The sequence below is a fragment of the Salvelinus fontinalis genome, chromosome 38 (assembly GCF_029448725.1).
Source record: "Salvelinus fontinalis isolate EN_2023a chromosome 38, ASM2944872v1, whole genome shotgun sequence".
NCBI classification, from domain to species: domain Eukaryota; kingdom Metazoa; phylum Chordata; class Actinopteri; order Salmoniformes; family Salmonidae; genus Salvelinus; species Salvelinus fontinalis.
In genome coordinates, this window is record NC_074702.1 from 4,162,955 (window position 1) to 4,234,620 (window position 71,666).

General features: G+C 43.8%; 1 protein-coding gene across 4 annotated transcripts; it reads right to left on the bottom strand.

Moving 5' to 3' along the window:
- Positions 1–15,719: 15,719 nt before the first annotated feature.
- LOC129837598 (dual 3',5'-cyclic-AMP and -GMP phosphodiesterase 11A-like) lies at positions 15,720–38,037 on the bottom strand. Of its 4 annotated transcripts, XM_055903892.1 has the most exons (21): positions 36,723–36,809; positions 36,431–36,475; positions 32,978–33,136; positions 29,389–29,478; positions 28,599–28,739; positions 27,505–27,569; positions 27,247–27,367; positions 26,648–26,723; positions 26,457–26,524; positions 25,248–25,340; positions 22,428–22,478; positions 21,844–21,990; positions 21,434–21,541; positions 20,014–20,123; positions 19,721–19,811; positions 17,662–17,762; positions 17,433–17,510; positions 17,266–17,329; positions 17,062–17,136; positions 16,471–16,554; positions 15,721–16,217 (listed from the first exon to the last, which is right to left on the bottom strand). In XM_055903892.1, the coding sequence occupies exons 3-21, from the start codon at positions 33,071–33,073 to the stop codon at positions 15,762–15,764; spliced, it is 2,115 nt and encodes a 704-aa protein (XP_055759867.1). In that variant the 5' UTR covers positions 33,074–33,136; positions 36,431–36,475; positions 36,723–36,809; the 3' UTR covers positions 15,721–15,761. The 4 variants fall into 4 exon arrangements, with proteins under 4 accessions (XP_055759866.1, XP_055759867.1, XP_055759868.1 ...); XM_055903891.1 differs by lacking the exon at positions 36,431–36,475 and having other exon boundaries at positions 15,720–16,217; positions 36,723–38,037; XM_055903893.1 differs by lacking the exons at positions 32,978–33,136; positions 36,431–36,475; positions 36,723–36,809 and adding an exon at positions 30,092–30,489.
- Positions 38,038–71,666: the final 33,629 nt, after the last annotated feature.

Below are 71,666 nucleotides of genomic sequence, written 5' to 3' on the forward strand. Positions count from 1 at the left end.
ACGCCATGTTAGCTAGTCTGGTACCGACTGGGTCTATAGAGAGTTCCACCAGGTTTAGAATGGACGCCATGTTAGCTAGTCTGGTACCGACTGGGTCTATAGAGAGTTCCACCAGGTTTAGAATGGACGCCATGTTAGCTAGTCTGGTACCGACTGGGTCTATAGAGAGTTCCACCAGGTTTAGAATGGACGCCATGTTAGCTAGTCTGGTACCGACTGGGTCTATAGAGAGTTCCACCAGGTTTAGAATGGACGCCATGTTAGCTAGTCTGGTACCGACTGGGTCTATAGAGAGTTCCACCAGGTTTAGAATGGACGCCATGTTAGCTAGTCTGATACCGACTGCGTCAATAGAGAGTTCCACCAGGTTTAGAATGGACGCCATGTTAGCTAGTCTGGTACCGACTGGGTCTATAGAGAGTTCCACCAGGTTTAGAATGGACGCCATGTTAGCTAGTCTGGTACCGACTGGGTCTATAGAGAGTTCCACCAGGTTTAGAATGGACGCCATGTTAGCTAGTCTGATACCGACTGCGTCTATAGAGAGTTCCACCAGGTTTAGAATGGACGCCATGTTAGCTAGTCTGATACCGACTGGGTCTATAGAGAGTTCCACCAGGTTTAGAATGGACGCCATGTTAGCTAGTCTGGTACCGACTGGGTCTATAGAGAGTTCCACCAGGTTTAGAATGGACGCCATGTTAGCTAGTCTGATACCGACTGGGTCTATAGAGAGTTCCACCAGGTTTAGAATGGACGCCATGTTAGCTAGTCTGGTACCGACTGGGTCTATAGAGAGTTCCACCAGGTTTAGAATGGACGCCATGTTAGCTAGTCTGGTACCGACTGGGTCTATAGAGAGTTCCACCAGGTTTAGAATGGACGCCATGTTAGCTAGTCTGATACCGACTGGGTCTATAGAGAGTTCCACCAGGTTTAGAATGGACGCCATGTTAGCTAGTCTGATACCGACTGGGTCTATAGAGAGTTCCACCAGGTTTAGAATGGACGCCATGTTAGCTAGTCTGATACCGACTGGGTCTATAGAGAGTTCCACCAGGTTTAGAATGGACGCCATGCTAGCTAGTCTGGTACCGACTGGGTCTATAGAGAGTTCCACCAGGTTTAGAATGGACGCCATGTTAGCTAGTCTGATACCGACTGGGTCTATAGAGAGTTCCACCAGGTTTAGAATGGACGCCATGCTAGCTAGTCTGGTACCGACTGGGTCTATAGAGAGTTCCACCAGGTTTAGAATGGACGCCATGTTAGCTAGTCTGATACCAACTGGGTCTATAGAGAGTTCCACCAGGTTTAGAATGGACGCCATGTTAGCTAGTCTGATACCGACTGGGTCTATAGAGAGTTCCACCAGGTTTAGAATGGACGCCATGTTAGCTAGTCTGGTACCGACTGGGTCTATAGAGAGTTCCACCAGGTTTAGAATGGACGCCATGTTAGCTAGTCTGGTACCGACTGGGTCTATAGAGAGTTCCACCAGGTTTAGAATGGACGCCATGTTAGCTAGTCTGATACCGACTGGGTCTATAGAGAGTTCCACCAGGTTTAGAATGGACGCCATGTTAGCTAGTCTGATACCGACTGGGTCTATAGAGAGTTCCACCAGGTTTAGAATGGACGCCATGTTAGCTAGTCTGGTACCGACTGGGTCTATAGAGAGTTCCACCAGGTTTAGAATGGACGCCATGTTAGCTAGTCTGGTACCGACTGGGTCTATAGAGAGTTCCACCAGGTTTAGAATGGACGCCATGTTAGCTAGTCTGGTACCGACTGGGTCTATAGAGAGTTCCACCAGGTTTAGAATGGACGCCATGTTAGCTAGTCTGATACCGACTGGGTCTATAGAGAGTTCCACCAGGTTTAGAATGGACGCCATGTTAGCTAGTCTGATACCGACTGGGTCTATAGAGAGTTCCACCAGGTTTAGAATGGACGCCATGTTAGCTAGTCTGGTACCGACTGGGTCTATAGAGAGTTCCACCAGGTTTAGAATGGACGCCATGTTAGCTAGTCTGGTACCGACTGGGTCTATAGAGAGTTCCACCAGGTTTAGAATGGACGCCATGTTAGCTAGTCTGGTACCGACTGGGTCTATAGAGAGTTCCACCAGGTTTAGAATGGACGCCATGTTAGCTAGTCTGGTACCGGCTGGGTCTATAGAGAGTTCCACCAGGTTTAGAATGGACGCCATGTTAGCTAGTCTGATACCGGCTGGGTCTATAGAGAGTTCCACCAGGTTTAGAATGGACGCCATGTTAGCTAGTCTGATACCGGCTGGGTCTATAGAGAGTTCCACCAGGTTTAGAATGGACGCCATGTTAGCTAGTCTGGTACCGACTGGGTCTATAGAGAGTTCCACCAGGTTTAGAATGGACGCCATGTTAGCTAGTCTGGTACCGGCTGGGTCTATAGAGAGTTCCACCAGGTTTAGAATGGACGCCATGTTAGCTAGTCTGATACCGGCTGGGTCTATAGAGAGTTCCACCAGGTTTAGAATGGACGCCATGTTAGCTAGTCTGGTACCGACTGGGTCTATAGAGAGTCCCACCAGGTTTAGAATGGACGCCATGTTAGCTAGTCTGGTACCGACTGGGTCTATAGAGAGTTCCACCAGGTTTAGAATGGACGCCATGTTAGCTAGTCTGATACCGACTGGGTCTATAGAGAGTTCCACCAGGTTTAGAATGGACGCCATGTTAGCTAGTCTGATACCGACTGGGTCTATAGAGAGTTCCACCAGGTTTAGAATGGACGCCATGTTAGCTAGTCTGATACCGACTGGGTCTATAGAGAGTTCCACCAGGTTTAGAATGGACGCCATGCTAGCTAGTCTGGTACCGACTGGGTCTATAGAGAGTTCCACCAGGTTTAGAATGGACGCCATGTTAGCTAGTCTGATACCGACTGGGTCTATAGAGAGTTCCACCAGGTTTAGAATGGACGCCATGTTAGCTAGTCTGGTACCGACTGGGTCTATAGAGAGTTCCACCAGGTTTAGAATGGACGCCATGTTAGCTAGTCTGATACCGACTGGGTCTATAGAGAGTTCCACCAGGTTTAGAATGGACGCCATGTTAGCTAGTCTTATACCGACTGGGTCTATAGAGAGTTCCACCAGGTTTAGAATGGACGCCATGTTAGCTAGTCTGATACCGACTGGGTCTATAGAGAGTTCCACCAGGTTTAGAATGGACGCCATGTTAGCTAGTCTGGTACCGACTGGGTCTATAGAGAGTTCCACCAGGTTTAGAATGGACGCCATGTTAGCTAGTCTGGTACCGACTGGGTCTATAGAGAGTTCCACCAGGTTTAGAATGGACGCCATGTTAGCTAGTCTGGTACCGACTGGGTCTATAGAGAGTTCCACCAGGTTTAGAATGGACGCCATGTTAGCTAGTCTGGTACCGACTGGGTCTATAGAGAGTTCCACCAGGTTTAGAATGGACGCCATGTTAGCTAGTCTGGTACCGACTGGGTCTATAGAGAGTTCCACCAGGTTTAGAATGGACGCCATGTTAGCTAGTCTGGTACCGACTGGGTCTATAGAGAGTTCCACCAGGTTTAGAATGGACGCCATGTTAGCTAGTCTGATACCGACTGGGTCTATAGAGAGTTCCACCAGGTTTAGAATGGACGCCATGTTAGCTAGTCTGATACCGACTATGTCTATAGAGAGTTCCACCAGGTTTAGAATGGACGCCATGTTAGCTAGTCTGGTACCGACTGGGTCTATAGAGAGTTCCACCAGGTTTAGAATGGACGCCATGTTAGCTAGTCTGGTACCGACTGGGTCTATAGAGAGTTCCACCAGGTTTAGAATGGACGCCATGTTAGCTAGTCTGGTACCGACTGGGTCTATAGAGAGTTCCACCAGGTTTAGAATGGACGCCATGTTAGCTAGTCTGGTACCGACTGGGTCTATAGAGAGTTCCACCAGGTTTAGAATGGACGCCATGTTAGCTAGTCTGATACCGGCTGGGTCTATAGAGAGTTCCACCAGGTTTAGAATGGACGCCATGTTAGCTAGTCTGATACCGGCTGGGTCTATAGAGAGTTCCACCAGGTTTAGAATGGACGCCATGTTAGCTAGTCTGATACCGACTGGGTCTATAGAGAGTTCCACCAGGTTTAGAATGGACGCCATGTTAGCTAGTCTGATACCGACTGGGTCTATAGAGAGTTCCACCAGGTTTAGAATGGACGCCGTGTTAGCTTGTCTGGTGTTCAAGTCTCTATCTAACATTCCACTCCTTGTCATTGCCAGAGACTCAAATATGAACATTCTATCATGAATGAGCTGGAAGAGAACAGAGGATCTCACGAGGATCTCACAGCTATCCTCCAATCACAACGATTATGAGAAGATTGGAACTCACTTTTTTCCTTTACAGAACGAGTTGGTATCCGGTTGCTAATCAACCATTTTTTGTTTGTCCAGATGAAACCAGTCCGTCAAAAGTTGCTAGCTCACATCTAAATTCCCAAACTAAATAAATACTGCAATTTCAGCCACAAAACCTCGTAGCTTTGATTAAGCCTCAAAATACAACAACTTGTCTAGCTTAACAGCTAAATTTTTGTTTTTGATTTTGTTATAATTTTTATTATATTTTCAAGGCTCCACATCTTATAATGGAAAATATTAATGTTATTTCCAACAACCAATGAGCAACTCCACCTTTGTGAAGGAGTGGAATGTTAGCTGAAGAGACTGCTACTCAGGTTACATGCTCTGCTACTCAGGTTAAATGTCAGCACCGTTATTCTCAGCATGGTGATGATGTAACAATACAATTCCCTATGAAATGACCCGCTGGAAACAAGCAGAGCAGATTATTTTATTGATTTGATTTTGGCATCATGTGTATCCTAGTCGGTACTGTGTTGTGGTGTTCTGAAAACTATCAGAAGTATACAGCACAAGGAAGTGTAAATTATCACTTAGCAACGGCTCTGGAGGAGAAAGCCTGAACATGCCTCTGAACGTTCAGAAAGAAAACATATTGGCCAAACTTTCTAAATACATGCCTCTGGTTCTGACTGTAGATGTAGGGGGAAGTCTGTGACCTTTCTAAATACATGCCTCTGGTTCTGACTGTCGATGTAGGAGGAAGTCTGTGACCTTTCTAAATACATGCCTCTGGTTCTGACTGTAGATGTAGGGTGATGTGTGTGACCTTTCTAAATACATGCCTCTGGTTCTTACTGTAGATGTAGGGTGACGTCTGTGACCTTTCTAAATACATGCCTCTGGTTCTGACTGTAGATGTAGGGTGAAGTCTGTGACCTTTCTAAATACATGCCTCTGGTTATGACTGTAAATGTAGGGTGATGTCTGTGACCTTTCTAAATACATGCTTCTGGTTCTGACTGTAGATGTAGGGTGATGTCTGTGACCTTTCTAAATACATGCCTCTGGTTCTGACTGTAGATGTAGGGTGACGTCTTTGACCTTTCTAAATACATGCCTCTGGTTCTGACTGTAGATGTAGGGGGAAGTCTGTGACCTTTCTAAATACATGCCTCTTGTTCTGACTGTAGGTGTAGGGGGAAGTCTGTGACCTTTCTAAATACATGCTTCTGGTTCTGACTGTAGATATAGGGGGAAGTCTGTGACCTTTCTAAATACATGCCTCTGGTTCTGACTGTAGATGTGGGGTGATGTCTGTGACCTTTCTAAATACATGCCTCTGGTTCTGACTGTAGATGTAGGGTGAAGTCTGTGACCTTTCTAAATACTTGCCTCTGGTTCTGACTGTAGATGTAGGGGGAAGTCTGTGACCTTTCTAAATACATGCCTCTGGTTCTGACTGTAGATGTAGGGTGATGTCTGTGACCTTTCTAAATACATGCCTCTGGTTCTGACTGTAAATGTAGGGTGACGTCTTTGACCTTTCTAAATACATGCCTCTGGTTCTGACTGTAGATGTAGGGGGAAGTCTGTGACCTTTCTAAATACATGCCTCTGGTTCTGACTGTAGATGTAGGGTGATGTCTGTGACCTTTCTAAATACATGCCTCTGGTTCTGACTGTAGATGTAGGGTGAAGTCTGTGACCTTTCTAAATACATGCCTCTGGTTCTGACTGTAGATGTAGGGGGAAGTCTGTGACCTTTCTAAATAAATGCCTCTTGTTCTGACTGTAGATGTAGGGGGAAGTCTGTGACCTTTCTAAATACATGCCTCTGGTTCTGACTGTAGATGTGGGGTGATGTCTGTGACCTTTCTAAATACATGCCTCTGGTTCTGACTGTCGATGTAGGGGGAAGTCTGTGACCTTTCTAAATACATACCTCTTGTTCTGACTGTAGATGTAGGGGGAAGTCTGTGACCTTTCTAAATACATGCCTCTGGTTCTGACTGTCGATGTAGGAGGAAGTCTGTGACCTTTCTAAATACATGCCTCTGGTTCTGACTGTAGATGTAGGGTGATGTGTGTGACCTTTCTAAATACATGCCTCTGGTTCTGACTGTAGATGTAGGGTGACGTCTGTGACCTTTCTAAATACATGCCTCTGGTTCTGACTGTAGATGTAGGGGGAAGTCTGTGACCTTTCTAAATACATGCCTCTGGTTCTGACTGTAGATGTGGGGTGATGTCTGTGACCTTTCTAAATACATGCCTCTGGTTCTGACTGTAGATGTAGGGGGAAGTCTGTGACCTTTCTAAATACATACCTCTTGTTCTGACTGTAGATGTAGGGGGAAGTCTGTGACCTTTCTAAATACATGCCTCTGGTTCTGACTGTCGATGTAGGAGGAAGTCTGTGACCTTTCTAAATACATGCCTCTGGTTCTGACTGTAGATGTAGGGTGATGTGTGTGACCTTTCTAAATACATGCCTCTGGTTCTGACTGTAGATGTAGGGTGACGTCTGTGACCTTTCTAAATACATGCCTCTGGTTCTGACTGTAGATGTAGGGGGAAGTCTGTGACCTTTCTAAATACATGCCTCTGGTTCTGACTGTAGATGTGGGGTGATGTCTGTGACCTTTCTAAATACATGCCTCTGGTTCTGACTGTAGATGTAGGGGGAAGTCTGTGACCTTTCTAAATACATGCCTCTGGTTCTGACTGTAGATGTAGGGTGATGTCTGTGACCTTTCTAAATACATGCCTCTGGTTCTGACTGTAGATGTAGGGTGACGTCTGTGACCTTTCTAAATACATGCCTCTGGTTTTGACTGTAGATGTAGGGTGAAGTCTGTGACCTTTCTAAATACATGCCTCTGGTTCTTACTGTAGATGTAGGGTGACGTCTGTGACCTTTCTAAATACATGCCTCTGGTTCTGACTGTAGATGTAGGGTGACGTCTGTGACCTTTCTAAATACATGCCTCTGGTTCTGACTGTAGATGTAGGCTGATGTCTGTGACCTTTCTAAATACATGCCTCTGGTTCTGGCTGTAGATGTAGGATGATGTCTGTGACCTTTCTAAATACATGCCTCTGGTTCTGACTGTAGATGTAGGCTGATGTCTGTGACCTTTCTAAATACACGCCTCTGGTTCTGACTGTAGATGTAGGCTGATGTCTGTGACCTTTCTAAATACATGCCTCTGGTTCTGACTGTAGATGTAGGGTGATGTCTGTGACCTTTCTAAATACATGCCTCTGGTTCTGACTGTAGATGTAGGGGGAAGTCTGTGACCTTTCTAAATACATGCCTCTGGTTCTGACTGTAGATGTAGAGGAAAGTCTGTGACCTTTCTAAATACATGCTTCTGGTTCTGACTGTAGATGTAGGGGGAAGTCTGTGACCTTTCTAAATACATGCCTCTGGTTCTGACTATAGATGTAGGGTGACGTCTGTGACCTTTCTAAATACATGCCTCTGGTTCTGACTGTAGATGTAGGGTGATGTCTGTGACCTTTCTAAATACATGCCTCTGGTTCTGACTGTAGATGTAGGGTGATGTCTGTGACCTTTCTAAATACATGCCTCTGGTTCTGACTGTAGATGTAGGGTGATGTCTGTGACCTTTCTAAATGCATGCCTCCGGTTCTGACTGTAGATGTAGGGTGAAGTCTGTGACCTTTCTAAATACATGCCTCTGGTTCTGACTGTAGATGTAGGGTGATGTCTGTGACCTTTCTAAATACATGCCTCTGGTTCTGACTGTAGATGTAGGGTGATGTCTGTGACCTTTCTAAATACATGCCTCTGGTTCTGACTGTAGATGTAGGGTGATGTCTGTGACCTTTCTAAATGCATGCCTCCGGTTCTGACTGTAGATGTAGGGTGAAGTCTGTGACCTTTCTAAATACATGCCTCTGGTTCTGACTGTAGATGTAGGGTGACGTCTGTGATCTATCCAACATATTATCCAACAGATCTATCCAACATATTACCCTAACATATGATACATTTATAAAATCCTCAAATTGTTTCCTAATCACAGACAAAAAACAAATGTTGATATATTCATAGGAGGCATGACACACACATTTGTGTACACTGAGTCAAAATCCTATTTTCAGTTTGCATTTTTTTTTCTTTTTTTTTCTTCTCTTTTTTAGGGGTGGATCAGCTTAGTATTGCGGAAAGAATGTTGCTTCCAATGTAATTGTCTGCATCATTTCCATTCCCCCATATTTTTTTGGGTAAATATATATATCCATACACGTATGCATACATATACACATATATACATACACATACCTATATAGACATACATACTTTTTTAAAGAATATGCCTTTATTATTATTCCCCGCGACCCTACCACCAATCCCCCAATTGGAGTAAACTTATAAACACTTCTGCTTTTACCTTCAATTTCTACATCTTATACCTATCTTACAGACACAGTCCACTTTACAATAGTTCTCTCTTATTTGTTCTTAGTCCTTCCTCTATTTCTGTTGTCCATCCAATTTTATTTCCACTTGTAACTGTGCTATTTCACAAAAGCTCCGCACCTATACACATTTCACAGATCCCGTATGCCCTATATTGTTTATCTTGTTATTAGTCCCACCCTTCAGCTCCACCCAACCCCTCCCATCTATCTTCCAACATCATCCATTTCGGATTTCTATTTGCCATACATTTCTCAACTGTGCTGTGATGCTTCACAAAAGACCTGAACCTTCCTATTCTCATAGCTTCTACAGATTGTAAATTAAAAATAAACATCTTTGCCAAAATAATTATTATATTATTGATTGATTGACTATGGCTTTTCAAATCCCCCAGTATTGCTATCTGTAGCGTTAGTTTTAGGCAAATGTTGCAATTCTTCAGCCATTCCTGGACCTGTGACCAAAAACGAGCTACATATGGACAATACCAAAATAAATGATCTAATGACTCTGCCTCCTCACAACAGAATCTGCAGAGCTGGGAAGATTGTATACCCCATATATATAACATTCTATTAGTTGCAAGAATTTTGTACAGTAATTTATATTGAAAAATTCGAAGTTTTGAATCCGGCGTTGTTTTGCGTATCAATTCATAAACCATGTGCCATGGAATGGGTACATCGAAAATCTCTTCCCAACTATTTTGCAATTTGTATGGCACAGCTGTTAGTTTTTTGGTCCTTAAATGAAATTGGTATATGTTTTTATTTATCACACTTTTCTTTAACCATTTTTGTTCTTTAATACAGAGCCGACATACAAGTTCCTTACTTTTTTCCCCTTCCACTTGCCTCTTCCATTTTTGTGGTAATGCTGCAATTAAGTTTGCATTTGTTAGACTGGAACAGCAGGTTAGATAAACTGGGACACCATTATTAGTCTGAATTATACCCCAATGACAATTCAACTACATTTTGATACATTGATCCTTGTGGTATTTTGTAATTTATTTTGTAAGTTTTGCCCATCCCTCCTTTCTGTTTAAAGCTTGCTCCGCCCCCCTCTAATTTGTCATTCCAATGACGTGATTTTGATCATGTGGTTTCTCTGTAAGGGCTTAGTAACAATAGTTCAGATTTTCTCTTTTCAGACCAAGAAATAAACGAGTCAGGATTAAGTTGTCCCAGTTTATCTAACCTGTCAGGATTAAGCTGTCCCAGTTTATCTAACCTGTCAGGATTAACGAGTCAGGACTAAACTGTCCCAGTTTATATGATGTCCCACTCTTTCTGAATTCATCCTACAGTAATTGTAAGATTCTTGTGGATTTTGTCTATTTAATAATACCTTGATATTCCGTAACTGTGTAGTATCATTGGGATCATTGTTTATGCCCTATTGCATAAAATAACCTTAACTGTAACGCATTAAATAAATAACATACTTCACCATTTTCAACACAAACCACACAAAGAAATATTTTCGCATGCCAGAGCTTTTTAATTATTTACAAACCCCCTGAGGAAGACAGACAGGTTCTATTGAACCTTTCCATTGCACAATTTCCCTCAATCTTTCATTTAAGTATTAGTGCAGAATGTAGAAACGGTGAGCAAAATGCTAATTGTGTATCCCCCATGCAATAAATATAGAGCCTAATATATACAGTGGGGAGAACAAGTATTGGATACACTGCCGATTTTGCAGGTTTTCCTACTTAAAAAGCATGTAGAGATCTGTCATTTTTTATCATAGGTACACTTCAACTGTGAGAGACGGAATCTAAAACAAAAATCCAGAAAATCACATTGTATGATTTTTAAGTAATTAATTTGCATTTTATTGCATGACATAAGTATTTGATACATCAGAAAAGCAGAACTTCATATTTGGTACAGAAACCTTTGTTTGAAATTACAGAGATCATACGTTTCCTGTAGTTCTTGACCAGGTTTGCACACACTGCAGCAGGGATTTTGGCCCACTCCTCCATACAGACCTTCTCCAGATCCTTCAGGTTTCGGGGCTGTCGCTGGGCAATACGGACTTTCAGCTCCCTCCAAAGATTTTCTATTGGGTTCAGGTCTGGAGACTGGCTAGGCCACTCCAGGACCTTGAGATGCTTCTTACGGAGCCACTCCTTAGTTGCCCTGGCTGTGTGTTTCAAGTCGTTGTCATGCTAGAAGACCCAGCCACGGCCCATCTTCAATGCTCTTACTGAGGGAAGGAGGTTGTTGGCCAAGATCTCGCGATACATGGCCCCATCCATCCTCCCCTCAATACGGTGCAGTCGTCCTGTCCCCTTTGCAGAAAAGCATCCCCAAAGAATGATGTTTCCACCTCCATGCTTCACGGTTGGGATGGTGTTCTTGGGGTTGTACTCATCCTTCTTCTTCCTCCAAACACGGCGAGTGGAGTTTAGACCAAAAAGCTCTATTTTTGTCTCATCAGACCACATGACCTTCTCCCATTCCTCCTCTGGATCATCCAGATGGTCATTGGCAAACTTCAGACGGGCCTGGACCTGCGCTGGCTTGAGCAGGGAGACCTTGCGTGCGCTGCAGGATGTTAATCCATGATGGCGTAGTGTGTTATTAATGGTTTTCTTTGAGACTGTGGTCCCAGCTCTCTTCAGGTCATTGACCAGGTCCTGCTGTGTAGTTCTGGGCTGATCCCTCACCTTCCTCATGATCATTGATGCCCCACGAGGTGAGATCTTGCATGGAGCCCCAAACCGAGGGTGATTGACCGTCATCTTGAACTTCTTTAATTTTCTAATAATTGTGCCAACAGTTGTTGCCTTCTCACCAAGCTGCTTGCCTATTGTCCTGTAGCCCATCCCAGCCTTGTGCAGGTCTACAATTTTATCCCTGATGTCCTTACACAGCTCTCTGGTCTTGGCCATTGTGGAGAGGTTGGAGTCTGTTTGATTGAGTGTGTGGACAGGTGTCTTTTATACAGGTAACGAGTTAAAACAGGTGCAGTTAATACAGGTAATGAGTGGAGAACAGGAGGGCTTCTTAAAGAAAAACTAACAGGTCTGTGAGAGCCAGAATTCTTACTGGTTGGTAGGTGATCAAATACTTATGTCATGCAATAAAATGCAAATTAATTACTTAAAAATCATACAATGTGATTTTCTGGATTTTTGTTTTAGATTCCGTCTCTCACAGTTGAAGTGTACCTATGATAAAAAATTACAGACCTCTACATGCTTTGTAAGTAGGAAAACCTGCAAAATCGGCAGTGTATCAAATACTTGTTCTCCCCACTGTATATATATATATATATATATATATATGTATTTTGAACCTTTATTTAACTATAATATATGAAAATATTGGACGTTTGAACTCTGATACGGAGTTGCGAAATAGGAAACTGAGTCTGTACGTCTAGTAACACTTTCATTAGTACACCGCCACCAGTACATATCTCCCTACTATCTCCCTCCTCTCATCAGTGAATAAAAGTACTTTGGAGTAAAGAGGGTTTCAGGAACATCAAAAATAAATTATCAACACAATATCCAGTGTCAACAACAGAACGACCGTGTCCAAACATATCGGCATGCTGTCCAATTTGGATTGTAGAATCCTCAGCATACTTCAACTCTACAGATACATTTGGATTGTAGAAACCTCAGCATACTTCAACTCTACAGATACATTTGGATTGTAGAAACCTCAGCATACTTCAACTCTACAGATACATTTGGATTGTAGAAACCTCAGCATACTTCAACTCTACAGATACATTTGGATTGTAGAAACCTCAGCATACTTCAACTCTACAGATACATTTGGATTGTAGAAACCTCAGCATACTTCAACTCTACAGATACATTTGGATTGTAGAAACCTCAGCATACTTCAACTCTACAGATACATTTGGATTGTAGAATCCTCAGCATACTTCAACTCTACAGATACATTTGGATTGTAGAATCCTCAGCATACTTCAACTCTACAGATACATTTGGATTGTAGAAACCTCAGCATACTTCAACTCTACAGATACATTTGGATTGTAGAATCCTCAGCATACTTCAACTCTACAGATACATTTGGATTGTAGAATCCTCAGCATACTTCAACTCTACATACATTTGGATTGTAGAAACCTCAGCATACTTCAACTCTACAGATACATTTGGATTGTAGAATCCTCAGCATACTTCAACTCTACAGATACATTTGGATTGTAGAATCCTCAGCATACTTCAACTCTACAGATACATTTGACAAATAAATGCATACACATAAAGTGTACACACCCAATTTTGATATCATGCATGTACACATTGAACAGAGCAAATGTTCAGCCACAGGCTGAGTACACTAGCATGTACAATAAACGCATGCAACCAAAAGGTTGGTCATAGGCTACATTACAAATGGTACCCTATTCCCTATATAGTGCACTAGTTTAGACCAGCTCAAAAGTCCCACACTATACTCTGTATAGGGTGCCATTTGGGACACAGACATTGACATGTCAGCTACTCAAGTAGCTGAGATAAACATTCAGGAACAAGATTATGCTCCGGTCTACATTCATTAAGGAGAACGATAGGATAGATAGAGGGAGACAGAAATAGAGAGGGAGGTTGTAGATACAGAGAGAGATACAGAGAGGGAAAGAGAGAGAGGGCGGGGGGTAGATACAGAGAGGGAAAGAGAGAGGGGGCGGGGGGTAGATACAGAGAGAGGGCGGGGGATAGATACAGAGAGAGGGCGGGGGATAGATACAGAGAGGGAAAGAGAGAGAGGGCGGGGGGTAGATACAGAGAGAGGGCGGGGGGTAGATACAGAGAGGGAAAGAGAGAGAGGGCGGGGGGTAGATACAGAGAGAGGGGGCGGGGAATAGATACAGAGAGGGAAAGAGAGAGAGGGCGGGGGGTAGATACAGAGAGAGGGCGGGGGGTAGATATAGAGAGAGGGCGGGGGTAGATACAGAGAGGGAAAGAGAGAGAGGGCGGGGGGTAGATACAGAGAGGGGGCGGGGGGTAGATATAGAGAGAGGGCGGGGGTAGATACAGAGAGGGAAAGAGAGAGAGGGCGGGGGGTAGATACAGAGAGAGGGCGGGGGGTAGATATAGAGAGAGGGCGGGGGTAGATACAGAGAGGGAAAGAGAGAGAGGGCGGGGGGTAGATACAGAGAGAGGGCGGGGGGTAGATACAGAGAGAGGGCGGGGGGTAGATACAGAGAGAGGGCGGGGGTAGATACAGAGAGGGAAAGAGAGAGAGGGCGGGGGGTAGATACAGAGAGGGATACAGAGGGGGAAAGAGAGAGAGGGCGGGGGTAGATACAGAGAGGGGGCGGGGGGTAGATACAGAGAGGGAAAGAGAGAGAGGGCGGGGGGGTAGATACAGAGAGAGGGCGGGGGATAGATACAGAGAGGGAAAGAGAGAGAGGGCGGGGGGAGATACAGAGAGAGGGCGGGGGGTAGATACAGAGAGGGAAAGAGAGAGAGGGCGGGGGGGTAGAAACAGAGAGGGCAAGAGAGAGAGGGCGGGGGGATAGATACAGAGAGAGGGCGGGGGGTAGATACAGAGAGGGAAAGAGAGAGAGGGCGGGGGGGTAGAAACAGAGAGGGAAAGAGAGAGAGGGCAGGGGGATAGATACAGAGAGAGGGCGGGGGATAGATACAGAGAGGGATACAGAGAGGGAAAGAGAGAGATACAGAGAGAGATACAGAGAGGGAAAGAGAGAGAGGGCGGGGGATAGATAGAGAGAGGGAAAGAGAGAGAGGGCGGGGGGATAGATACAGAGAGGGATACAGAGGAGGAAAGAGAGCGAGAAAGAGAGAGATCACAGTGATTTCTTGTACATGAAGGCATAACACATTGGTTACTGGACATCTTTGGTTTCAAAGCCGGTCCATGGATGCACAAGCTTTAACAAACAGTAGGTTTATCACGTGGACAGCATTACTACATTTCACAAGAGCAGTGCAACGCAGGTGTGAGCATGAATCTAACATGAATGGATGTTTCACACTCAATGTTCTTGTAATTACAATGCCCTAAAGATCAACACGTAATCCACTGAAGTGTCCTACAAGGTGGAAACAAAGTGTAAAAAACAGACCTTTTCAATACCCCAACTAGATCAGGTTGAGGTACAGACACTACAGTACCACACAGCCTCCCCAACTCCTCTCTCCCCCTTCCCATCTCCTAATGCCGCCTTCCTCTTTCCTCCCTCCTCTCTCCCCACCCTATCTCCTAATTCCCCCTCCCTCCCTCTCTCCTCACTCCTTCTCTCTCCCCCTCCCTATCTCCTAATTCCCACCCTCTCTCCTCCCTCCTTCTCTCTCCCCCTCCCTATCTCCTAATTCCCTCCCTCTCTCCTCACTCCTTCTCTCTCCCCCTCCCTATCTCCTAATTCCCTCCCTCTCTCCTCCCTCCTTCTCTCTCCCCCTCCCTATCTCCTAATTCCCTCCCTCTCTCCTCCCTCCTTCTCTCTCCCCCTCCCTATCTCCTAATTACCTCCCTCTCTCCTCCCTCCTTCTCTCTCCCCCTCCCTATCTCCTAATTCCCCCTCCCTCCCTCCCTCTCTCCTCACTCCTTCTCTCTCCCCCTCCCTATCTCCTAATTCCCTCCCTCTCTCCTCACTCCTTCTCTCTCCCCCTCCCTATCTCCTAATTCCCTCCCTCTCTCCTTCCTCCTTCTCTCTCCCCCTCCCTATCTCCTAATTCCCCCTCCCTCTCTCCTCCCTCCTTCTCTCTCCCCCTCCCTATCTCCTAATTCCCCCTCTCTCTCTCTCCCTCCTCTCTCTCCCTCCTCTCTCCCTCCCTATTTCCTAATTCCCCCTCCCTCTCTCCTAATTCCCCCTCCCTCTCTCCTCACTCCTTCTCTCTCCCCCTCCCTATCTTTTAATCCCCCCTCCCTCTCTCCTCCCTCCTTCTCTCTCCCCTTCCCTCTCTCCTCAAACCTCAGCCCCCTGCCCCTGAGACAGCTGACCAGACACTATACTTCCATCTGACCCCAGATGACCACTAGACTCTGTAGTGAGAACTGACGTCTGATCAAATACTGAATGTGACCCAAACTCTGAATGACCACTAGACTCTGTAGTGAGAACTGACGTCTGATCAAATACTGAATGTGACCCAAACTCTGAATGACCACTAGACTCTGTAGTGAGAACTGACGTCTGATCAAATACTGAATTTGACCCAAACTCTAGTTGCGAGTTCTGACTGGAGTCTGGATTTTGATTGGTCTCTGGGTTGGGTCTTGACTCAGAGTCAGGACTCTGATTGGTCTCTGCGGTTCTGTGTGTGTGCTGCTGATAGGACGAGCCCAGCTCCTTCCACTTCATGCGGTTGGCTGCTATCCCATCAACCATAGGCTTCAGCTTCACGTTTAGCTTCATCAGAGCCTAGAGGGGCGGCAGTGTGGGAGACTGACTTAGAAGAGGCTGCATCATAGACAGACATAGGCTCATTTCATGCAGGATGACTGAACAAAGGGATGAAATGAAGACATTTCAGAAGACATCACACTGTGAAAACATACAGGTCTGGACTAAACAAAAGTACTGTACATAGATTTTATTGCGTTGGATTTCTCCTTTAACTTGGTGTGTCAGTAACAAACAGACAAGGTGGGTTTAGAACAGGTGAGTCCGTTACCTGGTAGAGGGGCTTACAGATCCCATCTATCCACTCCAACTGCAGGGCGGGCAGCTCGTCTTTACGATTACGGTCAAAGATGGCCTGAAGAGAGAGACGGGGGCGGGGTCAGGAAGAGAAACTGCTGTTACACTATCCTCCACCATGAAAGGCACTCCTAATCACTTAACTAACTTTAGTCATTTCATCCCAACAGTTGAATATCAAAAGAAAGAACCTCCTACATCAAGGCTAAGTTTTGGGAACCCAGAGGGTGTTATAAAGATACTGAAGCTCAGCAGAAGGAAAGATAAAAGTCTACTTCCTAAATGCGGTGCAGATGAAACGTGCATCAATGGAGTTTGGACTCAAGTGAATCAAGGTCGTAGTGGATGGAGCGTTAATATCAAAGTTGATGATCTGACAATGAAGAGAAGTGTAGTGAAGGGAAGTTTATTTTGAAGGGAGGGGTAGTTGGAAGGGAAGTTGTACAATGAAGTCTAGTTTAACAGGAAGTGTAGTTTAACAGGAAGTGTAGTTTGAAGGGAAGTATAGTTTGAAAGGAAGTGTAGTTTTAAGGGAGGTGTTACAGTAGTACTGTATACTGCTTACCGCTGGAGTTAACTTGAGCTCAGACCTCTCCCTGTCACCTTGCTCGAAAAACTCACTGGTCACCAACTCCGCAACCTGCAGGGGGATTTCAAAGTGATGTCAATGATGTCAATGATGATCCTATGGACCCTAGTCAAAACTAGTACACTGTACAATGATTAGGGTGCCATTTGTGACACAGGAAGAAGTTTTGTAACGTTTCACCTGTTTGGAGATCTCCCAGGGGCGGGTCACTGCACCCAAGTCACATGCTGTCATTAGCATAGACCTGGTGATGACAGGGGTCAGAGGTTGTTCAGAACCAAACCAAGTCTCCACATAAGGAGGTTGTTGATCATTTTTCAATAGACAAGTAAGAAAGGTGGAAGGACCTGAGAAGTTCTCTGTGAGCCTCGTCTGTCCAGCTGAACTCTCCAGACAGAACACGGTCAAAGAACTTGCTCCTTCGCCTGTTTAGGAGCACAGATAGAGTCACAAAACAGATACAAGGAAAAGGAGGCAGGTTCAATGGCAAAGCAGATGGGAGGCAGCCTGAGTACCGGTCTGTTTATGTTATCAAGTATCTCTTCTACAACTGTATGTGGAAGTTGGAAGACTTACTGGAAGTGCAGGGTGAGGTCAGTGGAGAGGATGGCCTGTTTCAGCAGCTGCATCATACTACTGTACTCTTTGGAACACAGGTTGGCAAAGATATTATGACCCTGTTGGAAGACATGACAGAAATACATATTGTGATATTATGACCCTGTTGGAAGACATGACAGAAATACATATTGTGATATTATGACCCTGTTGGAAGAGATGACAGAAATACATATTGTTATATTATGACCCTGTTGGAAGACATGACAGAAATACATATTGTGATATTATGACCCTGTTGGAAGACATGACAGAAATACATATTATGATATTATAACCATGTTGGAAGACATGACAAAAATACATATTAATATTAAGAATCTATGACCCTGATGGAAGACATGAGCAAAATATATACACTGCTCAAAAAAATAAAGGGAACACTTAAACAACACAATGTAACTCCAAGTCAATCACACTTCTGTGAAATCAAACTGTCCACTTAGGAAGCAACACTGATTGACAATACATTTCACATGCTGTTGTGCAAATGGAATAGACAAAAGGTGGAAATTATAGGCAATTAGCAAGACACCCCCCAAAACAGGAGTGATTCTGCAGGTGGTGACCACAGACCACTTCTCAGTTCCTATGCTTCCTGGATGATGTTTTGGTCACTTTTGAATGCTGGCGGTGCTCTCACTCTAGTGGTAGCATGAGACGGAGTCTACAACCCACACAAGTGGCTCAGGTAGTGCAGCTCATCCAGGATGGCACATCAATGCGAACTGTGGCAAAAAGCTTTGCTGTGTCTGTCAGCGTAGTGTCCAGAGCATGCAGGCGCTACCAGGAGACAGGCCAGTACATCAGGAGACGTGGAGGAGGCCGTAGGAGGGCAACAACCCAGCAGCAGGACCGCTACCTCCGCCTTTGTGCAAGGAGGTGCACTGCCAGAGCCCTGCAAAATGACCTCCAGCAGGCCACAAATGTGCATGTGTCAGCATATGGTCTCACAAGGGGTCTGAGGATCTCATCTCGGTACCTAATGGCAGTCAGGCTACCTCTGGCGAGCCCATGGAGGGCTGTGCGGCCCCACAAAGAAATGCCACCCCACACCATGACTGACCCATCGCCAAACCGGTCATGCTGGAGGATGTTGCAGGCAGCAGAACATTCTCCACGGCGTCTCCAGACTCTTTCACGTCTGTCACATGTGCTCATGTGCTCAGTGTGAACCTGCTTTCATCTGTGAAGAGCACAGGGCGCCAGTGGCGAATTTGCCAATCTTGGTGTTCTCTGGCAAATGCCAAACGTCCTGCACGGTGTTGGGCTGTAAGCACAACCCCCACCTGTGGACGTCGGGCCCTCATACCACCCTCATGGAGTCTGTTCATGACCGTTTGAGCAGACACATGCACATTTGTGGCCTGCTGGAGGTCATTTTGCAGGGCGCTGGCAGTGCACCTCCTTGCACAAAGGCGGAGGTAGCGGTCCTGCTGCTGGGTTGTTGCCCTCCTACGGCCTCCTCCATGTCTCCTGATGTACTGGCCTGTCTCCTGGTAGCGTCTGCATGCTCTGGACACTACGTTGACAGACACAGCAAACCTTTTTGCCACAGTTCGCATTGATGTGCCATCCTGGATGAGCTGCACTACCTGAGCCACTTGTGTGGGTTGTAGACTCCGTCTCATGCTACCACTAGAGTGAGAGCACCGCCAGCATTCAAAAGTGACCAAAACATCAGCCAGGAAGCATAGGAACTGAGAAGTGGTCTGTGGTCACCACCTGCAGAATCACTCCTGTTTTGGGGGGTGTCTTGCTAATTGCCTATAATTTCCACCTTTTGTCGATTCCATTTGCACAACAGCATGTGAAATGTATTGTCAATCAGTGTTGCTTCCTAAGTGGACAGTTTGATTTCACAGAAGTGTGATTGACTTGGAGTTACATTGTGTTTTTAAGTGTTCCCTTTATTTTTTTGAGCAGTGTATTAAGATTTTATGACCCTGTTGAAAAAGATCTATTTTCAGGTAATAAATGGAAGCTGTTAAGTAAAGGTGATGGTAGCCAAGGTCACCTCACTCTGTAGGATCATGACTGCATGGTTGAAGTGATGATGCTCCAGAGTGGCTGATGTCCCATAGAGCAGGGCCAGAGCAGAGCCAGTCCTGTAGGAAGCAGCAGAGGAGGGACATTCAACTGACTGCACCAATTGACTGATTGATTGATTAACAGAGAAGATGGACGGACAGGCGGACGGACGGACGGACGTGCAGACTGACTGACTGATCAGACTAATATCTTCCTCATTTTTCTTTATTTTCCTTCGTTTTCCTTATTTCTCTTTGGGGCTCAGCCGAGGTGACTCACTTGGCCTGGAAGGCGTTGTTGGTGCCACGGTGGTCTAAGTCATGGCAGAGACAACCCACCATCAACGCCAGGGTCTCTGCATCCGACAGAACATCCTGGAAACCAGCCGTCTGCGGACACAGAGGCAACGGAAGTACGGAAACTGTCCAAGACATTACTTGTGTCCCAAATGGCACTCTATTCATTATATAGTGCACTACCCTTGTCCCGTCCCTGGTCAAAAGTGGGGAACAAAATAGGTAATTTGGGACAGAACCATTGTAATTGGTTAATCTTTATTTTAATTGCCTTGGTGGAGAAACAAATTGAGGAACAATGTGAACAAAACAGTTTGCCATGACAAAGGGGTTGATTGACTCAAGCCATTTCAGCCTTAAATGTTTTATTAATTTCAAAAGTTTCAAAAAACATAATTCCACATTGATATTATGGGATTTTGTGTGTAGGCAAGTGACACAAAATCTCAATTTAATAAATGTTTTAATTCAGGCTGTAACACAACAAAATGTGGAAAAATTCAAGGGGTGTGGATTCTTGATGAAGGCCCTTTTTTGAAGGTTCTATAAAGGTTTTAAATGGAACTTTTACAGTGCTGTAGAGAACCCTTTCCTAAGGTTCTACAAAGAACCAATAAAATATGGTTCTATATACAGTAGCACCAAAAAGGTTCCGCTATGGTTACAACCCTTTTCGTTGCTATTGAGAACGCTTTTTAATGGTTCTTTATAGAACCTTTATGGAGAATGGTTCTTTATAGAACCTTTATGGAGAATGGTTCTTTAAAGAACCTTTATGGAGAATGGTTCTTTAAAGAATCTTTATGGAGAATGGTTATTTTAAAGAATCTTTGTGGAGAATGGTTCTTTTTAAGAATCTTTATGGAGAATGGTTCTTTTAAAGAATCTTTGTCAATCTCAAAGGTTCTACAAATAACCTTTTGAAGAACCATACACTGTGTTTTATTCTGGTTAGTCATATTATGTTGTTAAAACTCCACAGGTGTCATTCTTGTGTTAACTGGTAGCTCTGGAAGGGCTGGGGTTCCTGAGGAGAGGATTCAGATCGTCTGACTCAGCAAACAGTTCTCAACAGACACAAGGTCTTACGTGAGTCTTTTACAAGACACTGTACTGGCCATATTCAGATCTGACATGTAATGATATCACACAATAAACTGGAATGACACTCTCACTCACGGCTGCACAAAAAGATTTGAGCAAACCACGCCCCTACATTTTTATTATCACTAAAAGATGAAAGAACCCTTTTCTGAACGGCAAAGAACCATTTAAGGGCTCAAAGGGAACTTTGACTCATTATGGTTCGGTTCCACATAGAACCATCAGCCTTACCAAATAACCCTTGAGGAACCCTCTTTTCTAAATGTGTCCATAGAGCATGTTTTGTTGCGTTGACTCACTGTGATCATGAGGAACATGCACTGGCACACGTTGAAGGCATGCCTCCAGTTATGGTACGCCACCGTGCGATAGTTCTTCCTCACCGTCAACAGCCAGCGACACAGGACCTGAGAGGGAGGAGGACAGTCAGAAGGAATGAATGTTTGTTTTGCTGTTGTTCATGTCAGGTGTTACTGTAACATGTCACCAAGAGTGTTAATAAAAAACAAGATAAACAGGGTTGCAAAATTCTGGTACTCCCAAAATTCCCAGGTTTTACAGAAACCCCAGTTGGAAGATTCCCGGAGTCAGGACAGAATAACCAGGAAATCGGCTATAATCCAACCACGATTTCTGGAAAATTTAGGGATTTTGGAAAAGTTGCTGGATTTTTGCAACCCTGGAGAGAAATATTGTTGACCTCACTCACGTCATAGTCAATCTTAAACTTCTGGACGGCTCCGAGTTCCAGAAACATCCGGAGGGAGGCAGTGATCATGGCGTCGTTGTCCAATGAGAAATCGTTGAAGTGGAACTCTTCGATGCCCAGCTCACTGCTCAAAGGGATCTTAGCAGCCTGAGGGAGTAGAATGTGAGGGTGAATATTGAGCGTCCTAGCAGGTGAACAGGAAATAACAAACTCAAAGCCTCAGGTCCTCCAACCCCCACCTCCACCTCCACCCCTCACCAGTCCCTCCAGTCCCTCTTTATGATAGGTCCTCCGACCCCCACCTCCACACCTCACCAGTCCCTCTTCATGATAGTCCTGGGGTGTACTCATTAGTCTGACGTAACAAAACGTTTTGCAACCAAAATGAACGTTTCTATTGGACAAATTCAGGTAGATTCCTCCCTGTTTCATTCCGTTTTCTTCTGTTTGGTTCCTAGTGAATACACCCCTGGGAAAGTAACCAGGTGACTTCTACATGGACACATGTTTTGATTATTATCTTGTAGATTTTGTTGTTGTTATTCTTCTATTTCTTCTACATGTAATGTAATTCTCAGACATACCTTAAGTCTGTCCACCTCTACCTTGGAGCATGTGGCGTGGTAGGACAGCATCTGAGGGAGGAGAAAACATCCTCATTGACTCTCTCTCTCTCTCTTTATATCTCTTTATATATCTCTCTCTCTTTATCTCTCTCTCTCTTTATATATCTCTCTCTCTCTCTCTTTATATATCTCTCTCTTTATATCTCTCTCTCTTTATCTCTCTCTCTCTCTTTATCTGATTACTGCACCTGTACATAACCCATCTACAATTTAGCCCAAACAACTACCTCTTTACCTACTGTATTTATTTATTAATTTATTTTGCTCCTTTGCACCCCATTATTTCTGTCTCTACTTTGCTCTTTCTTACAATGCAAACCAACCATTCCAGTGTTTTTTTTTAGTTTTTATTTTACTTGCTGTGTTGTACTCACTTCGCCTCCATGGCCTTTTTATATTTTTATTTATTTATACATATATCTGTTTGCCTTCACCTCCCTTATCTCACCTCACTTGCTCACATTGTATATAGACTTATTTTTTTTCACTGTATTATTGACTATATGTTTGTTTTTACTCCATGTGTAACTATGTGTTGTTGTATGTGTCGAACTGCTTTGCTTTATCTTGGCCAGGTCGCAATTGTAAATGAGAACGTGTTCTCAATTTGCCTACCTGGTTAAATAAAGGTTAAATAAAAATAAAAATAAAAATAAAATAAAAAATCTCTCTCTCTCTTTATATATCTCTCTCTTTATATCTCTCTCTCTCTTTATCTCTCTCTCTCTTTATATCGCTCTCTCTTTATATCTCTCTCTTTATATCTCTCTCTCTCTTTATATCTCTCATTATCTCCCTCTCTCTCTTTATATCTCTTTATATCTCTCTCTTTATATCTCTCTCTCTTTATATCTCTCTTTATCTCCCTCTCTCTCTTTATATCTCTTTATATCTCTCTCTCTTTATATCTCTTTATATCTCTCCCTCTCTCTCTCTTTATATCTCTCTTTATCTCCCTCTCTCTTTATATCTCTTTATATCTCTCTCTCGTTACATCTCTTTATATCTCTCTCTCTCTTTATATATCTCTCTCTCTCTCTTTATATCTCTCTCTTTATATTTCTCTCTCTCTCTCTCTCTCTCTCTCTCTCTCTCTCTCTCTCTCTCTCTCTCTCTCTCTCTTTCTCTCTCTCTCTCGCCTCATGAACCTCTCTGGCCCCCTGCAGGTGGGTGTGGGACATGCATGATGATATGGTATCTGGCACAAAGTAGTGCATTATATAGTGAATAGGGTGCCATTTGGGATGCACACATAGAAGCAATATTGTCTTGTTCACACTACTCATGACTGCATTTTTACAGTATTATCCTCTGCTGCCCGAGCCGATCCTCCACATTAATATTCAACAGGGTTCTGCTCTCCCACCATAAATATTTCAGTTATTTTCACTGTTTCCAAAGAGGGGATGCTGTCCAAAAAATATTGCACACTGCAAAAAATGTCTGTAAACTGTAAAAATGTCTGCACACTGTAAAAATATACTAGCATATAGTATATATAATATATCAATATATAGTATATTTAATATAATATACTAGTATATAGTATATATAATATATGGTATATATAATTTAATATACCAATATATAGTATATATAATACAATATACTAGTATATAGTAAATATAATATACTAATATATAGTGTATACATAACATAATATAATATACTAGTATATAGTAAATATAATATACTAGTATATAGTGTATACATAACATAATATACTAGTATGAAGTGTATACATAACATAATATAATATACTAGTATGAAGTATATACATAACATAATATAATATACTAGTATATCGCCTCTCATCAAGGCTGATATGTGTTTCAACCACATGACCTCCGCTGTTTCATAAAGCATTCTGAGGACCATACATTCAGACAGACAGACAGACAGACAGTGGAGCACAAAGCCCAGCAACTAGACTGGCTAGATAACATTTTCATTTTACATTTACATTTCAGTCATTTACCAGACGCTCTTATCCAGAGCGACTTACAGTTAGTGCATTCATCTACAGATAGCTAGGTGAGACAACCACACATCTCAGTCATAGTAAGTACATTCATCTACAGATAGCTAGGTGAGACAACCACATATCTCAGTCATAGTCAGTACATTCATCTACAGATAGCTAGGTGAGACAACCACATATCTCAGTCATAGTAAGTGCATTCATCTACAGATAGCTAGGTGAGACAACCACATATCTCAGTCATAGTAAGTACATTCATCTACAGATAGCTAGGTGAGACAACCACATATCTCAGTCATAGTAAGTACATTCATCTACAGATAGCTAGGTGAGACAACCACATGTCTCAGTCATAGTAAGTACATTCATCTACAGATAGCTAGGTGAGACAACCACATATCTCAGTCATAGTAAGTACATTCATCTACAGATAGCTAGGTGAGACAACCACATATCTCAGTCATAGTAAGTACATTCATCTACAGATAGCTAGGTGAGACAACCACATATCTCAGTCATAGTAAGTACATTCATCTTCAGATAGCTAGGTGAGACAACCACACATCTCAGTCATAGTAAGTAAATTTTTTCTCAGTAGAATAGCTATCAGTAAAGTCAGAGCTAGTAGGGGGGAAGTCAAGTGCGAATGTTAGTTCACGAAAGGCACATTTAAAAAATAATCCTCAACGCCTAGCGAGTGAAGGGAGAAGAGTACATGGTTCAGTCCCAAATGGCACCCTAAGCCCTTTATGGTGCACTACTTTTGACCATTTGGAACGCAGACTATCAATGCTCACATCCAGGGCCACAGACTGCTTGGCCCAGGTCTTCTTCACTTGGTTGTACATCATGGTGTTGTTGATCCCCAGCCCACAGAATATCACAAAGGCCTGTATGGAGACAGGGTAGAAAAACGTTTCTACCAATAAAACAGCTTTCTAATGAAGCAATAATGCACGAGGGGGTGTGGTATATGGCCAATATACCACGGCTAAGGGCTGTTAAATATGACACATCGCAGAGTGCCTGGATACAGCCCTTAGATGTGGTATATTGGCCATATATCACAAAGGGCGTCTTATTGCTATTATAAACTGGTTGCCAATGCAATTTGAGCAGTAAAAATAAACATTTTGTCATACCCATGGTATATGGTCTGATATTGCATGGCTGTCAGCCAATCAGCATTCAGGGCTCGAACCACCCAGTTTATAATATCTATTATACAACAGGTGGGTCTAATCCTGAATGCTGATTGGTTAAAACCGCATTCCAGCCAGTGTCTATTCCACAAGTTACCACCGGCTAAATCTATGACCTTGAAATGTCTATTTACTTTGTTCCATCTGACTGCTCAATCCATTGTGTCATCATACATATATAGATATAGATAGATAGAACCTGCTCAATCCACTGTGTCATCATAGATATAGATAGATAGAACTTGCTCAATCCACTCTCTTTATACATTTATAGATATAGATAGAACCTGCTCAATCCACTGTCTCATCATACATATATAGATATAGATAGATAGAACCTGCTCAATCCACTGTCTCATCATACATATAAAGATATAGATAGAACCTGCTCAATCCACTGTCTCATCATACATATATAGATATAGACAGATAGAACCTGCTCAATCCACTGTGTCATCATAAATATGTAGATATAGATAGATAGAACCTGCTCAATCCACTGTCTCATCATACATATATAGATATAGACAGATAGAACCTGCTCAATCCACTGTGTCATCATAAATATGTAGATATAGACAGATAGAACCTGCTCAATCCACTGTCTCATCATACATATATAGATATAGATAGATAGAACCTGCTCAATCCACTGTCTCATCATACATATATAGATATAGATAGATAGAACCTGCTCAATCTACTGTGTCATCATAAATATGTAGATATAGATAGATAGAACCTGCTCAACCCACTGTCTCATCATAGATATATAGATAGAACCTCAGTGGAGAGGGAGCTTGCCTCAAACAGTCTTTGATCTGCATCATTGAACGTCCTCCTGTCCAGGCGATTTAGAATCTGGGCAACCCCTTAGAACAGTACAGAAAATACATCAATATTTGTAATCATTGAACAGGTGGAATAGCAGAAAGATGAAAAGACCGAGTGGTTTTCAAGTGACAGTGGAAGGCTGAACAGACTGGTGAACCCACCTATTATCTGATGAGTCCGGTTCCAGATGGGGACACACAGTACTGATCTGATGTGGAATCCTGAGGCTTGATCTGCCTGGGGAGTACGGAGAGGAATGTTACTGTGTGTGCATGCCCACGCGTCTGTGTGTGTGTGTGTGTGTGTGTGTGTGTGTGTGTGTGTGTGTGTGTGTGTGTGTGTGTGTGTGTGTGTGTGTGTGTGTGTGTGTGTGTGTGTGTGTGTGTGTGTGTGTGTGTGTGTCTTTTAATTGAATCACTCTTTTGTTGCTGAGAATGTTCCTGCACAGAAGGAAATGCAAACCTGCAGTGTATTAAACGTTTAAAAAAAGCATTTAAAGTTTGTAATTTCCGCTTTAAAATATCAGGATTGTCACGAACAGAAAATCTATCAACCACTACAAAACATTTGCATGAATCATAATCAACATAATAATTCACATTTCCTGTTTCTGCAGGATTATTTTCCTGCTGTAGTAAACTGGCTCAAATTAAGATCCTACATCTGTACGTGCGTGCCTGTGTGTGCGTGTGTGTGTGTGTCCAAATGTGTGTGTGTGTGTGTATTTGCGTGTTTTCATTGTGAGTGATTGGTGCCACACCTCAGCATCAAAGCGGGGGTCCTGACAGACGTCGCTGATGTTGACAGGCAGTCCTGTGGACGCCACCAGCTCAGCAATGCTGTTATTGATCAGCCAATCAGAGCAGGACAGCTTCTCCATGCTGACTTTGTCAAAGAGACACACACGCTCAAGAAATGCCAAATACATGGATTGGCGATACAGACGGATGTCAGTCCTTCCTATCAATTGTTATGTATAATTATTAAAATATCTTCTCCCAAGCAGTGAAGACTTCACCTGATGTCACGGTCCATGTTGCACAGGGGAGACATGAGCTCAAAGGTCTTTGAGAACTTTACCACCTGCATAAAATACACACAATTGGAGGAGGAAGAATTAGAGAGGGGAAAATCGGAAAGGGGAGAATTGGAGAGGGGAGAATTGGAGAGGGGGGAATTGGAGAGGGGGGAATTGGAGAGGGGGGAATTGGAGAGAGGGGAATTGGAGAGGGGGGAATTGGAGAGGGGAGAATTGGAGAGAGGGGAATTTGAGAAGGAATAATTGGAGAAGGAAGAATTGGAGAGAGGGGAGAATTGGAGAGAGGGTGAATTGGAGAGTGAAGTATTGGAGAGTGAAGTATTGGAGAGGGAAGTATTGGAGAGGGAAGTATTGGAGAGGGAAGTATTGGAGAGGGAAGTATTGGAGAGGGAAGTATTGGAGAGGGAAGTATTGGAGAGGGAAGTATTGGAGAGGGAAGTATTGGAGAAGGAAGTATTGGAAAAGGAAGTATTGGAGAGGGAAGTATTGGATAGGGAAGTATTGGAGAGGGAAGTATTGGAGAGGGAAAACAGAAGGAAAGAGAAATTAAGAACATAAAGGAGGAGAGAAGAGCTGAGCTCTCACAAGTGAGTTTAATGTTTACGACACATTCATGGCAGAGGAGAGGAGAGAAAGAGAGAAATGAGAGAAGGAGGGGGAGAGGAGCCAGGGAGAAGAAAGCAGAGGGGGGAGGAGAGGAGCCGGGGAGAGGGAAGCAGAGGAGAAGAGGGGAGAGGAGTCGAAGAGAAGGAAGCAGAGGAAAAGAGGGGAGAGGAGCCAGGGAGAAGGAAGCAGAGGAGAAGAGGGGAGAGGAGCCGGGGGGAGGGAAGCAGAGGAGAAGAGGGGAGAGGAGCCGGGGAGAGGGAAGCAGAGGAGAAGAGGGGAGAGGAGCCGGGGAGAGGGAAGCAGAGGAGAAGAGGGGAGAGGAGCCAGGGAGATGGAAGCAGAGGAGAAGAGGGGAGAGGCCAGAGGAGAAGAGCGGAGAGGAGCCGGGGAGAGGGAAGCAGAGGAGAAGAGGGGAGAGGAGCCGGGGAGAGGGAAGCAGAGGAGAAGAGGGGAGAGGTCAGTCTCACAGGTGAGTGTATGTCCTCCAACAGCAACACAGAGCAGCGTTCACACTGCAGCAGGGTCACAGCTCTCTGCATGATCTTCCTCACTATCTTCTCCAGGTCTGTCTGTTCCTCAAACAGGTCATTCACCACCTCTAGCAGAGCCTGGAGGAGCACAACAACAACACTGACCACTCTCTCTATTTGTGTAAGAAATGGAGAGAGAGAGAGAAAGAGAGAGAGAGAGCGTGTGGAGAACGGTGTAGTGTACAACTCCTCAGAGGGTAAACAGTTTAGCTTGTGATTGTTGTAAGACAACATGTTTCCCCATGTGTTGTTGTGAACAGTAGATTCAATGGATACAGTAAACTGTTTGTCCCTTTAAATGCAATAAGACATCTAAATGATGGCTTACATAATCAGTACTAATCATCTTGTTCATGGTTGGAAGTCAAAATCAACATAAATTGAGAGACAGACAGGCTATGTGAGAGACAGACAGGCTATGTGAGAGACAGACAGGCTATGTGAGAGACAGACAGGCTATGTGAGAGACAGACAGGCTATGTGAGAGACAGACAGGCTATGTGAGAGACAGACAGGCTATCCACTCTTAGAAAAAAAAGGTGCTATGTAGAACCTAAATGGGTTCTTTGGCTGTTCCCATAGGAGAACCCTTTGAAGAACCCTTTTGGGTTCCATGTAGAACCCTTTCCACAGAGAGTTATACATGGAACCCAAAAGGGTTATCCTATGGGGGCAGCCAGAGATCCCTTTTGGAACCCTTTTTCTAAGAGTATATGAGTCAACTCACTCTGCTCCTCTCGTACTCCTTCCGAGACTCTGAAAACAACTTGGCATTGGAGATGGATATTCCGCAGAACGGTAGATACATCTGCAGCACCTGATGGGGGGAAAGTAGAGGAGAAGATAGAAATAGTTATAGTTCTGAGGCTAAATGATAAACAGGAAAAACAACATCTATAATTCAGTGGTTGGAGTCTGATCTCAACTTTACTGTGTTCTTTCTGAACAGCCGAGTCACAAAATCCATCAGTGGGATTTAACAAACTTTTTTGGGCCGTCAAGCGTATCTGTGTATGCGTGTGTGTATGCGTGTGTGTATGCGTATCTGTGCATGCGTATCTGCGTATGCGTATCTCTGCGTGCGTATCTCTGCGTGCGTGTGTGTATGTGTGTGTGTATGCGTGTGTGTATGTGTGTGTGTATGTGTGTGTATGCGCGTGTGTGTATGCGTATCTGTGCATGCGTGCGTGTGTGTATGTGTGTGTGTGTGTATGCGTGTGTGTATGCGTGTGTGCATGCGTGTGTGTATGAGTGTGTGTATGCGCGTGTGTATGCGTGTGTGTATGCGTGTGTGCATGCGTGTGTGTATGAGTGTGTGCATGCGTGTGTGTATGAGTGTGTGCATGCGTGTGTGCATGCGTGTGTGTATGCGTGTGTGCATGCGTGTGTGTATGCGGGTGTGTATGCGTGTGTTTTGGTGGCTAGTTTACCATTGATAACGTTCTTCTTTTCTTCAACGTCTATTAACACACCTGGCTGCTTTCCTCTTAATGGAGTATTGATTTAGTAAATGAATGACTCAGGTATTAAGTAGGTATTCTGAATGTGCTAGACAACAAACAGTCACTTACGTAAGATTGAGTCTTTTTTAATTGGTTTTCTGTTAAGCAGACTGTCGGGCCGTTCAAAGACAGCCGTGGGGTACCACCTAGACCTATTTTCCAACACACACTGAACCTACGTCTCAACCCAACTCTTTGATATGTGCTGCCATTTCTCTCAAAGACTAGGTTCAAACAGATTAGCAAATAGCATGCATCCCAAATAGCATGCATCACAAATAGCATGCATCACAGATAGCATGCATCACAAATAGCATGCATCACAGATAGCATGCATCCCAAATAGCATGCATCACAAATAGCATGCATCACAGATAGCATGTATCACAAATAGCATGCATCACAAATAGCATGCATCACAGATAGCATGCATCACAGATAGCATGCATCACAGATAGCATGCATCACAGATAGCATGCATCACAAATAGCATGCATCACAAATAGCAAGCATCACAGATAGCATGCATCACAAATAGCATGCATCACAGATAGCATGCATCACAGATAGCATGCATCACAGATAGCATGCATCACAGATAGCATGCATCACAAATAGCAAGCATCACAGATAGCATGCATCACAAATAGCATGCATCACAGATAGCATGCATCACAGATAGCATGCATCACAAATAGCATGTATCACAAATAGCATGCATCACAGATAGCATGCATCACAGATAGCATGCATCACAAATAGCATGCATCACAGATAGCATGTATCACAGATAGCATGCATCACAGATAGCATGCATCACAAATAGCATGTATCACAGATAGCATGTATCACAAATAGCATGCATCACAGATAGCATGCATCACAGATAGCATGCATCACAGATAGCATGTATCACAGATAGCATGCATCACAGATAGCATGCATCACAGATAGCATGTATCACAGATAGCATGTATCACAAATAGCATGCATCACAGATAGCATGTATCACAGATAGCATGCATCACAGATAGCATGTATCACAGATAGCATGTATCACAGATAGCATGTATCACAAATAGCATGTATCACAAATAGCATGCATCACAAATAGCATGCATCACAGATAGCATGTATCACAAATAGCATGCATCACAGATAGCATGCATCACAAATAGCATGCATCACAGATAGCATGCATCACAGATAGCATGCATCACAGATAGCATGCATCACAAATAGCATGCATCACAGATAGCATGCATCACAAATAGCATGCATCACAGATAGCATGCATCTGTGAAAATTATTTTAACAACGGGTTGCCAAGAATTGCATGTCTTCATATAAATTAGTCTGTATCTATCACTCTTCTGAATATCTAATGCATAAAGTGTTGAAAAGGAGTTGACGGTCTTGTTTAACTAAATCCTGCCACCTGGTGGATATTAAGGAGGACTTCGCGGCTAATCCCAAATGCATCCCTGTTCCTTACTCACACCATTCCCTACGTAGGGCCCATAGAGTCCTGGTCTAAAGTAGTGCACCATGTAGGGAATAGGGTGCCATTCCCTACGTAGGGCCCATAGAGTCCTGGTTGAAAGTAGTGCACCATGTAGGGAATAGGGTGCCATTCCCTACTTAGGGCCCATAGAGTCCTGGTCTAAAGTAGTGCATCATGTAGGGAATAGGGTGCCATTCCCTACGTAGGGCCCATAGAGTCCTGGTCTAAAGTAGTGCATCGTGTAGGGAATAGGGTGCCATTTAGGATGTCAAAACAAAAATCAACTAGCCACTAAAAGAGAAAAAAATAATTCACAGGAAATGGTTGAACAGGACCAATATGTGAACAAATATGTACATTGGTGAAAGCCCTATAGCTGTAACATCTGTATTGGGGTTAGTAGTGAAAGCCCTACATCTGTATTGGGGTTAGTAGTGAAAGCCCTACAGCTGTATTGGGGTTAGTAGTGAAAGCCCTATAGCTGTAACATCTGTATTGGGGTTAGTAGTGAAAGCCCTATAGCTGTAACATCTGTATTGGGGTTAGTAGTGAAAGCCCTACAGCTGTAACATCTGTATTGGGGTTAGTAGTGAAAGCCCTACAGCTGTAACATCTGTATTGGGGTTAGTAGTGAAAGCCCTACAGCTGTAACATCTGTATTGGGGTTAGTAGTGAAAGCCCTACAGCTGTAACATCTGTATTGGGGTTAGTAGTGAAAGCCCTATAGCTGTAACATCTGTATTTGGGTTAGAAGTGAAAGCCCTACAGCTGTAACATCTGTATTGGGGTTAGTAGTGAAAGCCCTACAGCTGTAACATCTGTATTGGGGTTAGTAGTGAAAGCCCTATAGCTGTAACATCTGTATTTGGGTTAGAAGTGAAAGCCCTATAGCTGTAACATCTGTATTGGGGTTAGTAGTGAAAGCCCTACAGCTGTAACATCTGTATTGGGGTTAGTAGTGAAGCCCTATAGCTGTAACATCTGTATTGGGGTTAGTAGTGAAAGCCCTACAGCTGTAACATCTGTATTGGGGTTAGTTCTAATTGGATATTCCTGTATGTGAAATAATAAGGTCAAGGTATATTCCAGGTTTAAAAAAAAGCTTGATTCTGAGACAGTAACACTGATTTCCCATTGGTGGAGATAATGGACTTGTTGTCAATGACAATAATGAATTCTCATTGTACAGGAACTTTAGTTTTACCACTCTTCTATTGGTCCATGAAGCCAGACAAGCTCAATCAAGCCCAGCTAAAGGATTTGAAATGATTTCTAATAGTATTGTGAACTCAGGTGTGCTGTGGAATGACCTTCTCGTCGTCCTCAGTAAAAGGTGTTCCGATTGAGTTCTTGTTGATTGCCTGCACAACCCCGATGACCTCTCCATCACTGTTACAGATGGTCATACACAGGATGGACTGGGTCTTATAGCCGGTCAGCTTGTCTATCTCGTCACTGAACCGATGGTCCTACAGGAGGAGACATATAGGAGATGAAATGTCACAAATACTCTACACACGCACGCACGCACGCACGCACGCACGCACGCACGCACGCACGCACGCACGCACGCACGCACACACACACACACACACACACACACACACACACACACACACACACACACACACACACACACACACACACACATATGAATAGAAACACATATACACATATTTTTTAAATTCAGAAATCAGAGACAGCCTAAAATCAATCTGAACCGACAGAATAGATTTGATGGGAGGGAATATCAGTAATTCTTTAGAGAATGGATGTTAGGGAATAACTGTAGCCTAGTTAATATGGGTCAAAACATATAACATAGCCTACAGCACTGCAGTGCACTGTGTTAATGTAGCCTACAGCACTGCAGTGCACTGTGTTAATGTAGCCTACAGCACTGCAGTGCACTGTGTTAATGTAGCCTACAGCACTGCAGTGCACTGTGTTAATGTAGCCTACAGCACTGCAGTGCACTGTGTTAATGTAGCCTACAGCACTGCAGCGCACTGTGTTAATGTAGCCTACAGCACTGCAGCGAGAGCCACATGGTATTCTTACGTTTTTATTTTTATTTTTATTTAACCTTTATTTAACCAGGTAGGCAAGATGAGAAGTTCTCATTTACAATTGCGACCTGGCCAAGATAAAGCAAAGCAATTCGACACATACAACAACACAGAGTTACACATGGAGTAAAACAAACATACAGTCAATAATACAGTAGAAAAATAAGTATATACAATGTGAGCAAATGAGGTGAGATAAAAAAAGGCCACGGTGGCGAAGTAAATACAATATAGCAAGTAAAACACTGGAACTGTAGATTTGCAGTGGAAGAATGTGCAAAGTAGAGATAGAAATAATGTGCAGTGCACCAGACCTACAGGTAACTGCCAAAATAATAGAAAACCCAACATAAAGTGTCTTAATAGGGCTTTGGGCCACCACGAGTCAGTACCTGGAACTAATGGAGGGCGTTGGGCCTCCACGAGCCAGTACCTGGAACTATTGGAGGGCTTTGGGCCTCCACGAGTCAGTACCTGGAACTAATGGAGGGCGTTGGGCCTCCACGAGTCAGTACCTGGAACTATTGGAGGGCGTTGGGCCTCCACGAGTCAGTACCTGGAACTATTGGAGGGCGTTGGGCCTCCACGAGCCAGTACCTGGAACTATTGGAGGGCGTTGGGCCTTCACGAGTCAGTACCTGGAACTATTGGAGGGCGTTGGGCGTCCACGAGTCAGTACCTGGAACTATTGGAGGGCTTTGGGCCTCCACGAGTCAGTACCTGGAACTATTGGAGGGCTTTGGGCACCACAAGTCAGTATCTGGAACTGTTGGAGGGCGTTGGGCCTCCACGAGTCAGTACCTGGAACTATTGGAGGGCGTTGGGCCTCCACGAGTCAGTACCTGGAACTATTGGAGGGCTTTGGGCACCACGAGTCAGTATCTGGAACTATTGGAGGGCGTTGGGCACCACGAGCCAGTATCTGGAACTATTGGAGGGCGTTGGGCCTCCACGAGTCAGTACCTGGAACTATTGGAGGGCGTTGGGCACCACGAGTCAGTACCTGGAACTATTGGAGGGCGTTGGGCACCACGAGTCAGTATCTGGAACTATTGGAGGGCGTTGGCCTCCACGAGTCAGTATCTGGAACTATTGGAGGGCGTTGGGCACCACGAGTCAGTATCTGGAACTATTGGAGGGCGTTGGGCCTCCACGAGTCAGTACCTGGAACTATTGGAGGGCGTTGGCCTCCACGAGTCAGTAGCTGGAACTATTGGAGGGCGTTGGGCCTTCACGAGTCAGTACCTGGAACTATTGGAGGGCGTTGGGCCTCCACGAGTCAGTAGCTGGAACTATTGGAGGGCGTTGGGCCTCCACGAGTCAGTAGCTGGAACTATTGGAGGGCTTTGGGGAAGTAAAAGGTGGCTGGTTCAAATACCCGAGCCAACAAGGTGAAAAATCTATTGATGTGCCTCTGAACAAGGCAGTTAACCCACTGTTCATAGGCCGTCATTGAAAATAAGAATATGTTCTTAACTGAATTGCCTAGTTTAAAAAATGTAATAATTGCTGACCCTGTAAAGCAACACATTTAATTGCACCTATCCAGGTGTATGTGACAATACAACATTATTTAAAAATATATATATTCTTCCACAAAAAATCCATAATTTGGAGTTCCATAATTTGATAGTGGTGGAAAACGCTATCTCAGGCGTTGCTCCAGAATCTCCCATAAGTGTTCAATTGGGTTGAGATTTGGTGACTGGGACACACAATCTCTTTAAACCCCCTATGCTCCTTTGAGACCCCTCTTTCAAAGTCACTGAGATATCTTCTTCTAGCCATAGTAGCCAAAATAATGGGAAATCGGGCATTTTTATACATGACCCTAAGCATGATGGGATGTGAAATGCTTAATTAATTCAGCAACCACACCTGGTGTCTATATACATGAATCTCTCATTTACTCAAGTGTTTCCTTTATTTTGGCAGTTACCTGCATACCTTATTGCTCTAATACAAATGTTTATCCCAAATGTGACCCTATTGCCCAACTAGTGCACTACTTTTAACCAGGGCCTGCACTATATTTTCAAAAGTAGTGCACTATGGAGGGAATAGGGTGCCATTTGGGACGACGCATGTAAAATAAATTGGTCCACTGGATTCCAGGACTGGGCTTAACATCTCTCAAAATCACACGATGCTGCTCTATTCCTGCTCGCCTGTTGTCTATTGCCAGTAGCCCAGGTCCCACAAGACCAACGTCAACATGTTGCCTCTGCCTCGCCAGGCGCCCATGGCCATGATATAATGATGTATAGCGCGCGACTGGTGGATGGGACTGCGGAGATGGTGAGAGATGGAGCTTGCAGTCTTGCCGTGAATGAATTGGCCATGGTTTTCATATCCCTGTCTATGGAGGAAACGATGGTGGATGGGCAGTATTTTTGTTAATGTAATTGTAATAATTACACATAATTTTTTGCTCCAATTGTTGTCATGGTGATAATGTGTGAATGACAGCATAACACGGAGGTGTCCTGATCGGGGAAGGATATACAGCGTCTTCAGAAACTATTCACACACCCCTTTACTTTGTCCCCCAAAAATGTAGCCTGCATTTAAAATGGATTAAATGGAGATATTTTTGTCACTGGCCTACACACAATACCCCATAATGTCAAAGAGGAATTATGATTTTCAAGACCTTAAGAATAAGCAGAAGAAAATCAGGATAACTGGAGTTACCAAGTCAATTCACGATGTTCTCTGGAGCGGACGGCTGTTCAGGTTCTGGAGAGAGAGAGAGAGACTGAAAGGATGCCGTTTCACTTTTGTTTCTTCCACTTTGACATTACAGAGTATTTTGTGTAGATCGTATCCATAGAGGTTTCACACAATTTTAATGTCATGGTATTTCGATTCTATATCCCAATAATAGCATTGAATCAAAATAAAATATTATAATTTTGCATTTGGGGTTTGCAGTGTGATAGGTGTAATTTAGGAAACCTGGTGTTTCCAAATTGATAATGTTTACCTCATATGCGTTGGGTATGTTTACAGTCTCCCCATGCTCTGCCACGTATCCGATAATGCCCTTTCCCCACGGCACCTGCACCTCGTTAGAGTTCAGAGTGCTCGAAGAGGGTCGCACAGTGGTGCCTAGGTGCACGTCGAATAACTTAGACACGAGCGTTTTCTTGTGAGAGGGTCCCTCAACTAGGAACAGCGAGCACCTATCCGCATCCACCAGGATACACACATTGATTAGGATCTTATAACTCAGGTTGGTCATGTCCAGGTCATTGGAGACATCTTTCACCAACTCAAGGAAGAACTCCCTCTCGTTGGTTTCCTTCAGTCTGTATTTGTAGTCGATGGCACTGGAAGCGTACTGGGGCACATTGACCCTGGATTCGAGAAGGGCGCTCAGAATGTGCCCGGTTGTTGGCGGCAAAGAACTAGCTTTGCGCAGTAACGCGCGGCGTCTCATGCTGGACTGGGAATCATCGTGTTCCCTGTGACTGGCGTGCTCGTCGTAGGTTCTGTGCGCGGTGGTGGCTTTGGACCGGGCGAAGTTCCGTCGGAGCTCCATGTGGGAGGAGCGGCGCCGGAGACCGTCAGGGTTAATCGGCCAGAGGGGGTCCCTGGGCACTCCGCCACCCTTTTCCTCGGCAAGGGAGACTTTGGACGGCTGTTGGTCCTTCAACCACCTGCTCACCGTATCGCATTTTCCTTTACGCACGACATACTCCTCAAAGAGGTCCGGGTGGCAGTCCAAAAACGCTTCCACATCAGAGAAGTCAAAAGTAGTCATCGGGGGAAAAAATAAAAGCTAAATAATATGAGGATAACAGGAGATATCGAATCAATTCATGAGGTGCTCTGGAGCAGCAGTTGTTCCGGTTCTGTAGAGAGAGATGGGATGCCGTTTCAGCTCTTCATTTACTTCCTGCTGCTTTAAAACAATCTGTCGTCCTCTTCTTCTATGGAATCCTGCGAGCAGAGATGTTCAGCTAGAGAATTAAATAAATGATGAATAAATGATGTTTACTTATTGAGATCAAATTGATGACGCCGAGTGTAGCAAGATGAGAGGCTATGTGCCAGTCAGCTGAGACTACAGCACCAGATGCCTTGGTGGTTCTAAAGATTATACAATGCAGATCAGGAGGAAAGCACTGTCCGCTTGCCTGTAGCAGTAGAAGTTCTCTTTCTTTATTTGTCAGGGACACTTGAAATAGCACCATATTCCATATTTAGTGCACTGCTTTTTGCCAAGGCCTATGAAGAGTGAATAGGGTGTCATTTCAGACACGGGCTCTCTCTTTTTACAGGGCTCCAATTTAAAATGAATGAGAATATTAAATTACTTTCCCTTTGAATCATTTTAGAGTGACTGCAGCCAAATATATTACGTGTGTGTGTGTGTGTGTGTGTGTGTGTGTGTGTGTGTGTGTGTGTGTGTGTGTGTGTGTGTGTGTGTGTGTGTGTGTGTGTGTGTGTGTGTGTGTGTGTGTGTGTGTGTGTGTGTGTGTGTGTGGAAAAGAACAGAGAGAGAGATAGAGAGGGAGAAAAAGAAGAGAGAACATTAATATTCATGTCCAAGTTCTCCTTTGTAGACACACACTAGCCAGCCCAGCACACCTTGAGAAGCCAATTACCACTTTATACAGCACATAAATAATCCTCCCTCTGCTCTCAGATATGGAACACCAACTTTGAACTTTATGGAGCACAATTCGTTATTTACAGTGTGATCTACTGTTAATATGCACATTTTAATTACATTATTAAAACACTATGCTTGCGTCTAAAATGGCACCCTATTCCCTATAAAGTGCACTACTTTGGACCATCCTCATAGGCTCTGGTAAAAAGAAGTGCAATATATGGTGAATAGCGTGCCATTTGAGACTCCCATCCTTCTGGATAAACAACAATAGTTGATAATATGCAACAGAAAAAGCTGAGTGGTAGGACTAACAGTAATGATGGTGATGACTAAATGCTGAGTGGTAGGACAAACAGTAATGATGGTGATGACTAAAGGCTGAGTGGTAGGACTAATAGTAATGATGGTGATGACTAAAGGCTGAGTGGTAGGACTAATAGTAATGATGGTGATGACTAAAGGCTGAGTGGTAGGACTAATAGTAATGATGGTGATGACAAAAGGCTGAGTAGTAGGACTAACAGTAATGATGGTGATGACTAAAGGCTGAGTGGTAGCCCTAATAGTAATGATGGGGATGACTAAAGGCTGAGTGGTAGGACTAATAGTAATGATGGTGATGACTAAAGGCTGAGTGGTGGGACTAATAGTAATGATGGTGATGACTAAAGGCTGAGTGGTAGGACTAACAGTAATGATGGTGAATACTAAATGCTGAGTGGTAGGACTAATAGTAATGATGGTGAATACTAAAGGCTGAGTGGTAGGACTAATAGTAATGATGGTGATTACTAAAGGCTGAGTGGTAGGACTAATAGTAATGATGGTGATGACTAAAGGCTGAGTGGTAGGACAAACAGTAATGATGGTGATGACTAAAGGCTGAGTGGTAGGACTAATAGTAATGATGGTGATGACTAAAGGCTGAGTGGTAGGACTAACAGTAATGATGGTGATGACTAAAGGCTGAGTGGTAGGACTAATAGTAATGATGGTGATGACTAAAGGCTGAGTGGTAGGACTAATAGTAATGATGGTGATGACTAAAGGCTGAGTGGTAGGACTAATAGTAATGATGGTGATGACTAAAGGCTGAGTGGTAGGACTAATAGTAATGATGGTGATGACTAAAGGCTGAGTGGTAGGACTAATAGTAATGATGGTGATGACTAAAGGCTGAGTGGTAGGACTAACAGTAATGATGGTGATGACTAAAGGCTGAGTGGTAGGACTAACAGTAATGATGGTGATGACTAAAGGCTGAGTGGTAGGACTAATAGTAATGATGGTGATGACTAAAGGCTGAGTGGTAGGACTAACAGTAATGATGGTGATGACTAAAGGCTGAGTGGTAGGACTAATAGTAATGATGGTGATGACTAAAGGCTGAGTGGTAGGACTAACAGTAATGATGGTGATGACTAAAGGCTGAGTGGTAGGACAAAGAGTAATGATGGTGATGACTAAAGGCTGAGTGGTAGGACTAATAGTAATGATGGTGATGACTAAAGGCTGAGTGGTAGGACTAATAGTAATGCTGGTGATGACTAAAGGCTGAGTGGTAGGACTAATAGTAATGATGGTGATGACTAAGGCTGAGTGGTATGACTAACAGTAATGATGGTGATGACTAAAGGCTGAGTGGTAGGACTAATAGTATTGATGGTGATGACTAAAGGCTGAGTGGTAGGACTAACAGTGATGATGGTGATGACTAAAGGCTGAGTGGTAGGACTAATAGTAATGATGGTGATGACTAAAGGCTGAGTGGTAGGACTAACAGTAATGATGGTGATGACTAAAGGCTGAGTGGTAGGACTAATAGTAATGATGGTGATGACTAAAGGCTGAGTGGTAGGACTAACAGTAATGATGGTGATGACTAAAGGCTGAGTAGTAGGACTAATAGTAATGGTGGTGATGACTAAGGCTGAGTGGTAGGACTAACAGTAATGATGGTGATGACTAAAGGCTGAGTGGTAGGACAAACAGTAATGATGGTGATGACTAAAGGCTGAGTGGTAGGACTAACAGTAATGATGGTGATGACTAAAGGCTGAGTGGTAGGACTAACAGTAATGATGGTGATGACTAAAGGCTGAGTGGTAGGACTAACAGTAATGATGGTGATGACTAAAGGCTGAGTGGTAGGACTAACAGTAATGATGGTGATGACTAAAGGCTGAGTGGTAGGACTAACAGTAATGATGGTGATGACTAAAGGCCAAGGACACAATCTTACTCCAATTCTACTATTTTGATATAACTTTCTGTATTTTCTAGCCATTTTTACACTGTGTACTATAGATGTTCCTACCAGAACCAGCAGCTGGATCTATGCACTTTTTTCTTTCTTTCTAGAACTCATTTTACAATTACATCACTCCCCGCAGAGTCGACAGGAAGTGGATATTTCTCGTTTTCAAGGATACAGTCATTTTCAACTTAATTTTTGTTTCCCCTGAAAAACAGAAGCAGTGACTCTGTTCAGGTGTCTCTCTATGTTTAACATGTCTTTTGCAGTTGAGTCCTGCATGGGAAAGGGAGATACCTAGTCAGCTGCACACTGCATTTAACACAACCCCTCTGAATCAGAGAGGTGCGGGGGGCTGCCTTAATCAACATCCGTGGGTTAACTGCCTTGCTCAGGACGACCAATTTTCAACTTGTCAGTTTGGGGATTCGATCCAGCAACCTTTCAGTTAATACTCTTACACTCTAACCACTAGGATACCTGCCTGGGTAAGATTAACAACAGCAGCACAGACACATTTTTTTATTTCACTAAGCAAGTCGAACCAGGGTCTGTAGTGACGCCTAGCACTGAGATACAGTGTCTTAGACCGCTGCGCCACTCGGGAGCCCAAAATGATAACACTAACCTGTACAGATATTTAATTGTTTTGACATTCAGCTCTTGTCTTACCGTCCTACATGAATTGACTCTATTTCTCGTTTTCAAGGATACAGTCATTTTGTGTCTGTATTGCTATTCAATGAGCACTGTTACCTGGGAGTCCAGTAGCCTTGTCTCTCCATCTCCAGTCCTTCTTAATAAACAGAGCTGTAGTCCAGTGGCCTTGTCTCTCCATCTTATGGTTCTTCTTAATAAACAGGGCTGTAGTCCAGTAGCCTTGTCTCTCAATATCCAGTCCTTCTTAATAAACAGGGCTGTAGTCCAGTAGCCTTGTCTCTCCATCTCTGGTTCTTCTTAATAAACAGGGCTGTAGTCCAGTAGCCTTGTCTCTCCATATCCAGTCCTTCTTAATAAACAGGGCTGTAGTCCAGTAGCCTTGTCTCTACATCTCTGGTTCTTCTTAATAAACAGGGCTGTAGTCCAGTGACCTTGTCTCTCCATCTGTAGTTCTTCTTAATAAACAGGGCTGTAGTCCAGTAGCCTTGTCTCTCCATATCCAGTCCTTCTTAATAAACAGGGCTGTAGTCCAGTAGCCTTGTCTCTCCATCTCTGGTTCTTCTTAATAAACAGGGCTGTAGTCCAGTAGCCTTGTCTCTCCATCTAATGGTTCTTCTTAATAAACAGGGCTGTAGTCCAGTAGCCTTGTCTCTCCATATCCAGTCCTTCTTAATAAACAGGGCTGTAGTCCAGTAGCCTTGTCTCTCCATCTCTGGTTCTTCTTAATAAACAGGGCTGTAGTCCAGTAGCCTTGTCTCTCCATATCCAGTCCTTCTTAATAAACAGGGCTGTAGTCCAGTATCCTTGTCTCTACATCTCTGGTTCTTCTTAATAAACAGGGCTGTAGTCCAGTAGCCTTGTCTCTACATCTCTGGTTCTTCTTAATAAACAGGGCTGTAGTCCAGTGGCCTTGTCTCTACATATCCAGTCCTTCTTAATAAACAGGGCTGTAGTCCAGTGGCCTTGTCTCTACATATCCAGTCCTTCTTAATAAACAGGGCTGTAGTCCAGTGGCCTTGTCTCTCCATCTCTGGTTCTTCTTAATAAACAGGGCTGTAGTCCAGTAGCCTTGTCTCTCCATATCCAGTCCTTCTTAATAAACAGGGCTGTAGTCCAGTAGCCTTGTCTCTCCATCTCTGGTTCTTCTTAATTAACAGGGCTGTAGTCCAGTAGCCTTGTCTCACCATCTCTGGTTCTTCTTAATTAACAGGGCTGTAGTCCAGTAGGCTTGTCTCTCCATCTCTGGTTCTTCTTAATAAACAGGGCTGTAGTCCAGTAGGCTTGTCTCTCCATATCCAGTCCTTCTTAATAAACAGGGCTGTAGTCCAGTAGCCTTGTCTCTACATCTCTGGTTCTTCTTAATAAACAGGGCTGTAGTCCAGTAGCCTTGTCTCTCCATCTGTAGTCCTTCTTAATAAACAGGGCTGTAGTCCAGTGGCCTTGTCTCTACATCTCCAGTCCTTCTTAATAAACAGGGCTGTAGTCCAGTAGCCTTGTCTCTCCATCTCTGGTTCTTCTTAATAAACAGGGCTGTAGTCCAGTGGCCTTGTCTCTCCATATCCAGTCCTTCTTAATAAACAGGGCTGTAGTCCAGTAGCCTTGTCTCTCCATATCCAGTCCTTCTTAATAAACAGGGCTGTAGTCCAGTAGCCTTGTCTCTCCATCTCTGGTTCTTCTTAATAAACAGGGCTGTAGTCCAGTAGCCTTGTCTCTCCATATCCAGTCCTTCTTAATAAACAGGGCTGTAGTCCAGTAGCCTTGTCTCTCCATCTCTGGTTCTTCTTAATAAACAGGGCTGTAGTCCAGTAGCCTTGTCTCTCCATATCCAGTCCTTCTTAATAAACAGGGCTGTAGTCCAGTAGCCTTGTCTCTACATCTCTGGTTCTTCTTAATAAACAGGGCTGTAGTCCAGTAGCCTTGTCTCTACATCTCCAGTCCTTCTTAATAAACAGGGCTGTAGTCCAGTGGCCTTGTCTCTCCATCTGTAGTTCTTCTTAATAAACAGGGCTGTAGTCCAGTGGCCTTGTCTCTCCATCTCCAGTCCTTCTTAATAAACAGGGCTGTAGTCCAGTAGCCTTGTCTCTCCATATCCAGTCCTTCTTAATAAACAGGGCTGTAGTCCAGTAGCCTTGTCTCTCCATATCCAGTCCTTCTTAATAAACAGGGCTGTAGTCCAGTGATCAAGCCCAAATATGCCTAATTTGTTAATTCATATCTTTTCATGTTCAAAACTGTGCACGCTCCTCAAACAAAAGCATGGTATTCTTTCACTGTAATAGCTACTGTAAATTGGACAGTGCAGTTAGATTAACAAGAATTTAAGATTTCTGGAAATTGTATTGTTACTTACAGCCTCGTGCTGATCACATTAGCCTATGTTAGCTCAACTGTCCCATGGAAGGGACAGGGCTGTAGTCCAGTAGCCTTGTCTCTCCATCTCTGGTTCTTCTTAATAAACAGGGCTGTAGTCCAGTAGCCTTGTCTCTCCATATCCAGTCCTTCTTAATAAACAGGGCTGTAGTCCAGTAGCCTTGTCTCTACATCTCTGGTTCTTCTTAATAAACAGGGCTGTAGTCCAGTAGCCTTGTCTCTACATCTCTGGTTCTTCTTAATAAACAGGGCTGTCGTCCAGTAGCCTTGTCTCTACATCTCTGGTTCTTCTTAATAAACAGGGCTGTAGTCCAGTAGCCTTGTCTCTCCATCTCTGGTTCTTCTTAATAAGCAGGGCTGTAGTCCAGTAGCCTTGTCTCTACATCTCTGGTTCTTCTTAATAAACAGGGCTGTAGTCCAGTAGCCTTGTCTCTCCATATCCAGTCCTTCTTAATAAACAGGGCTGTAGTCCAGTGGCCTTGTCTCTACATATCCCGTCCTTCTTAATAAACAGGGCTGTAGTCCAGTAGCCTTGTCTCTCCATCTCTGGTTCTTCTTAATAAACAGGGCTGTAGTCCAGTAGCCTTGTCTCTCCATCTCTGGTTCTTCTTAATAAACAGGGCTGTAGTCCAGTAGCCTTGTCTCTCCATCTCTGGTTCTTCTTAATAAACAGGGCTGTAGTCCGGTAGCCTTGTCTCTACATCTCTGGTTCTTCTTAATAAACAGGGCTGTAGTCCAGTAGCCTTGTCTCTCCATCTCTGGTTCTTCTTAATAAACAGGGCTGTAGTCCAGTAGCCTTGTCTCTACATCTCTGGTTCTTCTTAATAAACAGGGCTGTAGTCCAGTGGCCTTGTCTCTACATATCCAGTCCTTCTTAATAAACAGGGCTGTAGTCCAGTGGCCTTGTCTCTACATATCCAGTCCTTCTTAATAAACAGGGCTGTAGTCCAGTGGCCTTGTCTCTCCATCTCTGGTTCTTCTTAATAAACAGGGCTGTAGTCCAGTAGCCTTGTCTCTCCATATCCAGTCCTTCTTAATAAACAGGGCTGTAGTCCAGTAGCCTTGTCTCTCCATCTCTGGTTCTTCTTAATTAACAGGGCTGTAGTCCAGTAGCCTTGTCTCACCATCTCTGGTTCTTCTTAATTAACAGGGCTGTAGTCCAGTAGGCTTGTCTCTCCATCTCTGGTTCTTCTTAATAAACAGGGCTGTAGTCCAGTAGGCTTGTCTCTCCATATCCAGTCCTTCTTAATAAACAGGGCTGTAGTCCAGTAGCCTTGTCTCTACATCTCTGGTTCTTCTTAATAAACAGGGCTGTAGTCCAGTAGCCTTGTCTCTCCATCTCTGGTTCTTCTTAATAAGCAGGGCTGTAGTCCAGTAGCCTTGTCTCTACATCTCTGGTTCTTCTTAATAAACAGGGCTGTAGTCCAGTAGCCTTGTCTCTCCATATCCAGTCCTTCTTAATAAACAGGGCTGTAGTCCAGTGGCCTTGTCTCTACATATCCCGTCCTTCTTAATAAACAGGGCTGTAGTCCAGTAGCCTTGTCTCTCCATCTCTGGTTCTTCTTAATAAACAGGGCTGTAGTCCAGTAGCCTTGTCTCTCCATCTCTGGTTCTTCTTAATAAACAGGGCTGTAGTCCAGTAGCCTTGTCTCTCCATCTCTGGTTCTTCTTAATAAACAGGGCTGTAGTCCGGTAGCCTTGTCTCTACATCTCTGGTTCTTCTTAATAAACAGGGCTGTAGTCCAGTAGCCTTGTCTCTCCATCTCTGGTTCTTCTTAATAAACAGGGCTGTAGTCCAGTAGCCTTGTCTCTACATCTCTGGTTCTTCTTAATAAACAGGGCTGTAGTCCAGTGGCCTTGTCTCTACATATCCAGTCCTTCTTAATAAACAGGGCTGTAGTCCAGTGGCCTTGTCTCTACATATCCAGTCCTTCTTAATAAACAGGGCTGTAGTCCAGTGGCCTTGTCTCTCCATCTCTGGTTCTTCTTAATAAACAGGGCTGTAGTCCAGTAGCCTTGTCTCTCCATATCCAGTCCTTCTTAATAAACAGGGCTGTAGTCCAGTAGCCTTGTCTCTCCATCTCTGGTTCTTCTTAATTAACAGGGCTGTAGTCCAGTAGCCTTGTCTCACCATCTCTGGTTCTTCTTAATTAACAGGGCTGTAGTCCAGTAGGCTTGTCTCTCCATCTCTGGTTCTTCTTAATAAACAGGGCTGTAGTCCAGTAGGCTTGTCTCTCCATATCCAGTCCTTCTTAATAAACAGGGCTGTAGTCCAGTAGCCTTGTCTCTACATCTCTGGTTCTTCTTAATAAACAGGGCTGTAGTCCAGTAGCCTTGTCTCTCCATCTGTAGTCCTTCTTAATAAACAGGGCTGTAGTCCAGTGGCCTTGTCTCTACATCTCCAGTCCTTCTTAATAAACAGGGCTGTAGTCCAGTAGCCTTGTCTCTCCATCTCTGGTTCTTCTTAATAAACAGGGCTGTAGTCCAGTGGCCCTGTCTCTCCATATCCAGTCCTTCTTAATAAACAGGGCTGTAGTCCAGTAGCCTTGTCTCTCCATATCCAGTCCTTCTTAATAAACAGGGCTGTAGTCCAGTAGCTTTGTCTCTCCATCTCTGGTTCTTCTTAATAAACAGGGCTGTAGTCCAGTAGCCTTGTCTCTCCATATCCAGTCCTTCTTAATAAACAGGGCTGTAGTCCAGTAGCCTTGTCTCTACATCTCTGGTTCTTCTTAATAAACAGGGCTGTAGTCCAGTAGCCTTGTCTCTACATCTCCAGTCCTTCTTAATAAACAGGGCTGTAGTCCAGTGGCCTTGTCTCTCCATCTGTAGTTCTTCTTAATAAACAGGGCTGTAGTCCAGTGGCCTTGTCTCTCCATCTCCAGTCCTTCTTAATAAACAGGGCTGTAGTCCAGTAGCCTTGTCTCTCCATATCCAGTCCTTCTTAATAAACAGGGCTGTAGTCCAGTAGCCTTGTCTCTCCATATCCAGTCCTTCTTAATAAACAGGGCTGTAGTCCAGTGATCAAGCCCTAATATGCCTAATTTGTTAATTCATATCTTTTCATGTTCAAAACTGTGCACGCTCCTCAAACAAAAGCATGGTATTCTTTCACTGTAATAGCTACTGTAAATTGGACAGTGCAGTTAGATTAACAAGAATTTAAGATTTCTGGAAATTGTATTGTTACTTACAGCCTCGTGCTAATCACATTAGCCTATGTTAGCTCAACTGTCCCGTGGAAGGGACAGGGCTGTAGTCCAGTAGCCTTGTCTCTCCATCTCTGGTTCATCTTAATAAACAGGGCTGTAGTCCAGTAGCCTTGTCTCTCCATCTAATGGTTCTTCTTAATAAACAGGGCTGTAGTCCAGTAGCCTTGTCTCTCCATCTAATGGTTCTTCTTAATAAACAGGGCTGTAGTCCAGTAGCCTTGTCTCTCCATATCCAGTCCTTCTTAATAAACAGGGCTGTAGTCCAGTAGCCTTGTCTCTCCATCTCTGGTTCTTCTTAATAAACAGGGCTGTAGTCCAGTAGCCTTGTCTCTCCATATCCAGTCCTTCTTAATAAACAGGGCTGTAGTCCAGTATCCTTGTCTCTACATCTCTGGTTCTTCTTAATAAACAGGGCTGTAGTCCAGTAGCCTTGTCTCTCCATCTCTGGTTCTTCTTAATAAACAGGGCTGTAGTCCAGTAGCCTTGTCTCTCCATATCCAGTCCTTCTTAATAAACAGGGCTGTAGTCCAGTATCCTTGTCTCTACATCTCTGGTTCTTCTTAATAAACAGGGCTGTAGTCCAGTAGCCTTGTCTCTACATCTCTGGTTCTTCTTAATAAACAGGGCTGTAGTCCAGTGGCCTTGTCTCTACATATCCAGTCCTTCTTAATAAACAGGGCTGTAGTCCAGTGGCCTTGTCTCTACATATCCAGTCCTTCTTAATAAACAGGGCTGTAGTCCAGTGGCCTTGTCTCTCCATCTCTGGTTCTTCTTAATAAACAGGGCTGTAGTCCAGTAGCCTTGTCTCTCCATATCCAGTCCTTCTTAATAAACAGGGCTGTAGTCCAGTAGCCTTGTCTCTCCATCTCTGGTTCTTCTTAATTAACAGGGCTGTAGTCCAGTAGCCTTGTCTCACCATCTCTGGTTCTTCTTAATTAACAGGGCTGTAGTCCAGTAGGCTTGTCTCTCCATCTCTGGTTCTTCTTAATAAACAGGGCTGTAGTCCAGTAGGCTTGTCTCTCCATATCCAGTCCTTCTTAATAAACAGGGCTGTAGTCCAGTAGCCTTGTCTCTACATCTCTGGTTCTTCTTAATAAACAGGGCTGTAGTCCAGTAGCCTTGTCTCTCCATCTGTAGTCCTTCTTAATAAACAGGGCTGTAGTCCAGTGGCCTTGTCTCTCCATCTGTAGCCCTTCTTAATAAACAGGGCTGTAGTCCAGTAGCCTTGTCTCTCCATATCCAGTCCTTCTTAATAAACAGGGCTGTAGTCCAGTGATCAAGCCCAAATATGCCTAATTTGTTAATTCATATCTTTTCATGTTCAAAACTGTGCACGCTCCTCAAACAAAAGCATGGTATTCTTTCACTGTAATAGCTACTGTAAATTGGACAGTGCAGTTAGATTAACAAGAATTTAAGATTTCTGGAAATTGTATTGTTACTTACAGCCTCGTGCTGATCACATTAGCCTATGTTAGCTCAACTGTCCCGTGGAAGGGACAGGGCTGTAGTCCAGTAGCCTTGTCTCTCCATCTCTGGTTCTTCTTAATAAACAGGGCTGTAGTCCAGTAGCCTTGTCTCTACATCTCTGGTTCTTCTTAATAAACAGGGCTGTAGTCCAGTAGCCTTGTCTCTCCATATCCAGTCCTTCTTAATAAACAGGGCTGTAGTCCAGTGGCCTTGTCTCTACATATCCCGTCCTTCTTAATAAACAGGGCTGTAGTCCAGTAGCCTTGTCTCTCCATCTCTGGTTCTTCTTAATAAACAGGGCTGTAGTCCAGTAGCCTTGTCTCTCCATCTCTGGTTCTTCTTAATAAGCAGGGCTGTAGTCCAGTAGCCTTGTCTCTACATCTCTGGTTCTTCTTAATAAACAGGGCTGTAGTCCAGTAGCCTTGTCTCTCCATATCCAGTCCTTCTTAATAAACAGGGCTGTAGTCCAGTGGCCTTGTCTCTACATATCCCGTCCTTCTTAATAAACAGGGCTGTAGTCCAGTAGCCTTGTCTCTCCATCTCTGGTTCTTCTTAATAAACAGGGCTGTAGTCCAGTAGCCTTGTCTCTCCATCTCTGGTTCTTCTTAATAAACAGGGCTGTAGTCCAGTAGCCTTGTCTCTCCATCTCTGGTTCTTCTTAATAAACAGGGCTGTAGTCCGGTAGCCTTGTCTCTACATCTCTGGTTCTTCTTAATAAACAGGGCTGTAGTCCAGTAGCCTTGTCTCTCCATCTCTGGTTCTTCTTAATAAACAGGGCTGTAGTCCAGTAGCCTTGTCTCTACATCTCTGGTTCTTCTTAATAAACAGGGCTGTAGTCCAGTGGCCTTGTCTCTACATATCCAGTCCTTCTTAATAAACAGGGCTGTAGTCCAGTGGCCTTGTCTCTACATATCCAGTCCTTCTTAATAAACAGGGCTGTAGTCCAGTGGCCTTGTCTCTCCATCTCTGGTTCTTCTTAATAAACAGGGCTGTAGTCCAGTAGCCTTGTCTCTCCATATCCAGTCCTTCTTAATAAACAGGGCTGTAGTCCAGTAGCCTTGTCTCTCCATCTCTGGTTCTTCTTAATTAACAGGGCTGTAGTCCAGTAGCCTTGTCTCACCATCTCTGGTTCTTCTTAATTAACAGGGCTGTAGTCCAGTAGGCTTGTCTCTCCATCTCTGGTTCTTCTTAATAAACAGGGCTGTAGTCCAGTAGGCTTGTCTCTCCATATCCAGTCCTTCTTAATAAACAGGGCTGTAGTCCAGTAGCCTTGTCTCTACATCTCTGGTTCTTCTTAATAAACAGGGCTGTAGTCCAGTAGCCTTGTCTCTCCATCTGTAGTCCTTCTTAATAAACAGGGCTGTAGTCCAGTGGCCTTGTCTCTACATCTCCAGTCCTTCTTAATAAACAGGGCTGTAGTCCAGTAGCCTTGTCTCTCCATCTCTGGTTCTTCTTAATAAACAGGGCTGTAGTCCAGTGGCCTTGTCTCTCCATATCCAGTCCTTCTTAATAAACAGGGCTGTAGTCCAGTAGCCTTGTCTCTCCATATCCAGTCCTTCTTAATAAACAGGGCTGTAGTCCAGTAGCTTTGTCTCTCCATCTCTGGTTCTTCTTAATAAACAGGGCTGTAGTCCAGTAGCCTTGTCTCTCCATATCCAGTCCTTCTTAATAAACAGGGCTGTAGTCCAGTAGCCTTGTCTCTACATCTCTGGTTCTTCTTAATAAACAGGGCTGTAGTCCAGTAGCCTTGTCTCTACATCTCCAGTCCTTCTTAATAAACAGGGCTGTAGTCCAGTGGCCTTGTCTCTCCATCTGTAGTTCTTCTTAATAAACAGGGCTGTAGTCCAGTGGCCTTGTCTCTCCATCTCCAGTCCTTCTTAATAAACAGGGCTGTAGTCCAGTAGCCTTGTCTCTCCATATCCAGTCCTTCTTAATAAACAGGGCTGTAGTCCAGTAGCCTTGTCTCTCCATATCCAGTCCTTCTTAATAAACAGGGCTGTAGTCCAGTGATCAAGCCCAAATATGCCTAATTTGTTAATTCATATCTTTTCATGTTCAAAACTGTGCACGCTCCTCAAACAAAAGCATGGTATTCTTTCACTGTAATAGCTACTGTAAATTGGACAGTGCAGTTAGATTAACAAGAATTTAAGATTTCTGGAAATTGTATTGTTACTTACAGCCTCGTGCTAATCACATTAGCTTATGTTAGCTCAACTGTCCCGTGGAAGGGACAGGGCTGTAGTCCAGTAGCCTTGTCTCTCCATCTCTGGTTCTTCTTAATAAACAGGGCTGTAGTCCAGTAGCCTTGTCTCTCCATCTAATGGTTCTTCTTAATAAACAGGGCTGTAGTCCAGTAGCCTTGTCTCTCCATCTAATGGTTCTTCTTAATAAACAGGGCTGTAATTCACTAGCCTTGTCTCTCCATATCCAGTCCTTCTTAATAAACAGGGCTGTAGTCCAGTAGCCTTGTCTCTCCATCTCTGGTTCTTCTTAATAAACAGGGCTGTAGTCCAGTAGCCTTGTCTCTCCATATCCAGTCCTTCTTAATAAACAGGGCTGTAGTCCAGTATCCTTGTCTCTACATCTCTGGTTCTTCTTAATAAACAGGGCTGTAGTCCAGTAGCCTTGTCTCTCCATCTCTGGTTCTTCTTAATAAACAGGGCTGTAGTCCAGTAGCCTTGTCTCTCCATATCCAGTCCTTCTTAATAAACAGGGCTGTAGTCCAGTATCCTTGTCTCTACATCTCTGGTTCTTCTTAATAAACAGGGCTGTAGTCCAGTAGCCTTGTCTCTACATCTCTGGTTCTTCTTAATAAACAGGGCTGTAGTCCAGTGGCCTTGTCTCTACATATCCAGTCCTTCTTAATAAACAGGGCTGTAGTCCAGTGGCCTTGTCTCTACATATCCAGTCCTTCTTAATAAACAGGGCTGTAGTCCAGTGGCCTTGTCTCTCCATCTCTGGTTCTTCTTAATAAACAGGGCTGTAGTCCAGTAGCCTTGTCTCTCCATATCCAGTCCTTCTTAATAAACAGGGCTGTAGTCCAGTAGCCTTGTCTCTCCATCTCTGGTTCTTCTTAATTAACAGGGCTGTAGTCCAGTAGCCTTGTCTCACCATCTCTGGTTCTTCTTAATTAACAGGGCTGTAGTCCAGTAGGCTTGTCTCTCCATCTCTGGTTCTTCTTAATAAACAGGGCTGTAGTCCAGTAGGCTTGTCTCTCCATATCCAGTCCTTCTTAATAAACAGGGCTGTAGTCCAGTAGCCTTGTCTCTACATCTCTGGTTCTTCTTAATAAACAGGGCTGTAGTCCAGTAGCCTTGTCTCTCCATCTGTAGTCCTTCTTAATAAACAGGGCTGTAGTCCAGTGGCCTTGTCTCTCCATCTGTAGCCCTTCTTAATAAACAGGGCTGTAGTCCAGTAGCCTTGTCTCTCCATATCCAGTCCTTCTTAATAAACAGGGCTGTAGTCCAGTGATCAAGCCCAAATATGCCTAATTTGTTAATTCATATCTTTTCATGTTCAAAACTGTGCACGCTCCTCAAACAAAAGCATGGTATTCTTTCACTGTAATAGCTACTGTAAATTGGACAGTGCAGTTAGATTAACAAGAATTTAAGATTTCTGGAAATTGTATTGTTACTTACAGCCTCGTGCTAATCACATTAGCCTATGTTAGCTCAACTGTCCCGTGGAAGGGACAGGGCTGTAGTCCAGTAGCCTTGTCTCTCCATCTCTGGTTCTTCTTAATAAACAGGGCTGTAGTCCAGTAGCCTTGTCTCTACATCTCTGGTTCTTCTTAATAAACAGGGCTGTAGTCCAGTAGCCTTGTCTCTCCATATCCAGTCCTTCTTAATAAACAGGGCTGTAGTCCAGTGGCCTTGTCTCTACATATCCCGTCCTTCTTAATAAACAGGGCTGTAGTCCAGTAGCCTTGTCTCTCCATCTCTGGTTCTTCTTAATAAACAGGGCTGTAGTCCAGTAGCCTTGTCTCTCCATCTCTGGTTCTTCTTAATAAACAGGGCTGTAGTCCAGTAGCCTTGTCTCTCCATCTCTGGTTCTTCTTAATAAACAGGGCTGTAGTCCAGTAGCCTTGTCTCTACATCTCTGGTTCTTCTTAATAAACAGGGCTGTAGTCCAGTAGCCTTGTCTCTCCATCTCTGGTTCTTCTTAATAAACAGGGCTGTAGTCCAGTAGCCTTGTCTCTCCATCTCTGGTTCTTCTTAATAAACAGGGCTGTAGTCCAGTGGCCTTGTCTCTCCATCTGTAGCCCTTCTTAATAAACAGGGCTGTAGTCCAGTGGCCTTGTCTCTACATATCCATTGCTTCTTAATAAACAGGGCTGTAGTCCAGTAGCCTTGTCTCTCCATCTCTGGTTCTTCTTAATAAACAGGGCTGTAGTCCAGTAGCCTTGTCTCTCCATCTGTAGCCCTTCTTAATAAACAGGGCTGTAGTCCAGTGGCCTTGTCTCTACATATCCAGTCCTTCTTAGCAAACAGGGCTGTAGTCCAGTAGCCTTGTCTCTACATCTCTGGTTCTTCTTAATAAACAGGGCTGTAGTCCAGTAGCCTTGTCTCTCCATATCCAGTCCTTCTTAATAAACAGGGCTGTAGTCCAGTAGCCTTGTCTCTCCATATCCAGTCCTTCTTAATAAACAGGGCTGTAGTCCAGTGGCCTTGTCTCTCCATCTCTGGTTCTTCTTAATAAACAGGGCTGTAGTCTAGTAGCCTTGTCTCTCCATATCCAGTCCTTCTTAATAAACAGGGCTGTAGTCCAGTGGCCTTGTCTCTCCATCTCTGGTTCTTCTTAATAAACAGGGCTGTAGTCCAGTGGCCTTGTCTCTCCATATCTGGTTCTTCTTAATAAACAGGGCTGTAGTCCAGTAGCCTTGTCTCTCCATCTCCAGTTCTTCTTAATAAACAGGGCTGTAGTCCAGTGGCCTTGTCTCTACATCTCTGGTTCTTCTTAATAAACAGGGCTGTAATCCAGTAGCCTTGTCTCTCCATCTGTAGTTCTTCTTAATAAACAGGGCTGTAGTCCAGTGGCCTTGTCTCTCCATCTCTGGTTCTTCTTAATAAACAGGGCTGTGATCCAGTAGCCTTGTCTCTCCATATCCAGTCCTTCTTAATAAACAGGGCTGTAGTCCAGTAGCCTTGTCTCTCCATCTCTGGTCCTTCTTAATAAACAGGGCTGTAGTCCAGTAGCCTTGTCTCTCCATATCCAGTCCTTCTTAATAAACAGGGCTGTAGTCCAGTGGCCTTGTCTCTCCATCTCTGGTTCTTCTTAATAAACAGGGCTGTAGTCCAGTGGCCTTGTCTCTCCATATCTGGTTCTTCTTAATAAACAGGGCTGTAGTCCAGTAGCCTTGTCTCTCCATCTCCAGTTCTTCTTAATAAACAGGGCTGTAGTCCAGTGGCCTTGTCTCTCCATCTCTGGTTCTTCTTAATAAACAGGGCTGTAGTCCAGTGGCCTTGTCTCTACATCTCTGGTTCTTCTTAATAAACAGGGCTGTAATCCAGTAGCCTTGTCTCTCCATCTGTAGTTCTTCTTAATAAACAGGGCTGTAGTCCAGTGGCCTTGTCTCTCCATCTCTGGTTCTTCTTAATAAACAGGGCTGTGATCCAGTAGCCTTGTCTCTCCATATCCAGTCCTTCTTAATAAACAGGGCTGTAGTCCAGTAGCCTTGTCTCTCCATCTCTGGTCCTTCTTAATAAACAGGGCTGTAGTCCAGTAGCCTTGTCTCTCCATATCCAGTTCTTCTTAATAAACAGAGCTATAGTCCAGTAGCCTTGTCTCTCCATGTCTGGTTCTTCTTAATAAACAGGGCTGTAGTCCAGTAGCCTTGTCTCTCCATCTCTGGTTCTTCTTAATAAACAGGGCTGTAGTCCAGTAGCCTTGTCTCTCCATCTCTGGTTCTTCTTAATAAACAGGGCTGTAGTCCAGTAGCCTTGTCTCTACATCTCTGGTTCTTCTTAATAAACAGGGCTGTAGTCCAGTAGCCTTGTCTCTCCATCTCTGGTTCTTCTTAATAAACAGGGCTGTAGTCCAGTAGCCTTGTCTCTACATCTCTGGTTCTTCTTAATAAACAGGGCTGTAGTCCAGTGGCCTTGTCTCTACATATCCAGTCCTTCTTAATAAACAGGGCTGTAGTCCAGTGGCCTTGTCTCTACATATCCAGTCCTTCTTAATAAACAGGGCTGTAGTCCAGTGGCCTTGTCTCTCCATCTCTGGTTCTTCTTAATAAACAGGGCTGTAGTCCAGTAGCCTTGTCTCTCCATATCCAGTCCTTCTTAATAAACAGGGCTGTAGTCCAGTAGCCTTGTCTCTCCATCTCTGGTTCTTCTTAATTAACAGGGCTGTAGTCCAGTAGCCTTGTCTCACCATCTCTGGTTCTTCTTAATTAACAGGGCTGTAGTCCAGTAGGCTTGTCTCTCCATCTCTGGTTCTTCTTAATAAACAGGGCTGTAGTCCAGTAGGCTTGTCTCTCCATATCCAGTCCTTCTTAATAAACAGGGCTGTAGTCCAGTAGCCTTGTCTCTACATCTCTGGTTCTTCTTAATAAACAGGGCTGTAGTCCAGTAGCCTTGTCTCTCCATCTGTAGTCCTTCTTAATAAACAGGGCTGTAGTCCAGTGGCCTTGTCTCTACATCTCCAGTCCTTCTTAATAAACAGGGCTGTAGTCCAGTAGCCTTGTCTCTCCATATCCAGTCCTTCTTAATAAACAGGGCTGTAGTCCAGTAGCCTTGTCTCTACATCTCTGGTTCTTCTTAATAAACAGGGCTGTAGTCCAGTAGCCTTGTCTCTACATCTCCAGTCCTTCTTAATAAACAGGGCTGTAGTCCAGTGGCCTTGTCTCTCCATCTGTAGTTCTTCTTAATAAACAGGGCTGTAGTCCAGTGGCCTTGTCTCTCCATCTCCAGTCCTTCTTAATAAACAGGGCTGTAGTCCAGTAGCCTTGTCTCTCCATATCCAGTCCTTCTTAATAAACAGGGCTGTAGTCCAGTAGCCTTGTCTCTCCATATCCAGTCCTTCTTAATAAACAGGGCTGTAGTCCAGTGATCAAGCCCAAATATGCCTAATTTGTTAATTCATATCTTTTCATGTTCAAAACTGTGCACGCTCCTCAAACAAAAGCATGGTATTCTTTCACTGTAATAGCTACTGTAAATTGGACAGTGCAGTTAGATTAACAAGAATTTAAGATTTCTGGAAATTGTATTGTTACTTACAGCCTCGTGCTAATCACATTAGCCTATGTTAGCTCAACTGTCCCGTGGAAGGGACAGGGCTGTAGTCCAGTAGCCTTGTCTCTCCATCTCTGGTTCTTCTTAATAAACAGGGCTGTAGTCCAGTAGCCTTGTCTCTCCATCTAATGGTTCTTCTTAATAAACAGGGCTGTAGTCCAGTAGCCTTGTCTCTCCATCTAATGGTTCTTCTTAATAAACAGGGCTGTAGTCCAGTAGCCTTGTCTCTCCATATCCAGTCCTTCTTAATAAACAGGGCTGTAGTCCAGTAGCCTTGTCTCTCCATCTCTGGTTCTTCTTAATAAACAGGGCTGTAGTCCAGTAGCCTTGTCTCTCCATATCCAGTCCTTCTTAATAAACAGGGCTGTAGTCCAGTATCCTTGTCTCTACATCTCTGGTTCTTCTTAATAAACAGGGCTGTAGTCCAGTAGCCTTGTCTCTACATCTCTGGTTCTTCTTAATAAACAGGGCTGTAGTCCAGTGGCCTTGTCTCTACATATCCAGTCCTTCTTAATAAACAGGGCTGTAGTACAGTGGCCTTGTCTCTACATATCCAGTCCTTCTTAATAAACAGGGCTGTAGTCCAGTGGCCTTGTCTCTCCATCTCTGGTTCTTCTTAATAAACAGGGCTGTAGTCCAGTAGCCTTGTCTCTCCATATCCAGTCCTTCTTAATAAACAGGGCTGTAGTCCAGTAGCCTTGTCTCTCCATCTCTGGTTCTTCTTAATTAACAGGGCTGTAGTCCAGTAGCCTTGTCTCACCATCTCTGGTTCTTCTTAATTAACAGGGCTGTAGTCCAGTAGGCTTGTCTCTCCATCTCTGGTTCTTCTTAATAAACAGGGCTGTAGTCCAGTAGGCTTGTCTCTCCATATCCAGTCCTTCTTAATAAACAGGGCTGTAGTCCAGTAGCCTTGTCTCTACATCTCTGGTTCTTCTTAATAAACAGGGCTGTAGTCCAGTAGCCTTGTCTCTCCATCTGTAGTCCTTCTTAATAAACAGGGCTGTAGTCCAGTGGCCTTGTCTCTACATCTCCAGTCCTTCTTAATAAACAGGGCTGTAGTCCAGTAGCCTTGTCTCTCCATCTCTGGTTCTTCTTAATAAACAGGGCTGTAGTCCAGTGGCCTTGTCTCTCCATATCCAGTCCTTCTTAATAAACAGGGCTGTAGTCCAGTAGCCTTGTCTCTCCATATCCAGTCCTTCTTAATAAACAGGGCTGTAGTCCAGTAGCCTTGTCTCTCCATCTCTGGTTCTTCTTAATAAACAGGGCTGTAGTCCAGTAGCCTTGTCTCTCCATATCCAGTCCTTCTTAATAAACAGGGCTGTAGTCCAGTAGCCTTGTCTCTACATCTCTGGTTCTTCTTAATAAACAGGGCTGTAGTCCAGTAGCCTTGTCTCTACATCTCCAGTCCTTCTTAATAAACAGGGCTGTAGTCCAGTGGCCTTGTCTCTCCATCTGTAGTTCTTCTTAATAAACAGGGCTGTAGTCCAGTGGCCTTGTCTCTCCATCTCCAGTCCTTCTTAATAAACAGGGCTGTAGTCCAGTAGCCTTGTCTCTCCATATCCAGTCCTTCTTAATAAACAGGGCTGTAGTCCAGTAGCCTTGTCTCTCCATATCCAGTCCTTCTTAATAAACAGGGCTGTAGTCCAGTGATCAAGCCCAAATATGCCTAATTTGTTAATTCATATCTTTTCATGTTCAAAACTGTGCACGCTCCTCAAACAAAAGCATGGTATTCTTTCACTGTAATAGCTACTGTAAATTGGACAGTGCAGTTAGATTAACAAGAATTTAAGATTTCTGGAAATTGTATTGTTACTTACAGCCTCGTGCTGATCACATTAGCCTATGTTAGCTCAACTGTCCCATGGAAGGGACAGGGCTGTAGTCCAGTAGCCTTGTCTCTCCATCTCTGGTTCTTCTTAATAAACAGGGCTGTAGTCCAGTAGCCTTGTCTCTCCATCTCTGGTTCTTCTTAATAAACAGGGCTGTAGTCCAGTGGCCTTGTCTCTCCATCTGTAGCCCTTCTTAATAAACAGGGCTGTAGTCCAGTGGCCTTGTCTCTACATATCCAGTCCTTCTTAATAAACAGGGCTGTAGTCCAGTAGCCTTGTCTCTCCATCTCTGGTTCTTCTTAATAAACAGGGCTGTAGTCCAGTAGCCTTGTCTCTCCATCTGTAGCCCTTCTTAATAAACAGGGCTGTAGTCCAGTGGCCTTGTCTCTACATATCCAGTCCTTCTTAGCAAACAGGGCTGTAGTCCAGTAGCCTTGTCTCTACATCTCTGGTTCTTCTTAATAAACAGGGCTGTAGTCCAGTAGCCTTGTCTCTCCATATCCAGTCCTTCTTAATAAACAGGGCTGTAGTCCAGTAGCCTTGTCTCTCCATATCCAGTCCTTCTTAATAAACAGGGCTGTAGTCCAGTGGCCTTGTCTCTCCATCTCTGGTTCTTCTTAATAAACAGGGCTGTAGTCCAGTAGCCTTGTCTCTCCATATCCAGTCCTTCTTAATAAACAGGGCTGTAGTCCAGTGGCCTTGTCTCTCCATCTCTGGTTCTTCTTAATAAACAGGGCTGTAGTCCAGTGGCCTTGTCTCTCCATATCTGGTTCTTCTTAATAAACAGGGCTGTAGTCCAGTAGCCTTGTCTCTCCATCTCCAGTTCTTCTTAATAAACAGGGCTGTAGTCCAGTGGCCTTGTCTCTCCATCTCTGGTTCTTCTTAATAAACAGGGCTGTAGTCCAGTGGCCTTGTCTCTACATCTCTGGTTCTTCTTAATAAACAGGGCTGTAATCCAGTAGCCTTGTCTCTCCATCTGTAGTTCTTCTTAATAAACAGGGCTGTAGTCCAGTGGCCTTGTCTCTCCATCTCTGGTTCTTCTTAATAAACAGGGCTGTGATCCAGTAGCCTTGTCTCTCCATATCCAGTCCTTCTTAATAAACAGGGCTGTAGTCCAGTAGCCTTGTCTCTCCATCTCTGGTCCTTCTTAATAAACAGGGCTGTAGTCCAGTAGCCTTGTCTCTCCATATCCAGTCCTTCTTAATAAACAGGGCTGTAGTCCAGTGGCCTTGTCTCTCCATCTCTGGTTCTTCTTAATAAACAGGGCTGTAGTCCAGTGGCCTTGTCTCTCCATATCTGGTTCTTCTTAATAAACAGGGCTGTAGTCCAGTAGCCTTGTCTCTCCATCTCCAGTTCTTCTTAATAAACAGGGCTGTAGTCCAGTGGCCTTGTCTCTCCATCTCTGGTTCTTCTTAATAAACAGGGCTGTAGTCCAGTGGCCTTGTCTCTACATCTCTGGTTCTTCTTAATAAACAGGGCTGTAATCCAGTAGCCTTGTCTCTCCATCTGTAGTTCTTCTTAATAAACAGGGCTGTAGTCCAGTGGCCTTGTCTCTCCATCTCTGGTTCTTCTTAATAAACAGGGCTGTGATCCAGTAGCCTTGTCTCTCCATATCCAGTCCTTCTTAATAAACAGGGCTGTAGTCCAGTAGCCTTGTCTCTCCATCTCTGGTCCTTCTTAATAAACAGGGCTGTAGTCCAGTAGCCTTGTCTCTCCATATCCAGTTCTTCTTAATAAACAGAGCTATAGTCCAGTAGCCTTGTCTCTCCATGTCTGGTTCTTCTTAATAAACAGGGCTGTAGTCCAGTAGCCTTGTCTCTCCATCTCTGGTTCTTCTTAATAAACAGGGCTGTAGTCCAGTAGCCTTGTCTCTACATCTCTGGTTCTTCTTAATAAACAGGGCTGTAGTCCAGTAGCCTTGTCTCTCCATCTCTGGTTCTTCTTAATAAACAGGGCTGTAGTCCAGTAGCCTTGTCTCTACATCTCTGGTTCTTCTTAATAAACAGGGCTGTAGTCCAGTGGCCTTGTCTCTACATATCCAGTCCTTCTTAATAAACAGGGCTGTAGTCCAGTGGCCTTGTCTCTACATATCCAGTCCTTCTTAATAAACAGGGCTGTAGTCCAGTGGCCTTGTCTCTCCATCTCTGGTTCTTCTTAATAAACAGGGCTGTAGTCCAGTAGCCTTGTCTCTCCATATCCAGTCCTTCTTAATAAACAGGGCTGTAGTCCAGTAGCCTTGTCTCTCCATCTCTGGTTCTTCTTAATTAACAGGGCTGTAGTCCAGTAGCCTTGTCTCACCATCTCTGGTTCTTCTTAATTAACAGGGCTGTAGTCCAGTAGGCTTGTCTCTCCATCTCTGGTTCTTCTTAATAAACAGGGCTGTAGTCCAGTAGGCTTGTCTCTCCATATCCAGTCCTTCTTAATAAACAGGGCTGTAGTCCAGTAGCCTTGTCTCTACATCTCTGGTTCTTCTTAATAAACAGGGCTGTAGTCCAGTAGCCTTGTCTCTCCATCTGTAGTCCTTCTTAATAAACAGGGCTGTAGTCCAGTGGCCTTGTCTCTACATCTCCAGTCCTTCTTAATAAACAGGGCTGTAGTCCAGTAGCCTTGTCTCTCCATATCCAGTCCTTCTTAATAAACAGGGCTGTAGTCCAGTAGCCTTGTCTCTACATCTCTGGTTCTTCTTAATAAACAGGGCTGTAGTCCAGTAGCCTTGTCTCTACATCTCCAGTCCTTCTTAATAAACAGGGCTGTAGTCCAGTGGCCTTGTCTCTCCATCTGTAGTTCTTCTTAATAAACAGGGCTGTAGTCCAGTGGCCTTGTCTCTCCATCTCCAGTCCTTCTTAATAAACAGGGCTGTAGTCCAGTAGCCTTGTCTCTCCATATCCAGTCCTTCTTAATAAACAGGGCTGTAGTCCAGTAGCCTTGTCTCTCCATATCCAGTCCTTCTTAATAAACAGGGCTGTAGTCCAGTGATCAAGCCCAAATATGCCTAATTTGTTAATTCATATCTTTTCATGTTCAAAACTGTGCACGCTCCTCAAACAAAAGCATGGTATTCTTTCACTGTAATAGCTACTGTAAATTGGACAGTGCAGTTAGATTAACAAGAATTTAAGATTTCTGGAAATTGTATTGTTACTTACAGCCTCGTGCTAATCACATTAGCCTATGTTAGCTCAACTGTCCCGTGGAAGGGACAGGGCTGTAGTCCAGTAGCCTTGTCTCTCCATCTCTGGTTCTTCTTAATAAACAGGGCTGTAGTCCAGTAGCCTTGTCTCTCCATCTAATGGTTCTTCTTAATAAACAGGGCTGTAGTCCAGTAGCCTTGTCTCTCCATCTAATGGTTCTTCTTAATAAACAGGGCTGTAGTCCAGTAGCCTTGTCTCTCCATATCCAGTCCTTCTTAATAAACAGGGCTGTAGTCCAGTAGCCTTGTCTCTCCATCTCTGGTTCTTCTTAATAAACAGGGCTGTAGTCCAGTAGCCTTGTCTCTCCATATCCAGTCCTTCTTAATAAACAGGGCTGTAGTCCAGTATCCTTGTCTCTACATCTCTGGTTCTTCTTAATAAACAGGGCTGTAGTCCAGTAGCCTTGTCTCTACATCTCTGGTTCTTCTTAATAAACAGCGCTGTAGTCCAGTGGCCTTGTCTCTACATATCCAGTCCTTCTTAATAAACAGGGCTGTAGTACAGTGGCCTTGTCTCTACATATCCAGTCCTTCTTAATAAACAGGGCTGTAGTCCAGTAGCCTTGTCTCTCCATATCCAGTCCTTCTTAATAAACAGGGCTGTAGTCCAGTAGCCTTGTCTCTCCATCTCTGGTTCTTCTTAATTAACAGGGCTGTAGTCCAGTAGCCTTGTCTCACCATCTCTGGTTCTTCTTAATTAACAGGGCTGTAGTCCAGTAGGCTTGTCTCTCCATCTCTGGTTCTTCTTAATAAACAGGGCTGTAGTCCAGTAGGCTTGTCTCTCCATATCCAGTCCTTCTTAATAAACAGGGCTGTAGTCCAGTAGCCTTGTCTCTACATCTCTGGTTCTTCTTAATAAACAGGGCTGTAGTCCAGTGGCCTTGTCTCTCCATCTGTAGTCCTTCTTAATAAACAGGGCTGTAGTCCAGTGGCCTTGTCTCTACATCTCCAGTCCTTCTTAATAAACAGGGCTGTAGTCCAGTAGCCTTGTCTCTCCATCTCTGGTTCTTCTTAATAAACAGGGCTGTAGTCCAGTGGCCTTGTCTCTCCATATCCAGTCCTTCTTAATAAACAGGGCTGTAGTCCAGTAGCCTTGTCTCTCCATATCCAGTCCTTCTTAATAAACAGGGCTGTAGTCCAGTAGCCTTGTCTCTCCATCTCTGGTTCTTCTTAATAAACAGGGCTGTAGTCCAGTAGCCTTGTCTCTCCATATCCAGTCCTTCTTAATAAACAGGGCTGTAGTCCAGTAGCCTTGTCTCTACATCTCTGGTTCTTCTTAATAAACAGGGCTGTAGTCCAGTAGCCTTGTCTCTACATCTCCAGTCCTTCTTAATAAACAGGGCTGTAGTCCAGTGGCCTTGTCTCTCCATCTGTAGTTCTTCTTAATAAACAGGGCTGTAGTCCAGTGGCCTTGTCTCTCCATCTCCAGTCCTTCTTAATAAACAGGGCTGTAGTCCAGTAGCCTTGTCTCTCCATATCCAGTCCTTCTTAATAAACAGGGCTGTAGTCCAGTAGCCTTGTCTCTCCATATCCAGTCCTTCTTAATAAACAGGGCTGTAGTCCAGTGATCAAGCCCAAATATGCCTAATTTGTTAATTCATATCTTTTCATGTTCAAAACTGTGCACGCTCCTCAAACAAAAGCATGGTATTCTTTCACTGTAATAGCTACTGTAAATTGGACAGTGCAGTTAGATTAACAAGAATTTAAGATTTCTGGAAATTGTATTGTTACTTACAGCCTCGTGCTAATCACATTAGCCTATGTTAGCTCAACTGTCCCGTGGAAGGGACAGGGCTGTAGTCCAGTAGCCTTGTCTCTCCATCTCTGGTTCTTCTTAATAAACAGGGCTGTAGTCCAGTAGCCTTGTCTCTACATCTCTGGTTCTTCTTAATAAACAGGGCTGTAGTCCAGTAGCCTTGTCTCTCCATATCCAGTCCTTCTTAATAAACAGGGCTGTAGTCCAGTGGCCTTGTCTCTACATATCCCGTCCTTCTTAATAAACAGGGCTGTAGTCCAGTAGCCTTGTCTCTCCATCTCTGGTTCTTCTTAATAAACAGGGCTGTAGTCCAGTAGCCTTGTCTCTCCATCTCTGGTTCTTCTTAATAAACAGGGCTGTAGTCCAGTAGCCTTGTCTCTCCATCTCTGGTTCTTCTTAATAAACAGGGCTGTAGTCCAGTAGCCTTGTCTCTCCATATCCAGTCCTTCTTAATAAACAGGGCTGTAGTCCAGTGGCGTTGTCTCTACATATCCCGTCCTTCTTAATAAACAGGGCTGTAGTCCAGTAGCCTTGTCTCTCCATCTCTGGTTCTTCTTAATAAACAGGGCTGTAGTCCAGTAGCCTTGTCTCTCCATCTCTGGTTCTTCTTAATAAACAGGGCTGTAGTCCAGTAGCCTTGTCTCTCCATCTCTGGTTCTTCTTAATAAACAGGGCTGTAGTCCAGTAGCCTTGTCTCTACATCTCTGGTTCTTCTTAATAAACAGGGCTGTAGTCCAGTAGCCTTGTCTCTCCATCTCTGGTTCTTCTTAATAAACAGGGCTGTAGTCCAGTAGCCTTGTCTCTCCATCTGTAGCCCTTCTTAATAAACAGGGCTGTAGTCCAGTGGCCTTGTCTCTACATATCCAGTCCTTCTTAATAAACAGGGCTGTAGTCCAGTAGCCTTGTCTCTCCATCTCTGGTTCTTCTTAATAAACAGGGCTGTAGTCCAGTAGCCTTGTCTCTCCATCTGTAGCCCTTCTTAATAAACAGGGCTGTAGTCCAGTGGCCTTGTCTCTACATATCCAGTCCTTCTTAATAAACAGGGCTGTAGTCCAGTAGCCTTGTCTCTACATCTCTGGTTCTTCTTAATAAACAGGGCTGTAGTCCAGTAGCCTTGTCTCTCCATCTGTAGCCCTTCTTAATAAACAGGGCTGTAGTCCAGTGGCCTTGTCTCTACATATCCAGTCCTTCTTAATAAACAGGGCTGTAGTCCAGTAGCCTTGTCTCTACATCTCTGGTTCTTCTTAATAAACAGGGCTGTAGTCCAGTAGCCTTGTCTCTCCATATCCAGTCCTTCTTAATAAACAGGGCTGTAGTCCAGTAGCCTTGTCTCTCCATATCCAGTCCTTCTTAATAAACAGGGCTGTAGTCCAGTGGCCTTGTCTCTCCATCTCTGGTTCTTCTTAATAAACAGGGCTGTAGTCCAGTAGCCTTGTCTCTCCATATCCAGTCCTTCTTAATAAACAGGGCTGTAGTCCAGTAGCCTTGTCTCTCCATATCTGGTTCTTCTTAATAAACAGGGCTGTAGTCCAGTAGCCTTGTCTCTCCATCTCCAGTTCTTCTTAATAAACAGGGCTGTAGTCCAGTGGCCTTGTCTCTCCATCTCTGGTTCTTCTTAATAAACAGGGCTGTAGTCCAGTGGCCTTGTCTCTACATCTCTGGTTCTTCTTAATAAACAGGGCTGTAATCCAGTATTCTTGTCTCTCCATCTGTAGTTCTTCTTAATAAACAGGGCTGTAGTCCAGTGGCCTTGTCTCTCCATCTCTGGTTCTTCTTAATAAACAGGGCTGTGATCCAGTAGCCTTGTCTCTCCATATCCAGTCCTTCTTAATAAACAGGGCTGTAGTCCAGTAGCCTTGTCTCTCCATCTCTGGTCCTTCTTAATAAACAGGGCTGTAGTCCAGTAGCCTTGTCTCTCCATATCCAGTTCTTCTTAATAAACAGAGCTATAGTCCAGTAGCCTTGTCTCTCCATCTCTGGTTCTTCTTAATAAACAGGGCTGTAGTCCAGTGGCCTTGTCTCTCCATCTCTGGTTCTTCTTAATAAACAGGGCTGTAGTCCAGTAGCCTTGTCTCTCCATCTCTGGTTCTTCTTAATAAACAGGGCTGTAGCCCAGTAGCCTTGTCTCTACATCTCTGGTTCTTCTTAATAAACAGGGCTGTAGTCCAGTAGCCTTGTCTCTCCATCTCTGGTTCTTCTTAATAAACAGGGCTGTAGTCCAGTAGCCTTGTCTCTCCATCTGTAGCCCTTCTTAATAAACAGGGCTGTAGTCCAGTGGCCTTGTCTCTACATATCCAGTCCTTCTTAATAAACAGGGCTGTAGTCCAGTAGCCTTGTCTCTCCATCTCTGGTTCTTCTTAATAAACAGGGCTGTAGTCCAGTAGCCTTGTCTCTCCATCTGTAGCCCTTCTTAATAAACAGGGCTGTAGTCCAGTGGCCTTGTCTCTACATATCCAGTCCTTCTTAATAAACAGGGCTGTAGTCCAGTAGCCTTGTCTCTCCATCTCTGGTTCTTCTTAATAAACAGGGCTGTAGTCCAGTAGCCTTGTCTCTCCATCTGTAGCCCTTCTTAATAAACAGGGCTGTAGTCCAGTGGCCTTGTCTCTACATATCCAGTCCTTCTTAATAAACAGGGCTCTAGTCCAGTAGCCTTGTCTCTACATCTCTGGTTCTTCTTAATAAACAGGGCTGTAGTCCAGTAGCCTTGTCTCTCCATATCCAGTCCTTCTTAATAAACAGGGCTGTAGTCCAGTAGCCTTGTCTCTCCATATCCAGTCCTTCTTAATAAACAGGGCTGTAGTCCAGTGGCCTTGTCTCTCCATCTCTGGTTCTTCTTAATAAACAGGGCTGTAGTCCAGTAGCCTTGTCTCTCCATATCCAGTCCTTCTTAATAAACAGGGCTGTAGTCCAGTGGCCTTGTCTCTCCATCTCTGGTTCTTCTTAATAAACAGGGCTGTAGTCCAGTGGCCTTGTCTCTCCATATCTGGTTCTTCTTAATAAACAGGGCTGTAGTCCAGTAGCCTTGTCTCTCCATCTGTAGTTCTTCTTAATAAACAGGGCTGTAGTCCAGTGGCCTTGTCTCTCCATCTCTGGTTCTTCTTAATAAACAGGGCTGTGATCCAGTAGCCTTGTCTCTCCATATCCAGTCCTTCTTAATAAACAGGGCTGTAGTCCAGTAGCCTTGTCTCTCCATCTCTGGTCCTTCTTAATAAACAGGGCTGTAGTCCAGTAGCCTTGTCTCTCCATATCCAGTTCTTCTTAATAAACAGAGCTATAGTCCAGTAGCCTTGTCTCTCCATGTCTGGTTCTTCTTAATAAACAGGGCTGTAGTCCAGTAGCCTTGTCTCTACATCTCTGGTCCTTCTTAATAAACAGGGCTATAGTCCAGTAGCCTTGTCTCTCCATATCTGGTTCTTCTTAATAAACAGGGCTGTAGTCCAGTAGCCTTGTCTCTCCATCTCTGGTTCTTCTTAATAAACAGGGCTGTAGTCCAGTAGCCTTGTCTCTCCATATCTGGTTCTTCTTAATAAACAGGGCTGTAGTCCAGTAGCCTTGTCTCTCCATATCTGGTTCTTCTTAATAAACAGGGCTGTAGTCCAGTAGCCTTGTCTCTCCATCTCCAGTTCTTCTTAATAAACAGGGCTGTAGTCCAGTGGCCTTGTCTCTCCATCTCTGGTTCTTCTTAATAAACAGGGCTGTAGTCCAGTGGCCTTGTCTCTACATCTCTGGTTCTTCTTAATAAACAGGGCTGTAATCCAGTATTCTTGTCTCTCCATCTGTAGTTCTTCTTAATAAACAGGGCTGTAGTCCAGTGGCCTTGTCTCTCCATCTCTGGTTCTTCTTAATAAACAGGGCTGTGATCCAGTAGCCTTGTCTCTCCATATCCAGTCCTTCTTAATAAACAGGGCTGTAGTCCAGTAGCCTTGTCTCTCCATCTCTGGTCCTTCTTAATAAACAGGGCTGTAGTCCAGTAGCCTTGTCTCTCCATATCCAGTTCTTCTTAATAAACAGAGCTATAGTCCAGTAGCCTTGTCTCTCCATCTCTGGTTCTTCTTAATAAACAGGGCTGTAGTCCAGTGGCCTTGTCTCTCCATCTCTGGTTCTTCTTAATAAACAGGGCTGTAGTCCAGTAGCCTTGTCTCTCCATCTCTGGTTCTTCTTAATAAACAGGGCTGTAGTCCAGTAGCCTTGTCTCTACATCTCTGGTTCTTCTTAATAAACAGGGCTGTAGTCCAGTAGCCTTGTCTCTCCATCTCTGGTTCTTCTTAATAAACAGGGCTGTAGTCCAGTAGCCTTGTCTCTCCATCTGTAGCCCTTCTTAATAAACAGGGCTGTAGTCCAGTGGCCTTGTCTCTACATATCCAGTCCTTCTTAATAAACAGAGCTATAGTCCAGTAGCCTTGTCTCTCCATCTCTGGTTCTTCTTAATAAACAGGGCTGTAGTCCAGTGGCCTTGTCTCTCCATCTCTGGTTCTTCTTAATAAACAGGGCTGTAGTCCAGTAGCCTTGTCTCTCCATCTCTGGTTCTTCTTAATAAACAGGGCTGTAGTCCAGTAGCCTTGTCTCTACATCTCTGGTTCTTCTTAATAAACAGGGCTGTAGTCCAGTAGCCTTGTCTCTCCATCTCTGGTTCTTCTTAATAAACAGGGCTGTAGTCCAGTAGCCTTGTCTCTCCATCTGTAGCCCTTCTTAATAAACAGGGCTGTAGTCCAGTGGCCTTGTCTCTACATATCCAGTCCTTCTTAATAAACAGGGCTGTAGTCCAGTAGCCTTGTCTCTCCATCTCTGGTTCTTCTTAATAAACAGGGCTGTAGTCCAGTAGCCTTGTCTCTCCATCTGTAGCCCTTCTTAATAAACAGGGCTGTAGTCCAGTGGCCTTGTCTCTACATATCCAGTCCTTCTTAATAAACAGGGCTGTAGTCCAGTAGCCTTGTCTCTCCATCTCTGGTTCTTCTTAATAAACAGGGCTGTAGTCCAGTAGCCTTGTCTCTACATCTCTGGTTCTTCTTAATAAACAGGGCTGTAGTCCAGTAGCCTTGTCTCTCCATCTCTGGTTCTTCTTAATAAACAGGGCTGTAGTCCAGTAGCCTTGTCTCTCCATATCTGGTTCTTCTTAATAAACAGGGCTGTAGTCCAGTAGCCTTGTCTCTCCATCTCTGGTTCTTCTTAATAAACAGGGCTGTAGTCCAGTAGCCTTGTCTCTACATCTCTGGTTCTTCTTAATAAACAGGGCTGTAGTCCAGTAGCCTTGTCTCTCCATCTCTGGTTCTTCTTAATAAACAGGGCTGTAGTCCAGTAGCCTTGTCTCTCCATCTCTGGTTCTTCTTAATTAACAGGGCTGTAGTCCAGTAGCCTTGTCTCTACATCTCCAGTCCTTAATTAACAGGGCTGTCAGAAAGCTACTTATTGTGCTATACATGTCTATTTCTCTCCCTCTCTGTCTCTCTCACACACACACACGCACATGCACACACACACACACACACATTCTCCCCTCCAGGTCTCCATAGATTAGTTCTGATTTGTTTTTAAATGTGCTTTAAAATATTCACTTTATTCTCCTGGAAACTGGAAACTAGTCCAGCTGGATTGCTTTGAGCTGGCACCAGGCTCCTATCATTCTCAGCAACACAGATGAGAGAGCACTAAGCCAGGAAAGTTGTCTCCATCATATAACTGCTCTAGTATGTATGGCCAGTCCATTGTCCATGAGACAGAAATGGACTGACCATAGGACAGATGGGCTCTACCATCTTCCTTTATCCCATGCGGGCCTGTCTAAATGGGATGTTTTGGCAGAATGATCATTATTTGGCTAATCATGAGGGCATCTTGGAAAAACGTGAGTGGTATGGGGGCCTCGGTGGGAATAAATGGGCCGGTGTGTTAGAAATTCCCCGCCTGATTTCTGGTTCCAGTCCACCCCTCTTCATTGTCTTTGAGATCTGGTACAGAGCAGAGGAGAAGGAAGTGGTGTGATGACGTCTCAGGGGGGTCGGTGGCTGTTGCACCATGTTGTAAACGCGCATCATTAGCCTGTGTACAATGGCTGTTCATTCATTCATTTAAATGTCATGTTCTGCAAATATACTTTTCATATTTTAATTCCCTTACAGCATAGTTATATGTCTTCCCATACAGCATAGTTGTATGTCTTCCCATACAGCATAGTTGTATGTCTTCCCATACAGCATAGTTGTATGTCTTCCCATACAGCATAGTTATATGTCTTCCCATACAGCATAGTTATATGTCTTCCCATACAGCATAGTTATATGTCTTCCCATACAGCATAATTATATGTCTTCCCATACAGCATAATTATGTCTTCCCATACAGCATAATTATATGTCTTCCCATACAGCATAATTATATGTCTTCCCATACAGCATAATTATGTCTTCCCATAAAGCATAATTATATGTCTTCCCATACAGCATAATTATGTCTTCCCATACAGCATAATTATATGTCTTCCCATACAGCATAATTATATGTCTTCCCATACAGCATAATTATGTCTTCCCATAAAGCATAATTATATGTCTTCCCTTACAGCATAATTATGTCTTCCCATAAAGCATAATTATATGTCTTCCCATACACCTTAATTATGTCTTCCCATAAAGCATAATTATATGTCTTCCCATACAGCATAATTATATGTCTTCCCATACAGCATAGTTATATGTCTTCCCATACAGCATAATTATATGTCTTCCCATACAGCATAATTATGTCTTCCCATAAAGCATAATTATATGTCTTCCCATACAGCATAATTATATGTCTTCCCATACAGCATAATTATGTCTTCCCATAAAGCATAATTATATGTCTTCCCTTACAGCATAATTATGTCTTCCCATAAAGCATAATTATATGTCTTCCCATACAGCATAATTATGTCTTCCCATAAAGCATAATTATATGTCTTCCCATACAGCATAATTATATGTCTTCCCATACAGCATAGTTATATGTCTTCCCATACAGCATAATTATATGTCTTCCCATACAGCATAATTATGTCTTCCCATAAAGCATAATTATATGTCTTCCCATACAGCATAATTATATGTCTTCCCATACAGCATAATTATGTCTTCCCATAAAGCATAATTATATGTCTTCCCATACAGCATAATTATATGTCTTCCCATACAGCATAATTATATGTCTTCCCATACAGCATAATTATGTCTTCCCTTACAGCATAATTATGTCTTCCCTTACAGCATAATTATGTCTTCCCTTACAGCATAATTATGTCTTCCCTTACAGCATAATTATGTCTTCCCTTACAGCATAATTATGTCTTCCCTTACAGCATAATTATGTCTTCCCTTACAGCATAATTATGCCTTCCCTTACAGCATAATTATGTCTTCCCTTACAGCATAATTATGTCTTCCCTTACAGCATAATTATGTCTTCCCTTACAGCATAATTATGTCTTCCCTTACAGCATAATTATGTCTTCCCTTACAGCATAATTATGTCTTCCCTTACAGCATAATTATGTCTTCCCTTACAGCATAATTATGTCTTCCCTTACAACATAATTATGTCTTCCCTTACAGCATAATTATGTCTTCCCTTACAGCATAATTATGTCTTCCCTTACAGCATAATTATGTCTTCCCATACAGAATAATTATATGTCTTCCCATACAGAATAATTATGTCTTCCCATACAGCATAATTATATGTCTTCCCATACAGCATAGTTATATGTCTTCCCTTACAGCATAATTATGTCTTCCCTTACAGCATAATTATATGTCTTCCCATACAGCATAATTATATGTCTTCTCATACAGCATAATTATATGTCTTCCCTTACAGCATAATTATGTCTTCCCTTACAGCATAATTATGTCTTCCCTTACAGCATAATTATGTCTTCCCATACAGCATAATTATATGTCTTCCCTTACAGCATAATTATGTCTTCCCTTACAGCATAATTATGTCTTCCCATACAGAATAATGATGTCTTCCCATACAGCATAATTATATGTCTTCCCTTACAGCATAATTATGTCTTCCCTTACAGCATAATTATGTCTTCCCATACAGAATAATGATGTCTTCCCTTACAGCATAATTATGTCTTCCCATACAGAATAATGATGTCTTCCCTTACAGCATAATTATGTCTTCCCATACAGCATAGTTGTATGTCTTCCCATACAGCATAATTATATGTCTTCCCATACAGCATAATTATATGTCTTCCCATACAGCATAATTATGTCTTCCCTTACAGCATAATTATGTCTTCCCATACAGCATAGTTATATGTCTTCCCATACAGCATAATTATATGTCTTCCCATACAGCATAATTATATGTCTTCCCATACAGCATAATTATGTCTTCCCTTACAGCATAATTATGTCTTCCCTTACAGCATAATTATGTCTTCCCATACAGCATAATTATATGTCTTCCCTTACAGCATAATTATGTCTTCCCGTACAGCATAATTATGTCTTCCCATACAGCATAATTATGTCTTCCCATACAGCATAATTATGTCTTCCCTTACAGCATAGTTATATGTCTTCCCTTACAGCATAATTATATGTCTTCCCTTACAGCATAGTTATATGTCTTCCCATATTGTCACGGCTGTTGAATGAAGTAGACCAAGGTGCAGCGTGGTTAGCGTACATATTCCTTTGTTTAAGTGAATACGCAGACAAAACAATAAACACTACAAAACAAACCGTGAAGCTAAAGGCTATGTGCCATAAACAAAGTCAACTTCCCACAAAGACAGGTGGGAAAAAGGGATACCTAAGTATGGTTCTCAATCAGAGACAGCGATAGACAGCTGTCCCTGATTGAAAACCATACCCGGCCAAAACATAGAAATACAAATAATAGAACATAGAATACCCACCCCAACTCACACCCTGACCAAACCAAAATAGAGACATAAAAAGGATCTCTAAGGTCAGGGTGTGACACATACAACATAGTTATATGTCTTCCCTTACAGCATAATTATATGTTTTCCCATACAGCATAGTTGTATGTTTTCCCATACAGCATAGTTGTATGTTTTCCCAGACAGCATAATGTCAACCCACGTTGACACTGAGACTATGCTGTCTAGTCTATGCCTAATGAGGCCTGAACGACAGACAGACAGATAGACAGACAGACAGACAGACAGACAGACAGACAGACAGACAGACAGACAGACAGACAGACAGACAGACAGGCAGGCAGACAGACAGACAGACAGACAGACAGACAGACAGACAGACAGACAGACAGACAGACAGACAGACAGACAGACAGACAGAC

Excerpts from the sequence above, each read along its gene's own strand:
- LOC129837598 (XM_055903891.1), bottom strand. The coding sequence starts at position 37,502 with ATGACTACTTTTGACTTCTCTGATGTGGAAGCGTTTTTGGACTGCCAC. Across the intron at positions 17,763-19,720 it reads TCATGATCCTACAGAGTGAG|GGTCATAATATCTTTGCCAA; the intron begins GTGACCTTGGCT and ends GTCTTCCAACAG. Across the intron at positions 17,511-17,661 it reads GACCTCACCCTGCACTTCCA|GCGAAGGAGCAAGTTCTTTG; the intron begins GTAAGTCTTCCA and ends GCTCCTAAACAG.